This window comes from Ambystoma mexicanum, chromosome 2q, assembly GCF_040938575.1.
Source record: "Ambystoma mexicanum isolate Mex_15411 chromosome 2q, UKY_AmexF1_1, whole genome shotgun sequence".
In the NCBI taxonomy this organism is placed as follows: domain Eukaryota; kingdom Metazoa; phylum Chordata; class Amphibia; order Caudata; family Ambystomatidae; genus Ambystoma; species Ambystoma mexicanum.
In genome coordinates this window covers 1,250,879,718-1,250,951,806 of record NC_090924.1, presented here as the reverse complement: position 1 = coordinate 1,250,951,806, position 72,089 = coordinate 1,250,879,718, and positions in this window count along the sequence as shown.

Genomic DNA, 72,089 nt, shown 5'->3' with positions numbered 1-72,089 from the left:
ACTGTAAAAGGGAATCCACCAAAAAATTATCACAAGAGCTACTATACCACTATTTACCACTATAATAAAATACCACAGAATAAGGTGTAACACCTCCAAAAAATATATCTAACACTGCACACACTATGCAACACCTAACAAGAAACTAAAACAATTACACACAAATCCCGCATAGACACTAATTCACCAAACACCACATTATGTCTACCAACTAAAAACACACCAGCACACATTGACTTTTTCAGCACATAAAAGCTCTCTTGTGGTTTTCCCTCTCAATCCCACTAACTAAACCACTCCCAGCCCTCCTTCCTTTTCATGTCTGCAAGAGCGACTGGAGACTATGAAAATGGCAGTGGAACAAGGTAAAATATAAATCTAAATAATAACATAACATGAGTGATTACAGTATCTGATGGATTGGCGTTTCTATGATGCTGGGAGCCTGTCTCTCAAGTATAAGCCCCCCTGCTTGTGCACGTTTCACTTGTGTTTCCATTGGAAGCTGCAGAAGTGGGAATTCAGTCACAGACATCAGTAAGCACTGGGGGCTGTTTGATTTGTGCAGTTTACACAGCACATACTAATATAGCAGACACATTCACGCACGCATTACATGATGTGGACGCCCATTCCCAGAAGCACTTCAGACAGCTTCCAAAGAGTGATGACACATCTCAGCATTCCATGTTCCGTAAGTGGATTTCTTTTTTCCTGATACCAAGGGTTTGTTCACCCTGTTGCATTCCTGTGTTTTCCTTTCAATCCCTTGATCTTGAACTGTTTTTCTGGAACCTGCCAATCTTGTCTTTGTCAGCCATTTGTTCTTGCTAGTATGATCCCCTTGCTACCAGAAATCACTGTCCCAATGTGAATCTTCATGTAATCTTTACCAGTATCAAGCCATTGAGCTGCTTGGACTTCATATGTGACAGGCATTCATGTGCATACTCTAGTGAAGATCCTTGTTTTGTGCATCTGCTGGTTTTTCCCGCCTTTCCTTTTCCTCCAGTGGTATCTGCTCGTTCCTTATCTCTGTCCATTAGGGCATGTTAACTTTATCTCCTGGAAGAGTGTCTTCCTGGAAGGGCAGACCTTACCTAGTTCTTCTACACAACCAACTAACATTGCACTCAAGATCTGAATAAAACAACTAACATTGCACTCAAGATCTGAATAAAACACATGTAATTAAAGAATATCTTAAATAAAAAATTCACACGTTTAGTTTGATCACATCAATAGAGCTTGGGTTTTGCACTCAAATCGAGGTGCTCTATATCGTGTGTGGTGTCATGTACAAAACTTTCTAATTGACTGAGGAGGCCTACCTTCTATGCTCCCCAGTCAATCAGCTCTGAGGGGAGCAGGACGCCGCGCCAACCTTAAGGGTGTGAAGTAAGTCATGATTGCAACAGCGAATGATTCCTGGTATGTTAGATACAAGAGTGTGGGGATGTGAAAGGAGTTTACTGTGCCTGTATACAACATACTGATGACTATGAAATTTAGCCTGGTCCTGAGCCAGAACAGAACTAACTAGCCCATTAACATGTAAGCTTGCCATAACTAATTAATCAATTAATTAATCACTTATTGGGAGTGATTATTATGATTATCTTATGATTGTGACATTTGTTTTCGTATATATTTTATGTTGTTTATTACTTACTTGAATATAGTGAACATTGTGAATCTTGATGTATTGAATCTTAATGTATTGACCTATATTGATGTTTGATATTTGAGCGTTTTTATCGACATGCTCGGTTAAAAATTAATTTTGTTCAGTTGTATATATATACTAGCACATACATTTTATATTAGATTTCATGATGTTTTCTGGCTTTTTAAATTGTGAATATTGATTGATTGATTTTAGATTTAATTATTTCTTGTATGTAAAGTGATTGATTTGTGTAGAGTTCTTGATTGAACTAAGCCACAATAAAGAAATTATTATTATAAGATAGAGATCACTGGACATAAATACGTTCCACGAATATTAATTCCTTGCACCAAATTGTTCAGTGAACACAAAATCCATTTGCTCATTTTGCAAGAAGAACATCAAAGTGGGAGGAAGGGGACTGTGTTTAAGTCTTTTTACAGTTAAGTGAGGGGTATGTCATACATGGAGTCATTTAGCCATGAAGTCCATAAGCATGGTGATAATTGGACCAGTGTGCTATTTTTGTTGAATACATTTTTAACAAAACAAGTCCACCTACATCTCAACCTTTTTGTCAGATTGATCTATGTAGGCCAGTGCATCAGAGCCACAGTACACAATTTCACCGCTAAACAGCATATGCATGAAAAACTAAATATCGAGGGGTATCTGACTAAACATGCTGCAACATAGTTGAACATGTGCTGAGCCACTCTCACACATGCCAAGTGAGTGCTTTATATTTGCTGAAAAGTACAAAAAGCAGCACAGTCTCTGTGACAATGAGGAGCATCTTTCATGGATCTTTTTGTTTGTAAGAATGAGTGGACTAGAGCATTACTAATTCCACTGTTTCGGGAGGGTTGCTCAAGTTCAGCAATTATGGCTCTTATGCTGACCCCACTGCCCAGCACCCTTCCTTTCAAACTCACCTAGTTTGTTCACCTACCACTGACGCCTACTTACGAGCTGAACAGCCATTGACTGCCACCATGCTGGAAGCCCTTCCACTTTGCTGTAAAAAAATCACACTAAAATGTTACTCTTGATGTTTCAAAATGAAAGGAGGGAACCTATGAAGCACAGCACTGCTCGTGGGGGCATTCCCCTCGAAACAATGCCTCTAATAGGCACGTGCAGAGTTGCCCTGAATCTGAAATATTGTTCATACTGATGCATATCGTTTCTAGTAGTCAAGTATTTCTAAAGATAGTCAGGAATTTGCATCTACGTAGGTAAAGTGGTGATGCCTTTGGACTGATGGATGTCTGCTACTCCTCTGGAACTAAACCAGTATGCTGGAGATATTTCTTCTGTTCAACCCTAGTTGGTCTCAATATTTTCATTGAATACAATTGCTAAACTGACCTCCATTAGACATGACAAGGTTTCTGTTTCACGTATTCATTAACTTCATACATTTTGCATTTACATTTCTGAGCAGATTTGAAGGTCTTTATTTGTAGGATTTACTAATGCTGTTTTGTGAACAACAGCTGAAAGATACAGTGACATGTATGTCTAGGGGGCATGCCCAAGTATGAACAGTCATCTTCAAGGGCACACATCAAGCAGCCTTCTTTGTGAAGAACATTGTATTTGGTGCATATTCACATCTGGTGGCTAATGCACGTACAGGGCTCAAAGGCTTTGGCCATTCATTGACTCTAATGAGACTTTAGCGCCACATTACTGTGCTTCGGGCACTGGTGTACATTTAAAAAAATGCTCTGTGGCCTTGATAACTCCTTTTAACTCTGAACTCTGTTGTCATGGAAATTTCTATGCAATGCTTACCCTGTTGCCTTCATGTACATGCTGAGACTAATCAGGACCATGCAGCTCTACTACTTGGGTTCTTGTACGTTGCACACAGATGCAGAGTGTCTCTTTAACATCTTTTTGCACTTGGAGACGATATGGCCCAGGCACAGTCAGCATTGTATATTGTGTAAGGCAGGAGTCTGGAACCTGTGGGTTTCCATATCCCTAAACATTAACTGTGCAGGCTATGGGTTAAGGGAGCCGTAGTCCAAAACACCAAAAGAGTCAAAGGGTACAGACCCCTGATGTAAGACACGGACAATTTTAATTTGATTGTATGTGATAGTTAAGACCATCCTTGAGCTGGGCACTGATGAGGGTTTTGTTAGTATATTCACATCTGACAATGCCAAGTACCATTCAGTGGTGAGTGTTCAACACCCAATGGGACACACATTAGCACACCCTACTTTAGATGAACAAATATACATCAGAACACAAACTAACCTAATTAAATTAAACAATACTTTTATTCTGCTACTGTGTCCAGAGAGTGTATGTGGGTAATTCATGTATATAGGGCCTCATTTTGAGGTCCCCAGTCTGGTAAAAATGCCCCGAAAATTGCTGGTTTTACCTGCACCTGCATTTTGACAAGACCAGGGAAACCTAAGTTTGCTAGTGGGGGCTTTGATCTACTGGCAGGCCTAACCTGCCGGTTGGTTAGACCCTTACTGGCAAAGAAATCCCTGAATCACTGGCACTTGTGCTTCCCGGTCATTGAGGCTATCCCATCCTATGGAGTCCTTTGGGACTGCATGGAATGGGAACTTACTGCTGTCTCTACTGCACTTAATATCCCAGTAATACCAGGAAATCAGACAGCGGAGACACTAGGGACAGTTTCCTGGTATCCCACCGGAATTACCAGGAGAATATTGGGAAATGTATAATTAGCTCCATAGACATACTCACAGGAGCACTCCTGTTGTACTTTTCGTGCAGCATTCTAGCCCAAAGTTGTGACTTGTACATCAATACAACTTTGGCTAGCCTATCCGGCCCAAGGGCCCTAGATAGTTTTAGCCTTGCCAGAATGTCAAGTCTGTCACTTATTTCTATGTTCTGAACTGGTCAATTCAAGTAAGCAAAAGAAGATTTACATTTTACAATGCTTTGGTCTAAATCGAGTCCTTTTACATGAAACATTCCAGGCATTTTCTGCTATATTGCAAATTTCCATAGTTGCCATTGCTGCCAGTAAGTCAGATATAAGTGCCAGAATTTCTGAGAATCATTTGTAGGTATCAATCTATAGGCCATTTTTCCATTAGCTGATGCAAAATTGGCTTTATTTTTTTATTTTTTTTTATTTGAAATAAACTACAGTTTATACACAAGGCACAAACTTTTGTTTCAAAGAGTTCATCAAGATCGACAAAAAAAAAACAATGAAGAGTAAAGTTCACACTGAATTTCATAACGTTCAGTCATTCTATCCCGCATTTCTTTACACCAGGATCAACAATACTCCATAATTCGACCACTCCATGCATTGCATTAGACATCTGCTGCCAAAATCATGTCCAGATAATTCACAATTGCACAAACAAGTTTTATATTGTTCCCAGTAATGCTTCTGGACCACCACTCATCCATGATGTTGTTGAGTGGGGCAAACTTTCCGAGATGTAAAGAATGTTGTTTTATTGTCTGGGTCATTCAATAAGCAGATGTTTCGAGGATTCGACACATAGACCACAAAAACGACAAAGATTATCTTTAATAGATTTGTCTTTTCTTAACCAGAGTATTTCTTTTGTTTTTAGAACATTTATCCGAAACCTCAGAAATTGTTTGCGATGATGGCGAGATGGGCAATGCAGTAGATATCGTGCTTAAATATTTAATTTTTTTGGATCGCTTACCAGGAATGTTATTGGGTGCATCATTTGACGATTTTGTTGATTTGCAATCCAGGCCCAATTGTCGAATTTCTTTTTTGCGCATTGCGGCCAGTTTAAGATCTCTTGATTATTTATGTCAGCTGCAGCCAAAAATGCCAATAGTTTACAGAACCACAAGTTAAGTAAATTTTGATTGTTAGGTGCATAAGCGTTGGCAAAGATTTGATAGGCCGGTGCCGGAAACTTTAAAGCCATCTTGCGCATTGTCATAATAGAGTTCCAAACCACTCTACTATGTAGCGAATTTAATGACAATTTGTTTCGCACTATCATCATTGATGTTGACTGAGGTAGCCTTAACACGTGTCGCCAAAGAGCCCTTCCAGCATTTGCCACGTTTGTTCGGATATATTCCATCCTGCCTCGGCACCGAAAGTTATGACTGGAACAGCTTTTTGGAGGTAGAATCTTAAAACCGGTTCCAGTGATTTTAGCAGCTTGCCGGGCAGCATCAGCATTTTTGATTTAATTCCTTGACCCAGTGATGCTCGCAAACAGAATTGCAGAATTCAATTCCTAGGTATCTTATAGAGTCCACAGAGGCAATGTTGACCGCCCCGATTTTCCATCTGAATGCATTGTCTCTCTTAGTTTTTAGATTTCCAATTGATACGATTTTTGTTTTTGATGTATTTATTACCAGTTTGTTCGCATTCATATGCTCCTGCAGCCTTACAAGCAGGCACTGAAGACCTATTTGTGTTCTATCTATAAGTATCAGGTCATCAGCATATTTGATGCACTTAATCGGTATCCGATTAATTGTTGGCGAGAAGCAAGGAACCTGCTCAAGATGGAGTGGTAGATCAGCCAAGAATAGCTTAAATAGCTCTGCGGCAAGAGGACAGCCTTGTTTAACACCTCTGTGAGTCCAGATGGTATTGGATACCAGGCCGCTGTTGTTTAGTCGCAGTATGATAGAAGTTTGATAGTGCAGGGCAATTATTGGTTCGAGAATAGATTTCGGACATCGCCATTTAGCCAGTTTTGTCCACAACAGGCCAGGACTCACGTTGTCGACGGCCTGTTTCATGTCGATAAAGGCAAAATGAATTTTTCTATTTGCCCTTAAAGATTCCAATTTGAGAATGGTCAAAATTAGCTGATTTACATCCACTCCGACTCCTTTCGTGAAGCCGGTTTGGCGTATGTCTGCAATCAGTGCGACTCTGGCCCAATTTGCAAATTTTTGTCTTGGATTTGACCCAAATAATTTGCCGATTGTATCCAACAGGGCAATTGGGCAATAGTAATTTGGATCGTCCCAATTGCCCCTCTTGTGGATTGGGAGTATCATTGTGGTAGTCCATGAGTCAGGCAATCTTTTCAGTGCAGCAATTTTGATGAATAGGTTATCAATAAAGTGTGCCCACTCACTTGGGTGTTTTTTAAGGGCTACATTTGAAATTAGATCAGGTCCAGCTGCGCACAAGTTTTTTAGTGCTTTTATGGATCTTACAATCTCATCGTGCGACATCTCTACGTCCCACTGCGTATCATTGGCAATAGTCAATTGACACGTCGCACTATCAGACTTTTGGAATACTTTAGAAAAATGCGGATCCCATGCATCTCCTGAGATTGTGTTCGTTAACATTGGAGTACATCTTGAGAGGTCTGTATTCAGGATCCGCCAAATTTCACGGGTATTTCTTGTCAATAGTAGATGTAACAATAATTCAGCGCGATACTGCTCAATGACGATTCCATATGATTTTGCCCAATTTCTATAGATCGCACGTCTTGCTTTTATCACGACTTTGACTTCAGATCTTGGAAGACTTTTTCTTATTGCTCTTAGATCTTTGCGCAGTTCCTTTTTGGCTACATGTAACACTTTGCTGTATAAGTGTTGATGCGACTGCTCATAATGCGCTGACAATTTTATAACGGATGTAAAGTCGGTTAGCAATGGAATGTAGTTATTTCCTTGAGTAGCTACGGTATTATTTAGCCTCATTCCAAGCCCTTGAATCTGTTTTCCATTCAGTCGAAGGTGATTTCCTTTGGAATTTGGTCCATAGCAATCTGATGTGAAACCTTGACTGTGAACGTTGCCATCATGCAGCTGAGTTTCAAAAGGCAGGGGTCGCTGTGGTTAATTTTTATGACTTGGATTTTTGAGATCTTAGATTCAACATTTCGAGATACCCAGATATAGTCGAGTATGCTGTGCGTTCCTTCACGATGCCACGTTGGTTTTGGAGGGACATCACCATTGTATAGCCATTGAGCATGAGCATGTCGCGTAACAACATTTTCTTCTGCCATCTTTGCCCTCTGGCTACGACGTCGACATCGGGTAGACGCTTATAAATCTGCAAAGCTTGATCGACTGGAACCAAGAGCAATTTAGGTCTCCACAACAGATTATTGACAAATGAGTATGCACTCACATAGCGTCATCTATTAACTCTAAGATAGCATTGATTAAGTTTTTGGTACTGATTTTTGCTGGATTCCAGTATACGTTTATTTAGAGCTTTTTGCCATTGTATGCATAATAGTGCCTTGCACATATGGATTTGGATTTGTCATGACAGGGGTTGACCATGTTCGCGTTATTCGTACGAATTGTAATCAAGCCAGAACTTGGACATCCTTTGGTATTTTTTTCCCCGGATTTAACAGGGTGGTAAAACCATCACACATTGGGGCTTTGCGAAGCCAAGTTTCCTGTAGACATATAACGAACACACCTTCCAGTGGTATTTTAAAGTCATTAAATAAATGTTTGAACCCACGTGTGTTCCAGGATAGAAACTCATGCAGGGCCTCATGTTCAATCAATCATGGCTATTGGGACGCCCAATTTCTACTCAAGTTTTTCCTTTTTTTGTTGAGCAATTTTTTGAGGGATTTCTTTCAAGTCTTAGGTTTTGACTGGTACTCATTGACTGCCGTAACAATGCCGAGTCAACAGGTTTTGATTTGCTTTGGTTTGACTCTGATTCTTTATTCTGTCGTGAAGAGTCTTCCTGATCAGGTTCGACCGAAATTTCGAAACCAAAAAACAAGAGATCATTGCTGGCACTTAACAGAGTGCTTCGAACACCTGCTGAATTGATGTGTAGAAGGACCTGGTCCGAAGATTTTTCTGTAGCATATTCAACAATCTTTATGTCGTCTGATTCAATTGTGCGCAGAAGTGGAATACACTTGAACAATTTCAAAATGTTTGTTCGATTTAGATTTACTTCTGTGTCATCACTATTTTGTAATCAAAGTTTCCTACACGTGAATGCCCCTTTAATGTGTTTATTTTCATGAACCTGTGTTTTGAAATGTACACGCTGATTACGTTGATTTGACATGCATTTTGGGTTCATCAAGGGATCAATGCCCAACGCTTGGTTTGCGTGTGCTGAAATGTCTGATTATGTTGTATGTTGCATTTGTATAGATTTCCTTGCAATAGATGTTTCTATATGTGATTTCATCAGAATGGCCTGATTTGTCACTGGTCGATGGCCACTAGAGGACGAGGACACTTCATGCTCCTCAGGATTCGAATAGGTAGATAAGTCACATAGGTTTATTGAGTCAGATGCATTTGAAGGGCCACTTGTCTCAGAATCAGAAAGTATTCTTCGTCGTTTTGACGCTGGTTTGATTTGGATGCAGGATGCATGAATCCCTTTTTTTGTGGCATTCTCTGACGGTTTGTTTGTTATACCGTCATCACGTGTAAATAAGCTCTGTTTTAACGGAGAAGATAAGTTCCTTATGAATTTCTTGGTTTTTGTGTTACTGGCCGATTTGCCTTTCTTTGCCAGACTCCGAGCAACGGCTTTATCGGCTGTATTGTTTGCGGCCACCATAGATGGTGAAGAGGCGGTGTTTGCCGCACCAGTGAAAATTCCAAATGATGAAAAAGGATTTTTGGTCATGATCTTTGGCAGGTTTTGTCATGCACCGTATTATTTCCCTTGTCACTGCATGTACTTTCCGAGCCACTAAACGTTTTTCTGCTGCTGGATTGAAGTACCAGCGCAGGCGAGTGATGTGGATTCTCATCAACCAAGATTGTAGTAGAGTTTTCCGATGTCAGCCGTAGGTCATTTGTGTCTACTTTGCTCAATGCATCTTTGTCATTCACGGCCAAGGGTACATCTGAATCAACAATTTCTTGTGGGGTGTTTGAAGCATTCATATCGTCTCTCAGCAGACGATGTCCATTTTGAGGGCTGGAATTTGCGTATAGATGCTCTCTCATCCACTTAATGGTGTCCAACATACTTTCAAACAGGAACTCACTCTGGCTGCGCTGTTGAGTGGTGATCTCGTTTTGCCTTCGTTGCCACTCGGCTGTTTGAGTGGCCTCCGGACGTATCTTTTCTTTCAAGAAAACATTGAACTTTTCAGTTTGTTCCATTTTTTGGTTTAAGTTTAGCAGCATTGCACTTTGGTCTTGAATCCTTTCATTAAATGCTTCATAGAGTTTCAGAAATGGTATTAGGGCAAGGGATGAGGCGGCCATTACGTTATTATGAATCTGCATTGTATGGACATAATTTTGTGCCCTAGTACTCGTGTTTCACGATATGTCGTCAGTTGACATGTGGGCATCCACTGCTTACACATTATTTTTGAGTTGACACTGGTCTTTTAATATTGTTGCTTTTCCTTAACTGCACCATCGGCGTACTTGTCTTGGACTTAGCATGTTCTAGCACTTGAGAGGGCATCACAGTTCATTATTTGTGCGGCTTTGTTGTTTGAACACGCTTTATCCTGGCCAACTGCGGCAGATTGAAGAGCCACATCTAGTGCAGTTGAAACGGTCAAAGAGTTTCATGTGCCGGTGGCAAGTGGCAATTTCTGTGATAGAATAGAAGAATCCCGGTTTAAGGGAATAGCATCCAATTGTGGATCAAGCAGTACAGTAGCCACGGTAGTCTGCATATGGCGAAGACTCTGCTTTCTGAGCCGGGCATCATCATGTGCATAGTTCACACTGCTTTCATCCGGTAGTAATTCTGAGAGGTCTAAAATTTTTCTTCTGGACTTGTGATGAGTATCGTCACTTGTGCATTGCGTGGAATCATAGTGCCTTGGACTCATCGGGCACCAGGCCCTCTTCGGTAGCATGTAATTGAATTACATGAGAACTTTTTACGGAAGTGCTTGACACGCCATGTTTGTTTCTACAGCATTCAGGTATAACATCAGATTTATTTGCTGTAACGCTAGAACCAAAATTTTGTATCGGCTCTGATGGAGCGGCAGGATGATTTTCAACTGCACTGCGCTCAGCCAATAAGCTTAACTTTTGGCTCGTACATGTATGTGGTGCACAATCTTTTGGGCTTTTGATGATGATTTTTTCCGTATCGTTCAGAATGAGTTCATTGTTTGGAACTGCCATCAACTCCGCATCAGTGATGTCGAAAGGCGAATGGAAGAGCTCCGGGGTCCCTGGACTAGGGATGGACTCCCGTAGGTCACATATCAATTTGGAGACTGGTTCCAAATTATTTAACGATAGCATTGGAAATTGTGGGAGCTCTGGTGCAAGTAGCGTTTCTTGCCTAGCTGGTACACTTTGATTTCCGCTTAAATGCAGGGACTGCTTTTTATTTCAGGCAGCGTATCGGGGAGTAACGCAGCTTCCGGCAGAAGAGCCTGTGAGCTAATTTCCACTAAATCGGCCACAACAGACTCTGTGAGGTCAACAGTAGTTGCAATCATTATCTCTGATGAAATATCAAGCGGTAAGGCAACAATCTGTTTGCTTACCTTGCACTTTCCTGTTTCAGCCTTGTTTGCGATGGTCCAGGGGGTCAGCATCCATCACTGTTGCAGCGTTTTGTGTCTGGTCTGTGGGCCGGATTTCTTTAGCGGGCAGTCAGCCATGGAGGCGTCCTGTGGCGGACTGCGGCAATGCAGCAAACAGCCAAACAGCAGGGTATTCAGAAATCACCCTTTACGCGGCCGTGCTTAACGCTGCAAGGGTTGTCGGGTCCTGTTTTTATGCCCGTACTTCCTGGATGGGCGGGGCTTGAGCCACGTAGCAGGGGCGGTTCACTCTCTCACTCACGCTCACACGCAGAGCAGGGGAAGCGAGGGGAACATGCTCTGATGCAGGAAAGTCTGTAGAAGAGGGATAGAAGATCCCAGGCACATCCAGGTACAGCCAAACAGCAGGGTATTCAGAAATCGGCCTTTACGCGGCCGGGTTTCACGCTGCAAGGGTTGTCGGGTCCTGGTTATATGCCCGCACTTCCTGGATGGGCGGGGCTTGAGCCACGTAGCAGGGGTGGTTCACTCTCTCGCTCGCGCTCACACGCAGAGCAGGGGAAGCGAGGGGAACACGCTCTGATGCAGGAAAGTCTGTAGAAGAGGGATAGAAGATCCCAGGCACATCCAGGTACAGTCGAACAGCAGGGTATTCAGAAATTGACCTTTATGCGGCCAGGCTTCATGCTGCAAGGGTTGTCGGGTCCTGTTTTTATACCTGCACTTCTTGGATGGGCGGGGCTTGAGCCACATAGCAGGGGCGGGTCACTCTCTCGCTCGCGCTCACACAAAGAGCAGGGGAAGCGAGGGGAACATGCTCTGATGCAGGAACGTCTGTAGAAGAGGGATAGAAGATACTAGGCACATCCAGGTACAGCCAAACAGCAGGGTATTCAGAAATCGCTCTTTATGCAGCCGGGCTTCACCAAATTGGCTTTATGGCCACACAATCAATTCTTATATTTGGAGACAAATACCCCGATCTTTATTTTTTCGTTTTTGGTAATTCAAGCTCTTATTTCTAAGGGCCCTCGCCGTTTGATTTTCAATATGAATTCGATAATCGGAAATTCTGGGGTTGTCTTTGCCTTGCACAGACATCTTCACCGCCATATAAAGGCAAGGCTTACTTAGTGCACCTAGTACCCCCAAATCACCTTTACAGCAGTTAAGTATTTCTTCCAGGGAGCAATCTGCACAATATACTTGTTGGCTCTTTTTAAATTGGCCTCAGACCACACCATTCTATTCCCCTGGGCATTCACTGACACCTTGCCTAGATCAGACTTTCGGTTCTTCTGCATATTCACCTGAAAGGTAACTTTCATCATTGTGTGGTCACTAACTGGAGTAAATACAATCAAATATACTGGAGTAGATATGAACTTAAATATACTGCAGGGGTACCTGCCTCTGTAGAAAATAAATCAAACTCCATCAGGGGCAGGCAGTATTATCATATGTATTAATAGCATGTGGGTAATTCAATATGTGTGAATGTTTTTGTGAAGGTAATTACTGTTGCAAAAAAAACAGGAGGATTTGAAGAGTTTCAGAAAATAGACACTTTGTGCCCGATTCATGGATAAGTGTGCATTAACCCGACAAAGGCTGTGCGCCAAGGACGACTCAAGGAATTGTTCGCGTAAAGTAACTGTATACGCAAGTCCTGGGCAGAGCACCCCCAACACGCCACCACGTAAAGTGAATCCTATGCGCAAGTGTCTGTATGCCTGCCTTCATTTAGTGGATACTATGAGGCCTTTGAGTGGCCATTCCCCTGCCAAGAGGTTGCACAATCAGATCCATGAATACGTATTGTTTAGCACAATAGTGGGCATGTGATGGACTGTCTGTGACCCATTCCTTGTAACGGCCACATGTTCCCTTGTTTTTCCTTGTTTTCTGTGTTCCGCCCGCTTGCTAGACCTCTGCGCAAGCCACGCCCATACTCTCAGTGGTGTCTCGCGCAAGGCATTTGGTCGCTCGCAGGGGCGTGCTGGGACACCGCAAAATCCACGCATGTCCCATGAAAATTCTGCGCATTCAGTTCCATGAATCGATGAACAGGATTTTGCACAGAGTTTGAGGGCAAGTTCCCTATTTTCTGCGCAAATAATTCCATGAATTGGACCCATAGTTAAACGATGCTGTCTTTACAAATACTGCAAATGTTTCCAGTACCTTCAAACTCATAATGTGAACCCTGGTGTTTAACCAACTTGGTGAATTGTATTATGTGAGGTATACAATCCTAGGAACCAATGGTTCAAATTACAGGTGAACATTGCAACTCAATGGTATTAATCTGCATAGATTTTAATTTCTGAGATTTCCTGGGCACATAATTGCAAACATGCATAAATCTGAATACTTTTTAAGTTTCTTTTATAATTTTTGCACTAAGCATTTAAATGTGGTTAAGGTAATACACTCATGAGGCATATTCGTACTCAGTAGATAGAATTTCAATCAGACCACATTAGAATGTATTTGTGTGTAGAGGAGGAGCAAAGTGCCTCTACCGAAAGTACCATCCCCATTTTCCCTATATGTTGTAAACCTGAAATTGCAACATGCGCTACGCCAGTGATGGTACATATACCGCAAAAAGTCCTTGAAACAAGGTATCCATTCAGAAAACCCTATATGATGTACCCGCAAAGAAATGACAGTCTTTGGAAGGAAGTTCCAAAAGGAGTGTGAAGATGAGTGAATGGGAACACTGGTGACGTCACATAAAGCAGAAATGACACAACAAGAAGAAATGCCAATGAAGAAGGTGAACGACCCTTATAGAATCTGATGGAGAAGTAAAGAATCGGGCAACATTTCATGAGAAAAATGAAGATTTCCCATGCAGAGTGCACTGAAGAAAATGTAAAGCCGTTTTATAATTGTTCAGATGCGGTAACGAAAGTAGACTAAGTAAGACATAAGGCTGGCTATACGTAGTGAATAGACTGCGTGCAGTGCCACCAATATATATATATATGTCTATATATATATAGGTGTATAGAATCTGGATGTTCCACAATGCAGTTTAGCAAACTTGGACACTTTGAATAGAAGGGCTGAAAGTGTGGCAAAGTAGAATCAAAGAGCTGACGGCCCCGAGTAAAGGGTCGCGGCAGCCAAGAAGCTGGTTATCTATTTGAGGAGATACGATGAACATGCCAAGCAAGCCAAACTCCTGTTGAGGTGTAATGGAAAAACACTAGAAGTGCCAGGTTTTATTCATTTAATAATTTTAAATACGAGTAAGAAGCTCAAAACCTGGTCTTCTGTCACATGGTCAGATGAAAATAGACTTTGGGTGAGCTACACCGAGATCGAGACCAGAAGATAAGGCCATGCTCACAGTCCCTTTTATTCTCAGGCACAGTGATCCTTTACAAGGCCGAGTTCAAAGGACTAAGTGAATGGCAGACAGTAGGAGTGATGATGGATGTTGGGCTAATTGGGTGGGGAGGCACGACCAAGCCAACCGTCCAGCACCTGGGGTACCAGCTTGCATGCTGCTAGTGAACGGAATATTCCAGAAGGGTACAAGCGTGCCAACCAATTGTAGAAGGACACGTAGCAAAGAGCCCTAGTGTTTGAAACGTGTATTTTCATGACACAGAAGATGCCTAGGACTAGGGGTGGGCACAGCTGTCCACCTGACCTTAGAGACACAATCACAGTCCAGTCCCCCATTGGAAAGTATACCTAGATGTTCCCTTTAAGCCTATCACATTCTCTATTAGGTTTTCTTATTTGGCCACGTAGTATGACGTCACAAGTTTTCATTATACAAGTGTGTTGTTTATAAAATATGTTGCGTTGCTTCGAGAAATGTGTCTGCAGTGTTCATTGATGCCCGTTGTACTCCCTTTTTTAAATACTTGTTAATAAAACAGCTAACAATTTGACAACTTCCTGAGTCGGTCTGATTATTGATGTATGAGTAATATCTGCATCCCATCCATTCCAGATAGCGCTACCTCATCTTAAAGGGCCCACAGGTTCAACTCTTTTTGAATATGCGTCTATCAGTTCAATGTTGTTTCTAAAATATATAGTTAAAATGAGTCAGACTCTCAAAGGAACCTCGAAAAATTCTATTGTTAATAACGTTTGATTTGTGTGACGGATTAGGATGACATTTTTAAGTTGGTTAGGGATGCAGAGGTACCGCCAGACTGCAAAGTTTCATAGAGATTTGTTCCATATTAACAAAGTTATTAAGAAGACAAAACATTTGTTTTCTAAACTTGCAGCCTACTTCCCATTCATTTTCCCACAGACAAACAAGGTACATTTTTGCCAAACCGCTGGACGGATTAGGACCAGGTCCAAAACAACTTGGTCAAAGAGGCCTTTTTGTGGCTTGGGGTTATTCCGTGCAGTAGTTTATTAAATATTTGACGGTGAAGATGGTGCCCCCTTCTCAAAAATAGATAGCTTTATTTCGGGTAAATTACCAAAACCCGGTGATTTTAGAAATGAAACAGCTGTCATATTTTTTTCTCAATATGAGACATAGCCGCAGCTATAGCCGAGGATATCTGGAAATGAAAAGTAGTTATAAAGCCATTTGCATATCATTGCAAATGTCATTTGTCTCGAGGTGGAGGGTGGGGAGTGGCTGGAGGACACAAAGTGAAATATGGGAGTTAGAGGAGGTCTAGGGACCGAGTTTGCAAAACAAAGCTTTCCGTAGCCTCGGCTAAAGCCGCAGATAGCCGACAGTTGAAATTAAACTGTGTCATGGAAACAGCGTGTGTGAACGGGGCAATGGGAGAGGGGAGGTGAGAACACCATGAATTTATTGTGGGGAGCTGGCAGTGAGTGGGGAGACACATAGTGTGGGATTGGGGTCAGGGAGGGATTTTGTTTGCACGATCGTTGTTTGCGATAACCATGGTTAATAGGAATGACAGGTAGCAGGGGGTGTGTGTAGTTCATTATACACCGCTATAGAATTTGGGTGTTTGTGTTTTCTTTTAAGGTATTATTAAAGGTATAGGGAGGTCAGGAATGAAAAATCGCTGTCCATCGATTTTGGAACTGTGCTTCCATACATCTCTCTGTATTGAAAAACTGTATGTACTACCTATTCTATAACCATGAACCTGCATATTCTTGTAGTAATGCACCCAGATACCTCACGATGGAGTGCGCAATATAAATAATAAACAAACAAACATAGTTAAATGTGAGACTGTGGAGATTAAAAATATCTGTGAAAAACACAATATGAAAGGACTGTGCTACCTAAAGTGGAAAAACTTTTTTTTTAAAAATATAACACGGTACAGTTACAGACAGAAGAGCAGAAATTATACTTTTCTTGTGATATGTATTTAAAGTTCATATCTAATATGAAATGTTCTCACTTTACCTAAGTCTGACTACTCCTATTAAGTCAGTGGGCCTCATCACGAGTTGGGCGATATCCCGAGTCGGATACCACCCAACTTTATTTGTGTTACCGCCCACCCTGATCCGCCAGTATTACCGCTGGATCACGGCAGTAATTGTTATTCCCTGTTCCCCATTTTTCCAGCATGTTTATACCCAGCTCTGAGCGAGGGGTAAACACGCCATACTCAAGATTGTGCGGATCCTTAAAAGCGTCAGTAACCCGTTACCACCGCATTTAAGGGCTACCACCCAACTCGTGATGAGGCCCAGTGTTTTTACAGTGTATGTACTTATATAGAAGGTTTATATATGTTGTTGAACCCTTTTTATCCTGTTGGAATGTATTTATGGTAATGCATGATGGTCCCATCATCTGTAGCAGTGTATATATATTAATACCTGTTGTTATATTGTAAAGCGCTTTGGCTTTAAGCGCTATATAAATTCAATAAACATAAACATAAAAATATCAGTTCAAATATAAGTTACAGTGACTACTCAATACATACATAAATACATATTTAAAATTATGTATAAATATATATATATATATACATATATATATATATATTTTAAAGCATTATTCGATACCCGTGGCCACCAAAGTAACAAACCATGTAGTGGAGTTTGAGGCATGGCTAATCACAGCAACGCCTAGAGTTTGTATCCGTGGCTATAACCAGGCCAATAACAAGTAGTGCATTTTCATTGGCTGCGCCATAACCTCATCTACTCAAGCACCTCTTTGTTACTGTGGCTAAATATATGCAAATGGCACTTCATATATTTGGTAATGTTTTATAGCCTCGGCAACCCAACATTTTGAGTAAAGCTGCATCATTGAAAGATCAAGCAGGTGGTGTAGGGAGAATAAGAGAGCAGGGGAATAGGGAAGGACAGTATGGGAGTGGGGGGAGCTGGAAGTGATGTTGGGGGCATTCGGTTAGGGTTTGGGAGTGTGGCAAAACATTTGTTTGGTGTGTTTCCATATAGGCGTGACTGCGGAAAAAGGAACTGGTATTCATTTAGCCATGCATATAGGGCGCACGGGTAGTTGCGCATAGGTGTGATAACATTTTTTGTTGGTTCATTGACTGCTGCTATACACGCAGCTACAGAAGTAGCCGCTTGGAATGAACCATACATTTTCTGTGCAATAATCATATTGTTATGTGGATGTTAGAGCACATCAATTTCCCTTGTGTTTCTTTTTGTATGTGTGTTGTTTTACTGTTGTCTTATTTGAACATTTAAAGGTTGGCAAGGTTTGTTTTTGTGTTAGTAAACATGTGTGAGTAGCCATGGCTACCAGGAAAGATTTGCAGCCACGTCAAATAGCCCCGGCTCAAATATGCTGGGCCAAAAAAATATTCTGTGTCTTTCATTGTTTGTTATTGGTTGTTATTACTGTTGTACATGTGTAATTGTTTGTGATAGTTTACAGGGAAAATGTATCGGCCATATTAGTAGTGTGCATATTATGCAGTCCTCTTTTTCTGGTCTTGATTCTGAAAAGTATAAAAACCACCATTTTGTGCAGTTTTATCCTTTTGATTGCCGAATTCACATTGTACACATGCTGAGAGTGCAGCTGATGTGAAAGTGTCTGTAAATATTCACATATTTGAAGGTGTATTTGCAGTGTTGTGTGCCTTAGTTATATTGAGCACTGCTATCAGATGGCATTTATTGCCACTTTTTTCAAGCTGTTCCGATTCAATGACAGTTAATATTTTGGGGGTAATTCATAGAATTTCACGCACAAGTCTGCTCCAGCCGCGTGCGCTAAAATCCATTTCAGCGCACAGCGTATTCATGGATTTTAGCCTCCCAAACCAGCCGTGGCGCAGAGTGGCGCAGCGACCCTGCAGCAGCGCCAGTTATGCCCCCAAGAATGCGCCTAGCGCAAGGAAAAGGTATCAAAATCCCCAATCCAGCGCAAAGGGCTGCGCTAACCCTGGACCAGTTTACAGGGCTGCCAAACAGTAAATGCCAAGCGGGGAACGGGTATTACTGAAGTTCGCGTGAAGTTTCACACTCGATAGGCCCTGTGCGAGTGGGGTACGTGGATAACTGGGTTTCGCGTGAAGTCTCACACGCGATTTGAGCAGGGTAAGTGTATTTCGGGGGTACACAGTAAGTTTCACACGCGATTGGCCCTGTGCGAGTGGGGTATGTGGATAATTGGGGTGCGCGTGAAGTCTCACATGCGATTTGAGAAGGGTACGTGTATTTCGGGGGTGCGCGGGAAGTTTCACACGCGATTGGCCCTGTGCGAGTGGGGTACGTGGATAACTGGGGTGCGCGGGAAGTCTCACACGCGATTTGAGCAGGGTACGTGTATTTCGGGGGTGCGCGGGAAGTTTGACACGTGATTGGTCCTGTGCGAGTGGGGTGCGTGGATAACTAGGGTGCGCGGGAAGTCTCACACGCGATTTGAGGAGGGTATGTGTATTTCGGGGTGCGCGGGAAGTTTCAAACGCGATTGGCCCTGTGCGAGTGGGCTACGTGGATAACTGGGGTGCGCGGGAAGTGTCACACGCGATTTGAGCAGGGTACGTGTATTTCGGGGGTGCGCAGGAAGTTTCACACGTGATTGGCCCTGTGCGAGTGGGGTACGTGGATAACTGGGGTGCGCTGGAAATCTCACACGCGATTTGACCAGTGTACGTGTATTTTGGGGGTGCGCGGGATGTTTCACACGTGATTGGCCCAGTGCGAGTGGGGTACGTGGATAACTGGGGTGCGCAGGAAGTCTCACACGTGATTTGAGCAGGTGTACGTGTATTTCGGGGGTGCGCGGGAAGTTTCACACACGATTGGCCCTGTGCGAGTGGGGTACGTGGATAACTGGGGTGCGCGGGAAGTCTCACACGCGATTTGAGCAGGGTACGTGTATTTCAGAGGTGTGCAGGAAGTTTCACTCGTGATTGGCCCTGTGCGAGTGGGGTACATGGATAACTGGGGTGCGCGGGAAGTCTCACACGCAATTTGAGCAGGGTACGTGTATTTCGGGGGTGCGCGGGAAGTTTCACACGCGATTGGCCATGGGCGAGTGGGGTACGTGGGTGACTGGGGTGCATGGGAAGTCTCACACGCGATTTGAGCAGGGTACGTGTATTTCGGGGGTGCGCGGGAAGTTACACACGCGATTGGCCGCTGTGCGAGTGGTGTATGTGGATAACTGGGGTGCGTGGGAAGTCTCACACGCGATTTGAGCAGGGTACGTGTATTTTGGGGGTGCGTGGGAAGTTTCACACGCGATTGCCCCAGTGCGAGTGGGGTACGTGGATAACTAGGGTGTGCGGGAAGTCTCACACGCGATTTGAGCAGGGTACCTGTATTTCGGGGGTGCGCGGGAAGTTCCACACGCGATTGGGCCTGTGCGAGTGGGGTACGTGTATTCTTGGGGTGCGCGGGAAGTTTCACACGCGACTTGAGCAGGGTACGTGTATTTCGGGGGTGCGCAGGAAGTTTCACATGCGATTGGGCCTGTGCGAGTGGGGTACGTGTATTCCTGGGGTGCGCGGGAAGTTTCACACGCGACTTGAGCAGGGTACGTGTATTTCGGGCGTGCATGGGAAGTTTCACACACGATTGGCCCTGTGCGAGTGGGGTACGTGTATCCCTGGGGTGCGCGGGAAGTCTCACACGCAATTTTGCTGTCAGAGTGGTGTACTGAATTTAGGGGGTGAGCGGGGAGTCCTACATGTGAATTGCCAGTGTGGGTCCTCCCAGGTGCTCCCTCTATACCCCCCACAGCCCCTGCAGGCAGCCCACACCACAGGGGACTATCCTGCACCCCTGGTCATGTCCCGCAGGCAGCCCATCTTCCATGGGCATGCCCCCCAGCCAAGCCACATGTCAGCTTGCACTACTGATCACCCACTCATGTCCCTTTTCACCCCCACCCGCCAGCAGTCAGGGGCACCTGCCAGCAGGACCCCACTCATGTCCCCCTGCACCCCCACCCCTCAGCAGTCAGGGGCACCTGCCTTCAGGCCCCCACTCATGTCCCACTCATGTCCCTTTGCACCCCCACCCCCTAGCAGTCAGGGGCACCTGCCATCAGGCCCTCACTCATGTCCCACTCATGTCCCCCTGCACCCCCAGCCCCCAGCAGTCAGGGGCACCTGCTAGCAGGCCCCCACTCATGTCACCCTGTACCCACACCCCCCAGCAGTCAGGGGCACCCGCCAGCAGGCCCCCACTCATGTTCCACTCATGTCCCCCTGCACCCCCACCCCCACGCAGTCAAGGGCACCTGCCAGCAGGTCCCCACTCATGTCCCCCTGCACCCCCACCCCCCAGCAGAGAGGGGCACCTGCCATCAGGCCCCCACTCATGTCCCACTCATGTCCCCATGCACCCCCACCCCCAGCAGTCAGAGGCACCTGCTAGCAGGCCCCCACTCATGCCACCCTGTACCCACACCCCCCAGCAGTCAGGGGCACCCACCAGCAGGCCCCCACTCATGTTCCACTCATGTCCCCCTGCACCCCCACCCCCCCGCAGTCAGGGGCACCTGCCAGCAGGCCCCCACTCATGTCCCCCTGCACCCCCACCCCCCAGCAGAGAGGGGCACCTGCCAGCAGGCCCCCACGCATGTCCCCCTGCACTCCCACCCCCCAGCAGTCAGGGGCACCTGCCAGCAGGCCCCCACTCATGTCCCACTCATGTCCCCCTGCACCCCCACACCCCCAGCGGTCAGGGGCACCTGCCAGCAGGCCCCCACTCATGTCCACTCATGTCCCCCTGCACCCCCACCCCCAGCAGTCAGGGGCACCCGCCAGCAGGCCCCCACTCATGTTCCACTCATTTCCCCCTGCACCCCCACCCCCCCGCAGTCAGGGGCACCTGCCAGCAGGCCCCCACTCATGTCCCCCTGCACCCCCACCCCCCAGCAGTCAGGGGCACCTGCTAGCAGGCCCCAACTCATGTCCCCCTGCATCCCCACCGCCCAGCAGTCAGGGGCACCTGCCAGCAGGCCCCCACTCATGTCCCAATCATGTCCCCCTGCACCCCCACCCCCCTGCAGTCAGGGGCACCTGCCAGCAGGCCCCCACTCATGTCCCACTCATGTCCCCCCCTACAAGAAATAAAGATGCACAGTTATGGCCCACTTCTATACCAAAAAATACCACATCATGCCTCCCCATTCTTGAGACGCAATGATTTCCCAATCCACCCCACACTGACATGCCTATCTCAAGACACAAACCAAAACTCAACTATGTACATCAACACATGTCCATCACACACATACACTGGTTGGCATTGCTTGTGTAAACCCACAATTTCACATGCATCAACCCAATGAGCAAATCCCACACCTGGAACTAAAATATGAAAATGTATTATGTACATAAATAAATAAATGAAATGAAAGCATACCAAAATATCAAACATGAAATGAAAAGCATGTGAAAAAGATGAGTGAATGAAAATGATAAGCAATGCAAAAAAATTTGAAAGAAAAACAGTCCAAACGCTCCCTCCACCAACGCAAATCCATAAAAAGGTAAAAAGAAGATATCCATTGTTTCATGTTCATAATGATAAATAAAAATGCGAAATCAATCCATAGTCCAACTATTTACAATACATTGTCCTGAAAAAAAAAAACATTACTCCATGTCCATAATGAAAAAAAGAAATCCAAATGAATCCATGATGTAACTATATACAATCCATTGTCCAAAATAAAAATCCATTAATCCATGTGCAAAAAGCCCAAAAATAAATCAATCCATTGTCCAACGATGTAAAGGGTCCATGAGCCCAACTAAACAAATGAAACCAACCTAAGAAACTACCTAAAAATATAACTATATACAAATGTGTGTGGCACTGTCCATTGACCACAAATAAAAGGATAACGAAAAGGAAATCTAACTCTAAAAACTATTTACAATGGCAGCGGGCTTGTCCGATGGCTCACTTGTGGATGTCCCGGGCCAGGGCATCATCGAACTCCTGCTCAATGTCCTGGAGGCAGTCCTCTTCCATGGCCCCGAGGGTTCACAGGGACGACGACATGTTCTCCTCCAACTCCCTGCGAATTGCCTCGAGGAACTTGGCCCGCCTCAGGGCCCTCTGCATGGAGTTCTCCGCCCTGACCATCGTGAGCCGTGCCTCTTCCACCCGCTGCCACTCCGCATTTATAGCATGGCCTAACCGTACCCACACGGAAGACACTTCCAGTCCTGGGTCCTCCTGCCCTCTGGCCGATGCCTGCCCCTCCGATGACAAAGGCCCCGAGCCATCATGGCTCCCACCTTGTTGCTGCTGCTGCTGTGCCTCTGCCTGTGCCCTGGCTCTTTCTGCCTGCACATCCTCCTCTGGCTTGGGTGCAGTTGTTGATGTGGCCACCCCTGCTGGACATCCGACTCCCAACTGTGGCAGGGATGTGTCCTCCACCAGCCTGGTCGCAGGGTCAGAGGCAGCTCCACAGGGTACCAGGTGATACATGGGTGGGAAGATGGCATGGAGTACGACTGGCGCATAGGGGGTTCAGTTGAGGAGGGGGTCGGAACAAGGTCCAGCAAACGGAGGAATCCGGCCCTGGTGAGCTGTCCTAGTAGGTCAATGCGATCAACGAGCCATTCGAGATGACATGCAGTCTACTCATGAAAAGACTGCAGGTCACTTCGCATGGCCCGTTGACGCAACGCCACCCCACCCAGGACAGGCTCAACCCGGTCCTGGATAGCCACGTCCGCAGGGAGTTGAAGGCCAGTTGTTGTAAGCGGATCCCCTCCCTGAAAACGGGTCTGGACGTAGGCATCCCTGCTGGTGCGGGATGATGCAGTCACAGGATCGGGGACAGGATTACACACAGGCACCTCCGCGGTGGCCTGTGCTGCCTCCTGTCCCTGTCCCTGCACTGCACCAATAGCACCAGTGGAATCACCACCTCCAGACCCCGTGTCTGTCCCTTGCACGGCCTCCTCCTCTACCAAACCCCCCACCAACCTGGATGACTCCTTGCCATCTTCCTTTGTCAGACCCTGTGGGGTCTCAGCTGCCCCTTCTGCTGCCGAGGAGTCCAACTCCGACCTCCGCCTCTTGGACCTTCCCTCGGCAGCTGCGGCCTGGGACACGGCACCGGACTCCTCACTCCCCGACAAGATGACAACCTGGGATGGGAGCCGGGCCTTGCGTCTCCGGCTGGCGGGATGATCCCTGCCGCTGTGCTCCACAGCACCCTCTCCGCCCTCTTCTTCAGTTGATGCTGCAGACAGGGAGAGATAAAACACAGGCATCATGGCACTGTACAATGGACTGATACACACATGACAGTTGCACATGAGTGGCATTGTTTAACTACAGACACGGCATCACACTCCACGACACACATGTCATTTTAACTCACACACATGAACATTTCAACAGCAATATTGCACCAGGCATCACCATCCATACACATACAACAGCATGAACAGCCAAAGGTGAGCCTGACATCACATGAAACACAAGGAGTGCACTAGACATGCACACACGCCACTACACTTACATGCATGTCTACATCTCCTCCAACTGTTGCAGTGATGAGATCGCCATACATGTCACATCTGCCATTCATCCTTCTACTTATCAGTGTCACGTGCATCCATGTTGCATTACAGTTGCACACTTGTCAGATACACATACATGCACTTGTACACAGTGCAGATACATGCATTATGAACCGCCACCCATGCCACAACCATGCCAATGAACATACACAGAAATTCAAACATGTGTGCTCCCACACCTGCATTTGCCCAGCATGCTTACCAACACATACACCATCAATGTGTCTCACAACTGAGAGGACTCACATGTGGCAGCCTCACACCCATGTTCATACACATCCCTACATGGCCCTACATAAACACATGTGCAACCTGCACATTACTGGCACACCACGACACGCAAAGCGTACTATCAACATGCATGTACACTTACCGCTTGACTCCAGACGGGTCTGCCTCTCAAGGATCTGGACGTAGAGCACTAGGCATATGCGTTCCAGGACCCTCATTTGATGGTTCGACAGCTGGCCCCGGCACCCCTTGGCATCCGCTGCCTTAGCGAGGCGCCGGGCCTTGTTGAGGGTCCTGGACCTGAAGTCCTCCTAGCGCTTCTTGACATGATGTAAGTTGCGGACTGCCACTCCCTCTGTGTTGATGGCAGTCACAATGTCCATCCAGATCCTGGTCCGTCATTCATTGTCGGCGCACAAACTTCAAAAGAGGGCATCATACTGCCCCAGGACTTGCTCCACCAGGACACCAACTTCGGTGGCAGTGAAGCTGGTGGCCCTCTGCCTCTCTGGCTGGGGGTTGCCAGTGGTGCCAGATGGTGTTGTGCTGGACATGGCAACCCCAGAGGCAGGAGTGGGTGGGCAACTGGGTCCTGGGGCTGGGCTGTGGAGGGATGGAATCCCAGTCGGGAGTCTTCGGTTCCAGCAGGGGTGGTCACAGCAACTACACCCCTGGCTGACGTGCAGGCAGCAAATGGCAGGGCACGTGGGCAGCAGGCAGTCAGGCAGCAGCAGATGGCAGGTGGGAGCGTGCCCCGGGCTCTGGGGGACAGTAATTCGGCCTTCTGGGCAGGAGGGTGGTCTTCTGTGTGTTTTTGTGTGGCCAGCTTGATACAGAGTGATTTGGCACGTGAAAAAATTGCACGTCGGCGTGCAATTCGAGGAAAGGGTGTTAGGCGGAAACCTGTGCAGTTCCCTCTGGGACCACTGCAAAAGATTTAGGACTACAGGTGTTTGGCAGTAAACCCACTTGGTAGCAGTCTGTACCACACAGATTCACTTGGTAGCTGTGGCTGAGCAGTCAGACTTCCCTCAAGAAGAGTTAAGCAGTATGTGGAGTATACAATATAGGGCAATTCTTCACAGTAAGACAAGCAAACACGCAACGAGGCTCAGTGTAAAGATATTAAGGTATTTATTTATAACGGAACATCTATGGAAAACACTATGGCACTATCACGGCACACACTTCAATTACAATTACTCTACGAAGAAGAAACAATCAATCCCCCTAACAATATTTCGACAAGTCTAGGTTCTACCAGCATCACTTATTTGCAGACAGAGGTGTATGCCTCAACCTAGATGGCACTCTAATATTAGTTAGGACGGGAGAGAAAAATAAGCAGGTTACGAAATCAACACAGTTCAATACTTCACGGGAAAAATGCAAGGCGAGAAGGCAAGAACCACAATAGATCATAAAGTTCAGAGGCCAAGCCCACTCGGAGATAGGCAAGGCGGTATGTCCCAAAAAGTCTCTAGTGGAAATGTGTTCGAGTCTTTGTAGCAAATTGTTATCGGCAGATTGAACCAGTTCAGAACAACACGTTAGAGAAAGCTTGGAGGCGACCCAACGGAAAGGAGAGGATTAAGACACCTCACTCGAACCGATCGAAAGGGAAGCCAGGCGGACACGGTACCTTGTTTGTGGAGAGACAGCTCCGGCGGGGGCAGTTCTTCCTGGTGGTGGATGCACGTCGGGTCTTTGCCAAGAGTAAAGATGATCTCGTCGTCGAAGAAAAGTGAAGTCCGGTGCACCACCAGGGAAGAGACCAGCCGCGGAGTGCTCTGTCACAAGGCACCACCTTTTGGTCGTGGTACAGGGGTAGTGGCTATCCGGTTGCCGAGGTGCTCTGCACGGGCAATTCGACCACTGTGTCCTGAGGCGAAGAAAAAGCAAAGGGGACTGGTTGTTCCCACCAGTCAGGGGAAGAGACTCTCCGGCAGGGAGATCTCCTCTGTCGTCGGGTCCACAGGGCTCCACCGGAGGTGTCGTCGTGCAGGTCGGCTCAGCGTTACCCTCGTCGGATTCTTAGGTCCTGTGGCGACTTCAGAAGATCCAGTCCCAAAAGCCCTGCTTTTATGCAGAAAACCCCCATTCATTCAGCCTAGCTGTCAATCAACACACGCTAAGTGGTGAGCGGGGAGGCTCACCACTTGGGCCAATCACACTAGAGTGCGACTGGAGTTGGCAAGGCAACTCGGTCCAGGGTGCCTAAACCCCCTCCCACACCCCTGTGGTAACCCAGACAGAATGGCACCTCTTTGGAGGGTCTCTGTACAGAGTCCCGCCAAAAGTGGAACAAAGAGCTCAACCTTTGGTTTAGGAGTCACAGAGACGAACACAGACGCCATTTTAAAAAACCGAGTTCTGGCAGAAAATACCATCCGATAAACTTATTTAAGATAAGTAGACCGGTGGTACGTTAGAGATTAACGAGGAAAAGTATCAATCTCTAACAATGGGACGAATCCCATAGGGTTATGTTCGGGGTCGAACATAACAAGTAGTTTCCACTGCCACCAGCCAAAACTCGACGAGGGGGGACGGGACAGTGCCCCCTCGTGTAACAGACCTAGGAGTAATCGAATTACCCCTACTAGCACGTCCACAATAAGATGGTTTGTACTAGTTCTGTTAGTAAATTTAGGTCTAGTAAAGCCAATGGTGACTTACATGCCCGGGGAGACAGTAGTCAGTCCCCGGGTATGGAGTCTATGGTGTAGTCTATGGTGGAGTCTATGGTGGAGGTCCGCTAGGACGCCCCAGTGTTACGGCACGTAGGGTGCGGTGTAACACACATAGAAAAACATATGAGACCCTATGGAGTAAAAGACCCCATAGCCCATAGAACACATTGACATTCAAAGGAATTACACACATTCATGTCCAAGAGCGGGAGGAAAAGAGTCTCACTCTTGGCAGGATGGAAAAAACAAACTCCAGAAATCCAGCAAAGCTGCTGGGGGACTCACTAGGTTAGGAAATTCAGCCTAAACAGAGAATTCTCCCTAACAAAGGGCTTTAGCACATAAGCGTGTCAGCACATGCACGCGATATCATTGAACCAAAGGCCCTTAGCGCGTAAGCACGTAAGTTACATTACGCGCGCGGCCTTTTCCCTCATAGCACGTGATGACAGAGCACACATGGAAAAACTGCACGTCCGAGTGTCATCGCGTGTAATTGGAGGAAAGGGCCAGCGTACACGCCTATAGGACATGTACGTGTGGGCCGGTTTAAAAGCTACGTGTAGGACGCCATTTCCTTGTACGTGCTTTCGTGGAGAGCGAGTGGGTGAAATCTGTACTTCTTGTCAGTTCACACGCGATTACAGCGTTTCTAGTTCGTACTCCCTGTTACCTCTGACAGCTCTTTTCTGATTTTTTGTTGGGCCTGTTTCCTCAAACAGAGTTCACTTCTCCTTTTGTCCTGTCTCCTCAGACAGCGTACAATTCTTCTTTTGGCTGGGGTGTTGCCAATGCGCACATGCGTGTATTTTTCATGTTCTTTTTCCATGCAGATGGTGAGTTACGCACGTACTTAGCAACTGTGCTTGACCCGTGTGTCGCGTTCCCCTTTAGAGGTCATTGTAGGCTGCGTGTATTATGCGTACGCTTATTTTTGTGTTTCTGGGTGCCACAGCGTAGTGCAGGTTCATTTTTTCACGCACGTGGTCTACAAGGGGTTGCGTGCACATTAATTTTTGATTTTGAGCTGCCTTTGCTTTGCGTGACCCGTCATCTTCCCCCAGGGGTCACAGACAGCCTTATTAGAGCACTAGGGTACAAATTCCATCTAGTATCCTACCCCTTTGACCCTCCAATTGCCCAGGACAATAGTTTACTGCAACTCCCATACGCACAACAACATCAGTGCCATGGTTGGGAGGCGACCAAGCGCTAAGGATGGCAAAGGTGGCCGACCTTCAAAAGGTGGGCGTGGTGGGCGCGGTAGGGGACGTGGCAGGGATTTGCAGGGTTCCCCTATACCCCCATGTGTGGAGGAACAATCAGGGACACCCATGCCCCCCCATGGTTGAGGGAAACGTGTCTGACACCATCCCAGCTCAGCCCCTGTTGGACCAGCCCATTGTGGCACCTGACTTGGCACAGGATGACTCCCAGGCTGACTTCCAGGTCAGCAAGTCTAGGCCACGTGCAAGTTGTTGTCCCAAGCCACGTGGATCTGGGGCAGCTATGTCATCTGCTGCCCCAAGTATGCAGGGTGGGGAGGCTGCAGGGGCAGCTGCAGCCCCATCTGCCCCAGCTCTGACTCTCCCAGCCAGGACAGTGTCAGTCCAGGTCCATCAAACTGACGTTCCCCCTGCCAACATTACCTTGCAACCAATGCCTGCATCAAGACCTATGGTCATTGTGCGTTCCCACACTCCTACTACCCAGTCCACCGGTGATTCTACCCCTAGTGACCAGAGCGGCTGAAGCCACTCTGGCTCCGTTCCACCTTTAAAGAAGATGAAGAAGGGTGCTCTGGCATGACAGGCTGAGACCCCAGACACGGCTACACACTCCGGCACGTCAAGGAAGCCTTGCTTTAATGACGTGGAACTTGATGCACTTGTGTCCTATGTGTCGGCACATAGATACGAAATGCTGGTGACTGCAGGGTCCAAGACCACAACTGGTCAACGTAAGGCACACTGGCAGATCATCGCCGACCGCATAAGTGCCCTTGGATTTGTGAGGCTCACAGCTGATGATTGCTACAAGCGGTGGAATGACCTGAAACGCAGAGCAAAGAACAAGCTGGCCTCAAATCATGCCGCTACTCTGGTGACTGGCGGTGGGTCTCCACAAGAGGACAACAAACTCACTGAACATGAGTCTGTTGATGGAGCCTTCGTCACAGAGGAACAGATCCAAGGAATGGGAGAACTACCTGATTATGATGCATTGTCCGGTGAGTGCCCATGCATGTGGGTGTAATGCATGTGTATGTTGTTTGGGTGACGGGTTCTGATTGAGTGCCAGGTGAGGGTGTGTGTGCCTGAGTGGTATGGGTCACCCATGTGCTTCATCCAAAACATTCAGCGGCCTTGGATTTGGGTGTGACAGTATCCCTTCCGCCCACAGTAGTAATTTAGCGCAACATTACGGCAGTTGCCCTTGAAGTGGCACCTTGCAACAACATTGTTTGTATTTTTCAGTGTTCGTTCAGGCTGATTGTTTCAATTCTCCCACTTTTGCTACGCATTCCTCAGCCCTATTGTCACATTTGTGACATGCTTCTGTAATTGATGAACCCCACATTGGCCCACATGTGTTACCTTGTTAGGTGAATGATTTGACCATTCAGGCTGATTGAGTATTGGCCTGATCACCTACATTTTTGTGGCCTGTTTCAATGTGGAACATGATAGTTGTTTCCTGTCATGTTGAAGTGCACAACCATTGATGTGTACATCGGCCTGCAATCATTGTATTTTTGTACACTGGATGTGTTGCAGTGTGTGGCACATGCGTATTTTGTCACACTATGTAGCATTTTCCATCTCATCATGTCCATCTCACATGGATGGCTGACAGTACTCATTCACTGACATATGGATGTACTTGTGGAATGTACCATGGCTATGGTATATGCCATCTGTGTGATGGCATGGGTCATGTATGTGTATTGGACATGCCACTCACAGGCCAATGTGTGATGGCAGTGCTACCCAGCATGCAGCAAATGTGTTGCTCTTCCATCTTGGTGTCATCAGTGTCTGCCTTTTGACTCCCCTTCCAACTCAGTGACAGTGCATGCATGGGAGGGTTATAGTCATGTGGGACATGTGTAAATCATGTACTGGTTCTGTAGCTTGTCAGGCCTATTTGTGTGCTATGGTGCTAATGCCTGTTTCCATTTTTTATCTTTCATGTTTTTGCAGGGGATGACGCACTTGATGCTGTTGAGGTTGAGGAGATGGTGCAGACCCAGGAGGAATCTCAGGCACGACCGGGCACCAGTGGGGGACGTGGTGTGGTGGTGGGTGAGAACCCAATCTTGCTGCAGACCATTCTGTTCAGGGGTGTCTCTGGGTGCACCTCCCCAGACCTCTATTCAGGTGCTGATTCGGATGATGAGACCTATGTGCCATCGCAGGTAAGTGTTTCTGGCAGGGATTCTGTTCTGTCCCACCCACCTGCACCAGGGGTAGAACCCTCTATGGGGATGTCAGTGTTGGTAAGTCCGCCTTTTGCGGTTACGGATGCAGGGTCACACTCCACAATATCTGATCCTGCTCCTGGGCCAGCAGATCAGAGGGGGAATGCAGTCCTGCAGCCTCAGGCAGTGCCGGCACAGCAAGGCGCAGATCGCCTTGCCCCAAACAGGTGTGGTGCCCGCCGACACGGTGGCCGTGCGCCACCAGGCAATACCGTATGGGAAAAATCCATATATGGTATGGCAACTCAACAGGCAGCATCAGTTGAGATGATGGCTCAAGCAATGGAGAGGGTGGCCACTTCCATTGTCCCCGCTGAAAGGCAGATGGAGCAACTACAGCAGGCAACAGACTCCATTTGCCAATCACACAGGGAAGACATGTTGGCGTCCAACAAGGACCGACGGGCGGCACTGGAGACTCTACGCCAATCGATATCAATAGAGCCCCAGGGCCACAGGGAAGCCCTGAGGGTAGAACTCCATCACCTCGTCTTTTTTGGCGCATGCGTTAGTCCCGTTCGATTCCATGAATATCTGTTTTGAACGTGCGTGTGGGCGTTCCACGCATTTGCCTCCTGTACTTCCCCCGTGACGCCCACATTTTCACGCGTTGTTCCCCATTCTGCGTGTCACGCCCCCTGTTCCTCCTACTTTTGTTGTGTGCGCCGCGCTATGTACGATTTCGCTGTGCGCGTAGCGCACGCTGTTTGGAGATGCGTGTGCCATGCAGAATTTTGGGGCACATCCTGGGATTTACACGCGCACAGACTTCCATGAATCGCTGTGCACGGGTTTCGCTGCGATTTTCGCACTGGCACTGCGATTTGCATGCTTTCGCACGCTTTCGCACGCTTGCGCCGAAAATTTCAGCGCACATTAATTCCATGAATCGGCCTGTTAATGTATTTTCTAACTTTCAGTAACATACAGCTACAAAATTCGATTTTCCAATCAATGGCATTTATATGCAGCTATTTCATTTCATTTTCTATATGCATGTTAGCAAGGTTGAAGGTTTAATAGTATTTGTTGCAAAGTTGAATGCACTTTCACTATGAAGTACCTCCATCAGCCTCCAGTTTTCTTTGTGAGGGAGTACAATTGATGGTATTTTGCAAGTTCATCTTAGTCACTTTGTTATTTTTGTACTTTCTTGTGGCTTCTTTTTTTAGTATCTGTTAAAAGAAAGTTTGATTCTTTGCATATATTTTCTGATTGGGTTCTTTTCGTTTCTCTGGTGGGCAGGTGCTGATAGGATGCCAAGTACTACTGATGAAGTCGTTCAGTTAACTCCAGTAAAAGGCCAACCCGTATTCAAAATGTAGGAGTGGATGAAGAAAAACTGAACAAATAACTTGTCAAAGGAAAACTGTATTATTTAAAAGCGGATATATTCCTGTAGCAATCTTCTGTTGTGGCATCTCACTTGGCAGCCCAATTGTGATGTACGGTACATATTACCTTCTTTACAGATTCATTGGGTGCCAATAGTATAACAATAGGTGCAATTGAAACAGCAACCACATAATTTGAGGGTTCACTGTTTGTTGTGGTGTCCCACTGGTGGATTGAGCTGCTGGATGAGGTGCTGATTGTATGCAACATAATGCATGAGGCCCATGCATTTTTATTTTATGGCGCTGATGTTGATTTCAGTAGTCATCATCCCGGTGACCCACAATAGATGGTTCATTAGCACTGATGTTCCCAAGCTTTGAGAAGGAACATTGGAATGGCCAGGTCTCAGTGTCTTTTTGCGCAAGATGCAATGGACTTTCTCTGCTACTTTTTGTGAATAGTGTTCTTTTACTTTAAAGTATTAAATGTTCCTGGCGGTCTTCAGGTGGGTTGCATTGTTGTCCGGTGGGGATGGATTAGGTACCCAAACCACATCATTATCACTGCTGCTATAATTGTTAGACAAGTTTAAATGTCTAACAGGGAAGGATAATATAAAACCACAAAAATGACAAGAAGAAAAAGACAATGGCACAAAAATATTTACAAAATATTTTTTTAAAGTAGTAGTGTTTGTACCTGTTTGACTGTTTTGTATCGCATGTTCTCCAAGATGACTTAACCCACCCTATACTCTCTACTGCAACCACCAAGTATAATCTCTTGTGTTTATCTTCACCCAGTTTATATATCCCTGTTCATTCACTATAGTAACAGTGTGTATATTTTTACTGATATCCCTATTGTTTGAGTGTAGCATTTTAGCACATTTTGAGTACTGCTTTTATGTTATGAAGGAACACTCCAATTCCTTCATCGGTTAGGTGTACTCCATCAAAGAAAAATTGGTCAAGTAGAACTGTATGGTGTTGTTTGAAATCCATAATTGGTTGTGGTGGCCAGTCTCAATTTCTGCCTCTGAGTCAGATTGGAAAAGATAAAGATGTTATGAGGAATACATTTCATTAGTTTTTTCAACTCTTCTTTCATCATTAAAGTAAGGGACACACCTCATACATTACCCAAATAATTGCCTCCACAATAAATCAGTATGATGCCTGGCTGCCATGTACTTGTTGGACTGAACAACATAGGAAATATCCCGAACCAAGGTATTCCCATCAATCCATACCATTTTGTTGTAAAATAACTGACAATTCGGTACATGTTGATATTTCGATTTTCACTAAGAACCCGTAGACCTCTTCTACAGTGGGTATAAATTTGGAAGTTAAACAATATTTTCCTCAAACCACTTTTGTTGGATTTGTCAGCAGGTGGATTTGAGCTACCACTTGGAGTAGTTTTCATTCAATCCATCATGTTTTTTTCTTCCCCAATAACCAAATGGTTTGCATTATACTACTGGACTCATAGTAGATGGTTCATAAGCTGTGATGTGCCCAAGTTTTGTGATAGTGCATTTGATGGGCTGTGTTGTAGGTTCTTGTGGCAGAAAGTTCATTAGTCAATGGACCTTATTACGAGTCCAGCAGTAGCCGTGTTAGAAAAGACAGCAGGCTGCCTCTGAACCCGAAATACCATTCTGCCTCGGTGATTGCCAGAATCACCAGGGCATTACAACTCCGGTGACCCATTAATTCTGGAGGCGGAATTCCATAAATCTCCATGGGGATGGGGACAATGGAAACACTGGTTCCGTCTATGACGGAGCCAGTGTTTCCATTTCCGCCTGCAGGTGGGAGGCGTTACTCCCGCCAGGTCGGACCTGGCATGAGTGACACCTCCTGCCTGCAGAACTCAGAATCAGCCGGTCCAGAAACAACAGTGGCAGCGGATTTACCACCACCGTTGTTTCCGGAACAGCAGGGTTGTAATGAGGCCCAATATATTTTCTTTATTAAATAGTGTTCCTTTACTTGAATGTACCATCAGCTGTCTGTTGTTGTTTTCATTCCTGTAGCGCTTTTGGTGGGGATGGATTTGGAAACCACACTGCTTTGTTGTAACTGCTGTAATATGGGCCAGACATGCCACACCCCACTGTATCCCTACCTATGCATTGTACCCTTACTCTTTGTCTCACTGCACTCTATACTGTCACTCTTTACATTATTTATATGCAACCCATCCATTCCCTCTTTTTGAACCTCAGGCACCCTACTCTACGTTTAGATCTCTTACGCACTGTATTTTCAGCCTGTGTATTCTCACTCATACTACTGCATGTTGTGTACCTGTACCCATTAAATGTATCCCCACCAACTATACTCTCATTCATTTACCTTATTGATTTATTAGTGTATGTTTTTGTTTTTATCAAACTTGGATTTTTCTCCCAATGACCCATTGTTTAGTATATGCAAAGAGAAGAACAGTATAGTACGCACAAATGTTGTATATTATATAGTGTATATGATGCACTACATATGAGGGGAAAAGAAACTGTAATTAATTGTATTTCATGTAGTGTGTTCTTTAATTAAATGTGTTTTCTTTGTTTTTGCAAATGGACAGATACTAATGTATCTCATGTTCTCTAGATCCAGTCAACCTATTCACACCATCTCTATCCCAATCACTACACATACACCACCCTCTTTATTCCCATTGTTAACACTGTGTATGTCTGAAAATATAATTTACAAGTAGTAGAGAATATACAAAGATATAAAGAGATTTGTATTTTTTTTCAATATAAATGTTTAGCCATAACAACCGCACCAGCCAATGAGATGCACGTTTTTTTAGACAAGTATAATGCAGTAATGACTGGAGGTTGTTTTCCCATCTACGGAACCTCATGCACCTGCATTATAGGCACAGCTACAAGAAAACATTTTGGAAAATGAGATTCAGTCACAGAAACTGCATAAAAGAGGTTACAAATTACAAAAGATAATGTAATTCATTTCCGCAATCTGTGTTTAATTTCATCTATTTTTATAACTTTGGGATATGGCAAGGGGGGCCTGGAACAGAGAAGGAAATCACTTAAGGATGAAACATGTAACAAAGGGTATAAAAATTAAAATGAACATGTATTTTTTGTGAGATTTGTATTTTTTTTTATTTTTTTAAAGGGGGGGATTGTCACTTGATATGGATGGCAATGAATCTGGTGTTCAGATACACCCTTGTGCTAATCTTCTGTTTTGGCACTTCCCAAGGCTACCCAAGTGTGGCATATGCAGCACAATACCTTCATACAAGATACATTGGGTACTGGTAAATATAGCAACAGGTGCAATCAAAGCAGCAGCTGCAGAAGTTGAGGGTTGACTGTCTGTTGGTGATGTCCCACTGGTGGATGGAGGTGCTGGAGGTGGAGTTGATTTTCTGACACGTAATGCATGAGGCTCATGGATTTTTATTTCGTGGTGCTCATGAGATTCACGGTGCTCCTCACCCAAATCGTCCCAGTGGACTCGCAAAAGATGGTTTATTAGGACTGATGTTCCAAGGCTTTGTGAAGGAACATTTGAAGGGCCATGTGTCCGTGTTTTTTTGCACAATGTGCATTGGACGTCCTCCCCTTCTTATTTTTAACAGAGTTCTTTTACCTTGAAGTATTGCCAAATGCTGCAATGGTCTTTATGATGGTTGTTTTCTTTCTGGGTGGGGATGGATTGGGGACCCACACCACATCATCATCACTGCTGCTATGATAGTCCTACATGTTTGAATGTAAAATGTAAAACAACAAAAATGACAAGACAAAAAAGACAATTCCACAAAATAATCATGCACGCTCTGATTGGTCACGTTCACACGCATGGATCCCATCATATGGCATAGACGTAACCGCGTCAACAAACTGCAGCGTGTGATTGGTCTGTTTGTTGATGCAGTTACTGGTCATGTATAGGTGCATATTCACAAAACTCGATCTGATTGGCTGGCGCACAAGGCACTAAAATGCATAATCATGTCAAGGAAACTCAGCTCCCCATTGTTAGCTTTAGCATGTGCAGATTACATTATATAGCATAGGCGTAATCGCGTCAACAAACCTCAGCGTGTGAATTAGGGACACTGTACTTTGTGACACTTGTGTCAGGTTTTGAGGATTGCTTTGTTTGCTCTCACATAGCATGACATGCCATGGTGTGTTGGGTGGCGGTGCTGGGGAGGGGTTGGGTGACATGGCACTGTTGTCATGTTGTATTTTGCAAGGGGGTAATGAATTTAGCAGCATAGAAGTGTGTCTTTTAATGACACAGCATTGGTGGTGTTTGTGTAGGTAGGGATGCACACAATGTAACACTTCCAGGTGACCAATCTCAGGCTGGTATGGTTGTGACAGTTGACTGTCCCTTATGTCATCATCATTGATTGTCAGCTGGTATGTGCCAGGGCTGTGTGCACTCCACAGGAGTGTGATTTTGGGTGAAGTAATTAGCCACCAGCTGCGTACGGGCTGCCTCACCCCGTGCCCTTTCCCCTCCCATGCGCAGCGGCCGTGCATGTGGTTGGGGATGTGGGGGCACCACCATGTCCACCGGCAGGCCCCGGTGTGTTGCAACGTTGTGCAGGACACATGCTGCCACTATGATCCTGCAGACTACTGGGGGAGCGTATAACAGCTGCCCGCCAGAACAGTCAAGGGAGCAAAATCACCAATCAATGGCACCTAGGACTTTGGGGAATTGTGACACCCCGTAGAAATCCTGGACGGCAGCCTGCCTTTCTGCAGGTGTTCTGGGCAGGTATATGTGCCTGCGGACTGATGGGCATGCAGTCATGATGGCCAAGACCAGGTGTAGGCAGCGTGACTGCGTGGCCTGTGACAACCCCCCCCCCACTATAGCACTTGTCTGCTGAAATGATCCAGTGGCCAAGAAGTGCAGTACATTGAGGACCTTTTTCAGGGGTCTGAGGGCTTGGGAGCACAGGGTGGGTGATGTGAGGTCATCCTCCCACTCACTCACCAGGTCGAGTATTTTGTGAGGTGGAAACCTGTACCTCCCATACACCTGGCCATCAGGCATCCCAAAAAGGCTGGTTCTGGGTGTGAAAATTCGGGGCCTGACTATCCTCCTCCTCTTCCTGCGGTATCCCACAACCACTGCTGCTAGGAACGGTATATTCATCCTGGCGTCTGAGCTTGTTTGTTGTTTGCGCGCACTCTTAATGCCACGAGTGTCCACGTATGCCTGCTTCCTGCTGGCGTACGTGTTTCCAGATTAGCGCGTCTTTTTTGGCGCACGCGTTAGCCCCGTTCAATTCCATGAATATCTGTTTTGAACGTGCGTGTGGGCGTTCCACACATTTGCCTCCTGTACTTCCCCCATGACGCCCACATTTTCACGCGTTGTTCCCTATTCTGCGTGTCACGCCCACTGTTCCTCCTACTTTTGTTGTGTGCGCCGCGCTATGTGCGATTTCGCTGTGCGCGTAGCGCCGCTGTTTGGAGACGCGTGTGCCATGCAAAATTTTAGGGCACATCCTGGGATTTACACGCGCACGGACTTCCATGAACCGCTGTGCGCGGGTTTTGCTGCGATTTTTGCACTGGCACTGCAATTTGCACGCTTTTGCACGCTTTTGCACGCTTTCGCCGAAAATTTCAGCGCACATTAATTCCATGAATCGGCCTGTTAATGTATTTTCTAACTTTCAGTAACATACACCTACAAAATTCGATTTTCCAATCAATGGCATTTATATGCAGCTATTTCATTTCATTTTCTTTATGCATGTTAGCGAGGTTGAAGGTTTAATTGTATTTGTTGCAAAGTTGAATGCACTTTCACTATGAAGTACCTCCATCAGCCCCCAGTTTTCTTTGTGATGTATTACAATTGATGGTATTTTGCAAGTTCATCTTAGTCACTTTGTTATTTTTGTACTTTCTTGTGGCTTCTTTTTTTAGTATCTGTTAAAAGAAAGTTTGATTCTTTGCATATATTTTCTGATTGGGTATTTTTCGTTTCTCTAGTGGGCAACTGCTGATAGGATGCCAAGTACTACCGATGAAGTCGTTCAGTTAACTCCAGTAAAAGGCCAACCCGTATTCAAAATGTAGGAGTGGATAAAGAAAAACTGAACAAATAACTTGTCAAAGGAAAAGTGTATTATTTAAAAGCGGATATATTCCTGTACCAATCTTCTGTTGTGGCACCTCACTTGGCAGCCCAATTGTGATTTATGGTACATATTACCTTCTTTACAGATCCATTGGGTGCCAATAGTATAACAATAGGTGCAATTGAAACAGCAACCGCAGAATTTGAGGGTTCACTGTTTGTTGGTGGTGTCCCACTGGTGGATTGAGCTGCTGGATGAGGTGCTGATTGTATGCAACATAATGCATGAGGCCCATGCATTTTTATTTTGTGGCGCTGATGTTGATTTCAGTAGTCATCATCCCGGTGACCCACAACAGATGGTTTATTAGCACTGATGTTCCCAAGCTTTGAGAAGGAACATTGGAAGGCCCACGTCTCAGTGTCTTTTTGCGCAAGATGCAATGGACTTTCTCTGCTTCTTTTTGTGAATAGTGTTCTTTTACTTTAAAGTATTAACTGTTCCTGGCGGTCTTCAGGTGGGTTGCTTTGTTGTCCGGTGGGGATGGATTAGTACCCAAACCACATCATCATCACTGCTGCTATAATTGTTAGACAAGTTTAAATGTCTAACAGGGAAGGATAATATAAAACCACAGAAATGACAAGATGAAAAAGACAATGGCACAAAAATATTTTAAAAATATTTTTTTAAAGTAGTAGTGTTTGTACCTGTTTGACTGTTTTGTATCGCATGCTCTCCAAGTTGACTTAACCCACCCTATACTCTCTACTGCAACCACCAAGTATAATCTCTTGTGTTTATCTTCACTCAGTTTATATATCCCTGTTCATTCATTATAGTAACAGTGTGTATATTTTTATTGATATCCCTATTGTTTGAGTGTAGCATTTTAGAACATTTTGAGTACTGCTTTTATGTTATGAAGGAACACTCCATTTCCTTCATCGGTTAGGTGTACTCCATTAAAGACAAATTGGTCAAGTAGAACTGTATGGTGTTGTTTGAAATCCATAATTGGTTGTGGTGGCCAGTTTCAATTTCTGCCTCTGAGTCAGATTGGAAAAGATAATGATGTTATGAGGAATACATGATTAGTTTTTCCAACTCTTCTTTCATCATTAAAGTAAGGGACACACCTCATACATTACCCAAATATTTGCCTCCACAATAAATCATTATGATGCCTGGCTGCCATGTACTTGTTGGACTGAACAACATAGGAAATATTCCTAACCAAGGTATTCCCAGCAATCCATACCATTTCATTGTAAAATTACTGACAATTTGGTAAATGTTGATATTTCGATTTTCACTAAGAACCCGTAGACCTCTTCTACAGTGGGTATGCATTTGGAAGTTAAACAATATTTTCCTCAAACCACTTTTGTTGGATATGTCAGCAGGTGGATTTGAGCTACCACTTGGAGTAGTTTTCGTTCAATCCATCATGTTTTTTTCTTCCCCAATAACCAAATGGTTTGCATTATACTACTGGACTCATAGTAGATGGTTCATAAACTGTGATGTGCCCAAGTTTGTGATAGTGCATTTGATGGGCTGTGTTGTAGGTTCTTGTGGCAGAAAGTTCATTAGTCAATGGGCCTCATTACGAGTCCAGCAGTAGCCGTGCTAAAAAAAACAGCAGGCTGCCTCTGAACCCGAAATACCATTCTGCCTCGGTGATTGCCAGAATCACCAGGGCATTACAACTCCGGTGACCCATTAATTCTGGAGGCAGAATTCCATAAATCTCCATGGGGATGGGGACAATGGAAACACTGGTTCCGTCTATGACGGAGCCAGTGTTTCCATTTCCGCCTGCAGGCGGGGGGCGTTACTCCCGCCAGGTCGGACCTGGCATGAGTGACACCTCCTGCCTGCAGAATTCGGAATCAGCCGGTCCAGAAACAACGGTGGCAGCGGATTTACCGCCACCGTTGTTTCCGGACCATGAGGGTTGTAATGAGGCCCAATATCTTTTCTTTATTAAATAGTGTTCTTTTACTTGAATGTACCATCAGCTGTCTGTTGTTGTTTTCATTCCGGTAGCTCTTTTGGTGGGGATGGATTTGGAAACCACAATGCTTTGTTGTCACTGCTGTAATATGGGTGAGACATGCCACACCCCACTGTATCCCTACCTATGCATTGTACCCTTACCCTTTGTCTCACTGCACTCTATACTGTCACTCTTTACATTCTTTATATGCAACCCATCCATTCCCTCTTTTTGAACCTCAGGCACCCTACTCTACTTTTAGATCTCTTATGCACTGTATTTCAGCCTGTGTATTCTCACTCATATTACTGCATGTTGTGTACCTGTACCCATTAAATGTATCCCCACCAACTATACTCTCATTCATTTACCTTATTGATTTATTAGTGTATGTTTTTGTTTTTATCAAACTTGGATTTTTCTCCCAATGACCCATTGTTTAATATGTGCAAAGAGAAGAACAGTATAGTACGCACAAATGTTATATATTATATAGTGTATATGATGCACTACATATGAGGGGAAAAGAAACTGTAATTAATTGTATTTCATGTAGTGTGTTCTTTAATTAAATGTGTTTTCTTTGTTTTTGCAAATGGACAGATACTAATGTATCTCATGTTCTCTAGATCCAGTCAACCTATTCACACCATCTCTATCCCAATCACTACACATACACCACCCTCTTTATTCTATTCATCTTTATCCCACCATTGTTAACACTGTGTATGTCTGAAAATATAATTTACAAGTAGTAGAGAATATACAAAGATATAAACAGATTTGTATTTGTTTTTAAATATAAATGTTTAGCCCTAACAACCGCACCAGCCAATGAGATGCACGTTTTTTTAGACAAGTATAATGCAGTAATGACTGGAGGTTGTTTTCCCATCCACGGAACCTCATGCACCTGCATTATAGGCACAGCTACAAGAAAACATTTTGGAAAATTAGATTCAGTCACAGAAACTGCATAAAAGAGGTTACAAATTACAAAAGATCTATTTTATAACTTTGGGATATGGCAAGGGGGGGCCTGGAACAGAGAAGGAAATCACTTAAGGATGAAACATGTAACAAAGGGTATACAAATTAAAATGAACATGTATTTTTTGTGAGATTTGTATTTTTGTTTTTATTTTTAAAGGGGGGGTTTGTCACTTGATATGGATGGCAATGAATCTGGTGTTCAGATACACCCTTGTGCTAATCTTCTGTTTTGGCACTTCCCAAGGCTACCCAGGTGTGGCATATGCAGCACAATACCTTCATACAAGATACATCGGGTACTGGTAAATATAGCAACAGGTGCAATCAAAGCAGCAGCTGCAGAAGTTGAGGGTTGACTGTCTGTTGGTGATGTCCCACTGGTGGATGGAGGTGCTGGAGGTGGAGTTGATTTTCTCACACGTAATGCATGAGACTCATGGATTTTTATTTCGTGGTGCTCATGAGATTCACGGTGCTCCTCACCCAAATCGTCCCAGTGGACTCGCAAAAGATGGTTTATTAGGACTGATGTTCCGAGGCTTTGTGAAGGAACATTTGAAGGGCCATGTGTCCGTGTTTTTTTGCACAATGTGCATTGGACGTCCTCCCCTTCTTATTTTTAACAGAGTTCTTTTACCTTGAAGTATTGCCAACTGCTGCAATGGTCTTTATGATGTTTTTTTTTCTTTCAGGTGGGGATGGATTGGGGACCCACACCACATCATCATCACTGCTGCTATGATAGTCCTACATGTTTGAATGTAAAATGTAAACTAACAAAAATGACAAGACAAAAAAGACAATTCCACAAAATAATCATGCACGCACTGATTGGTCATGTTCACACGCATGGATCCCATCATATGGTATAGACGTAACCGCGTCAACAAACTGCAGCGTGTGATTGGTCTGTTTGTTGATGCAGTTACTGGTCATGTATAGGTGCATATTCACAAAACGCGATCTGATTGGCTGGCGCACAAGGCACTAAAATGCATAATCATGTCAAGGAAACTCAGCTCCCCATTGTTAGCTTTAGCATGTGCAGATTTCATCATATAGCATAGGCGTAATCGCGTCAACAAACCTCAGCGTGTGAATGGTCCATTTGTTGATGAGATTTTTGGTCATGTGTAGGTCCATTTTGCACACATAGATTTCGTCATATGGTGAGGGGGGACCACTCTTACTCTTGGCTAGCAGCCTTCTAATCAGACGTTGTACGTTTTGGCAGGTTGCTGTAGCCATGGATATAATTGTCCCTTACCCACGGCTATACCTTTATACATTTCTGTGCAGTAATCATGATTTCATGGATGCTACGGTGGTCTGTCAAAATACCGAAAATAAAATCTCGAACTGCAAAAATCTCGAATACAAAATCTCGAGAAAAAAAATATCGAATTATTTATTTATTTATTTATATGTGTTGTTGGGGTCAGGTAAGTAAAAAAAAAGGGTTAAAATAAAAAAAAATAGAAAAAAAGGGGGGTTGGGGGGAACCCCCCCATTTCGAGAAAAAAATGTCATAAAAAAAAAATTCGATATTTTTTTTTTCGGCCTTTTGTTTTCGAGATTTTTGTTTTCGAGATTTTTGTTTTCGGTATTATCACTATAAACCGGATGCTACACCACAGATTTTTAAATGTCTTTCTGATTGAATGTCCACACCTCAAGGTATATGTGATTTAAGTTTGAAACCTTTGCAATATGTGGTTTTCAATGTATTTTCGTGTACCCGCGGCTATAGAGAAAATAACCAAAGCCGGGGTTATGCAGTAATGGCTATGAAAAATGATTTAAAAAAATATATATATATGGATGTCTACTTTCATTTTTGCCTCCGAGTCGCATTGGCTACTGTTAATCTTCCATGTGACTACTTGTATGTGATAGGTTGAGGTAAAAATGTATCTGCCATTTTAGTTTTTCATTTTCTACTGTCCTGTGTGCTATTCATTCCTGAAAAGTATAACATCCACCATTTTCTACACCTTTCTTATTCTGATTCCAGAACCCACACTGAGCAGATGGTGGCTGTTTGGCAATTGTGAAGCTCTATTCATTCATTGGAGCAGCTGTAGGTGAGTGATTGGGAATGTTCATAAATTTAATGTAGTCACCTTTATAACTAATATTTTTAAAGTCCAGATCTTCATAGTTTACTTCAGTGTTTTCAGGACAGTGGTCAAGCAGTAATACATGTTATGTTATGGTTATGTGTGAGAATTTTGTTTTTGCAATTAAAGGTTCATTGTCACTGTTTTGTTGAAGGATTTGTTTGATAATGTGTTGATAATGTGGGTTTTGGGATTTTGAATCTTTCTATATTTGTTAAAAATAATATGCTGCTTCTCTGTATCTCAGACAATGTGGTCACAACTCTTAGAAGTTGTTTGTTAGGGAATACAATGGCGTTTGTTGGAAAGCAGAAAACAATTCTCTACAAATGACTGAATAGGAACATTGTTATTAGCAGTATTTTTAGTTCATTAATCCTGAAACTAGGCAAAGTATGTGTCAGAGTAATGTAAGCTTTACACAAGTAGAAGAAGTACCCTTCTCAGTTTTCCATAGACAAAGACATAAGAGGTTTAGATGAGCTTCTTTAATAGTGTAGCTTAAAATAGGTTATATTAGAGCAATATTTACCAAAATATATTAGCTACTGAATTGAATACAATACAGTATATTCCTATAAATAGTGCACAAGAGGGTGGGTAAAAGAAATGAATGTTTACATCAGTAATATGTCATTATAGAGGGTAGTTCTGTAAGGTGCCCTGTGAAGGAAGACGTCACTAGTTTTGTTAGCATTAACACATTCTGTCAAGTGAAAAATAGTTGTGTAGTCTATATTAGTATAATGTTATAATCCCTTTACTCATTTTGTAGAAGCACTAGCCATAGAAATGTCAGCATTTTTTATTTATAATGGTTGCATTATGTACCTCAGCTATGACCAGTTTCCTCACCAAGCATGTATGTACAATTGAGTCTAGAAGTTAAACTTATACAAATGGGCACAATTACAATGTTCTTAGTAGTGACATGTGTGATTATGCAACAAGAAAAGCAGGCATATTATGGGATTCAGCTGTGGAATGTGTGCTCACTTAAATAATTGCAGTATGGGTTGATTATGCTTGGTCATGTCATGTAGGATGTCCACTGCGCTTTCAAATGTTTGCTGACATTGTAAAGAGCTTTGTGAGGTATAGTAGTGAGGGAAACCTTCTTATAATATAATGTGGCAATGGGCCTGGTAGTTAAAACTGCACACATAAACAGCATTAGAACACTCCTAGTAGTGAAATCTCTGATAATGTTTAAGAGTCAGTGAATAATTTTTCTTTGTGAATTTTCCCCAAAAAACAGGTACACTATAGGTGTCGGCAGTGCAATGTAGCACACATTTAACATTTGCAGTATTGGGTAATCTTGCATGGTCAAGTCAAGTAGGATGTGTACTGTGTTTTAAGGTGTTCCCTCAAATTGAAAAGAGCTTTGTGAAGTACAGTTGTGAATGACTGCTTCTGATAATACAGACTCTTTTTTTTAGACAATTAGCTTCTTTAATACTTTAGGTTACCATATGTATTATTAGAGCAATATGTACCCAAATATATTAGGTGCTGACTTGAACTCAGAAGAGCAAGTTTCTGTGAATGCTGCATATTAACATGAGTAGTAGAAATGAATGTTTGCATCCGTAATATGATATGAAGTTGCATAACATTGTAAGGTCCACTCGCATTGAAGATGTCACGGTTGCCCTTAATATTACAATATTCTGTTAAGTGGAAAAGAGCCTTGTTCTCTGTATTTATGTAATGTAACTTGCCATCTATTCAGTTTATAGAAGTATGAGCCACAGTAATGGAAGATTGTATTATTTAGAATGGTTGCTATAAGCACTTGAGCCATGCACATTTCTCTCACCTATAATATATGTAGGAATGAGCCTAGCAGTTGAATCTCCACAGATTCACGCCATTAGAATGCTCTCAGAAATGAAATCTCTGATTATGTGATAGAGTCCCCAAATCATGTTTCTGTGTATTTGCCAAAAAAACAGGTACACTGTAGATGTAAACAGTGCAATTTACCCAGAATTAATAGTTGCTGTATGGGTTGATTTTGCATGAGGAAGTCAAGTAGGATACAGATTGTGGATTAAGATAGCCCCTGGAATTGAAAGAGTTCAGTGAGGTGCAGTGGTGAAGTAAACCTTCTCATAAAATAGACTTTTTTCAGAAGATTAGCTGCTTTAATAGCATAGGTTATCATAGCTTTTATCAAAGCAACACGTACCCACATAGATTAGGTGCTAAACTGGACTCACCAGAGAAAGTTTCTATGAATAGTGCATTTTAACATGGGTAGCAGAAATGAATGTTTACATCAATAGTATGACATTAAGAACTACAGTGTTGTAAGGTCCACTCTTATTGAAGAAGTACAGTTGCCCTTAATATTAATATATTCTGTCAAGCGTTGCCTGTAGTTGTTTAAGGTAACTGTTCGTCTAGTCAGTTTGTAGAAGCATGAACCCCAGAAGTGGAAGCATTCATCATTTAGAATGTTTTCTGTGTATATAGCATTGGTCCATTAGAAGGCTCTCAATAGTGAAATCTCTGATTATAAAAAAGGGTCACCGAATTAATTTTCTATTTGAATTGCCCCCAGAAAACAGGTACACTATGTGTCTCAGCAGTGCAATGTAGCCCATATTTAACATTTTCAATGTGGGCTGATATTGACTGGTTAAGTTATATAAAATAGGTACTGTGCTTTAAGATATTCCTTAACATTTAAAAGAACTTTGTGAGGTATAGTCATGAATAAAATGTTAGGATAAATATACATTTTTTTAGATGACTATGGTCTTTAATAGTGTAGGTCACCATAGGTTTTATTAGAGCAATATTTACTCAAATATATGAGGAACTGAATATATGTTGACTTTGTTTGGTTTTCTTATCAAGAGCACGTAGTAAGAAATTCCATAAAATAAAAACATATTTTTTGAGGTACAGTTTTGAAAGAAAACCTTTTATTTATAAAGTTCTTTAAGTTTACACTATAGAAATGGAAGCATTCATCATTTTGTGTTAATCTTGGTTTTATGTTTTTTATTTTTATTTTACAAGACTAGGTTGTGTATATAGTAACTATATTTTTGTCTTACAGCATTTGTGAAAAATGCCAACACAGAAGCGTGAAGAATGTACTAGGAGAAAGGAATGTTTGCAGGGAAGTAATGTTTTACAAAATAGTATTTGAAACGTGTAGCTGAAACATGTGTATGGGGTTGCTGCGGTACTCTTGTTCAGAAGAGAATTGCCTAGCATTTTGGTGCTGGACTGCCCCTGGGCAGGACAAAGACTGATATGCAGGGACATTTGTTCTCTGTGAAAAGAACAGTGAGCTAAAGACTTGGTTGAGACTCTCCCAGGGGCCATCCACCCAAGAACAAGTCAATGATCTGCTCCACGCGATCCTAAGATGGCCGCCGCCTGCATCCTCCTATTTTTGTTTACTTTGGTTGCTTAGCAACCTTCCTTCGCCGATCTCATAGGCCAGAAGGTGAGCCGGAGGCGGAAGCCGGCCCACCACGCCTAAGGCCCACGCAGCACAAGGCCCCTCCTGTCTGCACCCTCAGCCCACTCTCCCCAGGGCAGGAGCCCCGCAAGACCGAAGCTGCTCTGCCGAGCCGCTTGAACCGCCGTCGAAGCCGCCCTACTGCAGGGCTAGCAGCACCCTGTGCCCGGTGTGCACACGTCGCCCTGCAGAGCCGAATCGACCTGACCCACCCACAAAGCACTGGGGCATGCCATTCAGCCTCAACACCCCCCCTCTACAAGCTTGGGTGAGGCCCCATCCACCATTCGCCACGAGGAGCAGCTGATCTGCTCCACGCGATCCTAAGATGGCCGCCGCCTGCATCCTCCTATTTTTGTTTACTTTGGTTGCTTAGCAACCTTCCTTCGCCGATCTCATAGGCCAGAAGGTGAGCCGGAGGCGGAAGCCGGCCCACCACGCCTAAGGCCCACGCAGCACAAGGCCCCTCCTGTCTGCACCCTGTCCGCACCTGCGGCACGGCGCGGGACACTGCTTCGCTCCTAATAGTGCGATCCTGGAGGAACCTTGCCCCATCTGGTACAATACACACGTGCCGCCCACCGCCAAGCAGGCTCTGACTGGTTAAAGCTACGAGAGCTACGTGAACACCTTGGTAAGATCTGTGCCCTCACTCCTGCACTCATACAAAGCCCCACATGTGCTTCTGCTCACCGCATACTACACACGTACGGTACATCCTCCCACCACATGTTGGACGTTCTTAGCCACCCGTAATCTTGCTCCTAGGGTGCACCAGCCCGTGTCCAATCACATGATGCGTACCCTGCTCGTGCAGCGCGCTCAACACCATTGCTGCCTATGCACTTGTTCCTAGCAAACACTCACTGATGCCGCCCCTGAACCATGATGATCGGATGCCTTACAGCACTGGTCAATACACATTTCACTATTCCACGCTCTTAATGTCTATGGTCTATGCTGTACCTTTGGTCGCTTATCAGACCACATTTAGCATTGTGTTATGCCTTTTGGTCGCCTATTAGACCACATTTAGCATTGTGTTGTGCCTTTTGATCGCCTATTAGACCACATTTAGCATTGTGTTGTGCCTTTTGGTCGCCTATTAGACCACATTTAGCATTGTGTTGTGCCTTTTGGTCGCCTATTAGACCACATTTAGCATTGTGTTGTGCCTTTTGGTCGCCTATCAGACCACATTTAGCATTGTGTTGTGCCTTTTGGTCGCCTATCAGACCACATTTAGCATTGTGTTGTGCCTTTTGGTCGCCTATCAGACCACATTTAGCATTGTGTTGTGCCTTTTGGTCGCCTATCAGACCACATTTAGCATTGTGTTGTGCCTTTTGGTCGCCTATCAGACCACATTTAGCATTGTGCTGTGCCTTTTGGTCGCCTCATTTAGCATTGTGTTGTGCCTTGGTCATTTGGTCGCCTACAGACCACAACGACTATTAGGATGCCTTGCATAGCTACCCCTTGATCAAACTCAATTAATTTATGCTGTGTCTCTATTCGCTAATAGACCACCCCTGTCCTCCTGTGTACCGGTATCCCCTTAAACATCATGTATTGGTACCTATCAACGCTCATCCACCTACTGTACACCTACAGTAGTTACTGGTCTAGTCAGCCCAACTTACTCTCTAAACAATACACCTCCACTAGATCAGGCATGGCACACACCACCTCCTCCCTGAGGCCTAGCATCACGACACCCGTAAACCTATACCTGGATGACCCAGCACTCTGGATACGTCACTTTGCCTCCAAACCAACACCTAACCAACCTTGCACTATCACCATCAGAAATTCTAGACTGAACTCTAGAACTAGACCAGCCAACCACCCAGACACGTTCCACCCCAGCACACTGAAGAGAAATACTAGCCTGAACATCCGAACCAGTCCACCTACCGCCCCGTACTCTCACCACCCTAGTATCCTAGGCAGGAACTCCAGACTAAGGGCCCGCACCATGAAACACTTGCATCTTGCCCATAATCATGCTGTTCCCCCCTTTGACGTCAACAATCTAGCCCACACTCCACCGCCAACACCTGAAAAAAAAAACCTCAAACTAGATAAACTCATCAAAGCAGCACTAGTGAATGCCAGGTCCCTTCCTGCCCACGCTCTCGACATTGCTGACTTTATAACCTACGAAAACCTTGATGTCCTTGCAGTCACTGAAACCTGGCTTAATGCCGCATCAGGCCCATCTCTGGCCCTCGCAATACCTATTGATTATGCCATCATTAGATCTGACAGAAACACCACTCAAACAAAGGGAGGTGGACTTGCCTTCATATACAGAAATACTCTCTACATCAAAATCATCCAAGATGCGCAAATCCCGTCTGCCGAATCCTTGTCAATTAAGCTACCCCTCTCACCTAACAATACGGTCACCGTGCACCTCATTTATCGACCACCTGGACCTATCTCCTCTTTCTCAGAGGACATTGCTTCACTTATATCCATAAACACCAAACCTAACTCGCAAACCATCTTACTTGGGGACTTCAACCTCGGTTTCAACGATCCTAAAGACACTAACGCCCTTGACTTAGCTAATTCATTATCTGATTTGGGTCACACGCAGATCATCCACGAACCCACCCATATCAAAGGTAGAACTCTAGACTGGATCTCACAAATCAATTGCCCTATTGACCTCCTATCTAATGACCCTTGCATCTGGTCAGACCACCACAAACTAACCTTTGCTATCAAAGCTTACACTACTCATTCAGCGCCTACCATCGCCCCTGCCATCCGAACGAGAAACAAGAAAGACATCACTCCCGACAAACTCCTACCTTTACTACTCCCCATACTGAATAACATTGATTCAGATACAGACCCTACAGCTCTAGTGGACACCTACAACCAGGCTATACTTAAAGCTCTGGACTCCATTGCCCCGTTAAAACTGCGGAAACCGAAACCACAGCGTCACCTTAACACTTGGTTCACACCACAGTTGAGAGAACTACGCAAAGCCAAAAGAACCGCTGAGGCACTTTGGAAAAAACACCCCACAGCTCATAACAAATCTGAACTAACATTAGTATCCTCTAGCTACAAAGAAGCCATACTCTGCGCCAAAAAAGACTCCTACAACAAAAGGATTACACAAGCGGAATCCAATACTAAAGAACTTTTCAAAATACTCAAAGAATTAGAATCCCCTGTTACCCCTATCGACAAAGGTATCACTGACGCATTATGGTGCAGCAACATCCAGAAAGCCTTACTAGATAAAATAGCTCGCCTACAATCCAAAATTAACGCAAAAAAATCTGTGCTCTCTGCAGACTCTAACTACAAACATCTGCCTAACATACCTCCAACCTTCCACACGACCTGTAAACCCTTCAGCTTCTCTCCCCTTTCCACGTGGGAAGTAGAAAACATCATCAGGAAACTAAAACCTTCAAATTGCCAAGGTGACGCCTGCCCTGCCCCGATTGTTAAAGCAGCTGCACACGATCTGGCGCCTTTCATTACCAATCTCATCAATGCCTCGTTCAAATCTGGAATAGTTCCGGACAATCTTAAGGACGCTTGGGTCATTCCACTCCTCAAAAAACCTACGCTTGACCCAGCCAACCCATCTAATTACAGACCTATAACTACGGTACCATTCCTATTAAAAATACTGGACAGAGCAGCTTACCTACAAATACAGGCCTATCTAGAAGCTAACAACCTCCTAGGGCTTAGGCAATCAGGCTTCCGACCAAGACACGGCACGGAAACTGCACTCATTGACCTTACCACCCAGATCCAAACCTTGAAAGACCATGGCAAACTTGCACTCCTTTTATTGCTTGATTTGTCAGCAGCGTTTGATTTGGTTAACCACCAAACACTCTGTCAACACCTGAAATCCGCAGCCCACTTTTCAGATGCAGCCACGGCATGGATCAGCTCATTTCTGGTGAACAGAACCATGAGGGTCTTCTCTCCCACCGATTCCGCCGAGCCGGCCCCAGTACTTTGTGGTGTCCCGCAAGGTTCATGCGTGTCCCCGACACTCTATAATATATTCACGAAACCCCTCTTCGATATCCTAGACTATCTGGGTGTTACGTACACCAATTATGCGGACGACACCCAGATACTCTTTCCTATCACGGGTGACTATGAAACAGACAGCACGACCCTCAATGAAATCTATTCCGTTATACAAGCATGGATGGCACACCATGGCTTGTGTCTCAATGACGATAAAACAGAGCTGATCATCCTGGGCACTCACGCCAAACTTAAAAATCTCAACCCTGCATTCAAAGCCTTTACCATAGATGGTAATCTCATCTCTGTCTCTAATAACACTAAAACTCTTGGTATTTACATTGATGCTACCTTATCCCTCTCTAAACAAACTAACGCAGTAGCTTCATCAGCTGCTTACACTTGCAAGCTTATCACTGCTTGTAGACCATTCATCTCTGCACCTAACTGTATCACTCTCGCGAGAGCATTAATCCTTTCCAAAATAGACTACTGCAACGCCCTCTACCTGGGCACCAGCCTCAAAAACATTAATAAATTACAAGTAGTACAAAACAATGCTATCAGAGCTGCCCTTAACATTCCCAAAAAAGCACACATATCCGAGACCAGACGTAACCTACACTGGCTCCCTGTCAAGCACAGAATATCCTTGAAAACGCTTGCCCTAACACACAAAGTCAGGGCTAACCTTGCTCCAGCATACCTCACTAACCATTTCAGACCTCACTCTGCCTCGAGACCTCTTAGAGCAGCCCAAACCAACACCTTAACCATACCAAGATTTAAACTCCACAACTCAGGTGGAGCCAGCTTCCCGGTACAAGCATCCAAACTATGGAACACCATCCCCCCACATCTTCGTGCAGAACCTTCATTTAACCGGTTCAAACAGAGCACGAAGTGTTGGCTCCATAACACGGACCTCTGACAGCCTAACTTAGCCTCTTGATCTTGAGCCACTCTCCTGGAATTATTATCTCCGCGCATGCACTTGCTTATTATGCCAGTTCCTACCTGTAACCATTTTGGAACTTGGCCGACTGTATTGTCTTGACTGCACACCTCTGTAACTGCAATGTAACTTTGCTTAACCGCTCACTTGTAACCAGCTTTGTAACCAGCTTTACCTTATGCGCCCTTATGCCCCCGGGCCAGGCTGCGCTTTATAAATAAATAAATACAAATACAATACAATGGGTTGTGTTTGTGCTGGTAGTGAGGTTCCCAGACCCCCCCTTGTTTTCTTTAAAATTATATGTGTACTTAGATGAAACACAGGAAGTGGAAATGATGATCATATCCTTTCAAAGGATCTGATTTTTCAACAGTATAAGTAAAGTATTGCAATGTTTAAGTTGTCTTCTAGTGAAAGACCTGAGACAGTTTGCGTATCTTGTCGACACACTTTTTATAAGTCTCAAGTGCAAGTACTGTACATCAAGGAGAAATGTAAACACTGTGCAGAAGATGTTTGGGAACAACTTCATCTGTATTTGTAGAAGAATGATTTGACACAAGTGATGCACTACATGTTTGTAAACACTGCGTCGGGTTTTGTAATCGAAAAAGTATTACTTCAAGAAGTGTCTTGAATGACATGGTAGAACCTGATAGCCATGTTGTGCTTCATTGTCCTTTATTGTTAGATTGCAAACGAAGATGTCAAACATGCCTAAAATATAATTAGTGCAGGGTGGGAGAGGTACAGTTGTGTGTTAACCTCTCAATTTGCAAAAACATATGAACACCCTAGGAGTGAAGCGGGATATTGCAGATTCTTTGTTTTAGTAAATGGTGTTTCCACAAAAGATAAGAACATTTGAGACCAGCTTATAGATATTGGAACAGTGAAAGATGAATTAGCGTTTCTTTTGGAGCACAGTGATTTGTACAAATGCAGACTGACTGTACCAGACTCATCTATGCTTGATGATGTGTCAACAAACAAAAGCAGTGAAGGTCAGTTCCAACATCTATCTGTTGCAGAAAGGAATAGCGTGTATGAACATTATACTATTCATCATCTACACTCACGTGAAGTCATGTGCGACAGTTTAGAATTGAAACAAATGATAGCAACGAAAGGTGCACCAAATAGAGCCTGGGAAAAACTTTAGAAGCGTGTTGTTTCTCTATGCTTTTTCCTGCTAGAGCAGGAGGCAGATTGTGATGGCGGCTTTGCCATCAGTACAAACTATCAGCAGACGGCACTCGCAGCTCTTCACTACCAACAGGGACGTTCCTTTCCTGCACGTCCGTGGTAACGTCTTTTCTGTTCAGGAGCCATCGCAAGAGGCCATGCCCCTGCCTCTACTGCATATCCTGGAAGAGGAAGGGCAGTGTGTCGTGTTGCTACTCTCTTGGAGTCAGCATGCGCACCGTGAGTACGCTATAGTTCCTCATTGTTTATTGTTTGTTTAGCTATTCTCATTTCCTGCTTTACCCTACCTATTCTTATTTCCTTGCAGTCCATCTATGCACGCATTTCCCCAGACAACACTCATCATCGGAGACAACTCGGATTCCTATTCAAGTCCCATAGAATCCATAGAGATTCTGGTGAGGTAGGTTTAGCCTCTCCTTCAGCTTCTGATTCTTCATAGATAAACGGTTCCGACATAGATCTTATGCAGACTCCGATCGTCTTTTCTGTTTAGAATCTCGGCACCGCGGCAGAGCTATCCTCCGGCTCCGACCGCCTTCAGAATTCTAAATCCTTCAGAGGCGTTCCGCGAATCAGCCAACGGTAGGAGTTTGTCCGGTCTTACTACCGGCAGTTCCATTCACTCAACCATTTCTACTCACCACCCTTCTATCAGACGGCCATTCATTCCATGACTTCTGTATCATCCTGTAGCCCAGCTGAGCTTCAATCCCTTTCCTCCAGTGGGGTACCCAGTTAAAGAAGACAACAGGAGTCCTTTCTGTCATATGACCAGGGTGAGAGACCCCTTCAGTCCAGTGGGATTTATCTGGGGGATAGTCTTTCTCTTTCCTTACTCTCCTACATCCTATCTTGCAGTTCAATATCAAAGGACTGTTCCCTAGTCATTAGCTGGGATGGAGCTACATTCCCTGGAGACCCCACACAGGACTTCACGAACCAGTGCACAGGAGACCACACCCCCTAGAAGCCCATCACAGGGTTTTTTCCCCCTAGGGGGTTAGGACTGGTATTTTCAACATATTTTCAAATGTGGAAAATATTTTTCACTTACTGTATTGAAGTTACTTTTCAACATTATGTTATGCTATTGCTCATACACTTCATACCAACACTAGATTTCAAAATCTTCCTGCATGTGAGATGCTGCAACAGTTAAATGAAAGAAAAATGAGGTTTTAGAGGGAAAACAAACCAATAGTCTTGCCACAATGAGATGAAGCAAGGAGTGTTGGTATAGGTGGCACTCAGAGGTTAGATGCATTATCAGAAACATGGGTCTTCCAACTTGGTTTGTGACTTTAAGTTGCACTGAGTATGCTTGGGATGATCTTGCAGAGTGGATTTGTGAAAGTAATTCACAGAAAGAAGACTTAGAACACATGACATCAGGAGAATTGTGTTCCATGGACCATGTAAGCGTATCTCAGTTCTTTCATCACCAATTATTTTAGCCATGTTACACGTTAAATGTAATAAACACAATGGTCCACTGGGCTTGGTGGAACTTTTATTTTGGAGATAAGAGTACCAGGGGCTCCAAATACACATATGCTGTTGTGGATTAAAGCTGCTCCTCACTTTGGTAAATACAGTGATGGCTGTGTGATGGAGTTTATAGAAAAATATGTTACATGTTCCATTCCTGCTCAGCATGCGAATGCTGATCTAAGGAACAAGGTGGAAAGATTTCAAAGGCACTCATGTGGTAAGTACTGTGAGAGAAAATATAAAAGTAAAGACAAGAACTACACTCAGTGCACATTTGGCTTTCCAATGCCTGTGACACCAGTCCTGCAAAATAGCTTCCTACACCCTTAAACTCCCCCCCAGCCTGCACGATAGCGTCCATACATCCCCCGTGCAGACATACAACCAGGCAACTGGCCTCCGGACACAACGCTGCACTCCATCCCCCCGGCCATCGCAGATGGGAAGGAGGCCGCAGCACGGCAATGGCACCGCAATGCAGCAACTCCTAAATCGAGCGCCGGCGAACTTCCCGACCACAACCCCCAACATCACTGCGGCGGGCGGGCAACGCACGCCCCATCCACTAAGCAGACAGCGTCACCGGGGTGTCAGTAATCAGCGTCCCGGCCCCCTGGGAGAAGAGAAAACAACAAATCGGGGGAGCTGCGGTGCCGAGTCCGGCGGAGGCAGTCAGGAGCCCGCCCAACCAGCCCGCGACAACAGGCCACTAGAAGTAGCCGGACGGCGCTGCTCGCGGCTGGCGCCTCGGCTCCCAGAAGAGGAGCCCGCGGCGAATCACGAAGCCAGATACAGCGGAGGCAGTCAGGAGCCCGCCCAACCATCCACCAACAACTGAAGAACGAGCCCCAAATGCAGAACAGGCCGGGGCAGTGCACGCGGAAGACCAGGACCCCTTAGGACGGAGAAGGCAGTCAAGAGCCCGCCCAAGCAGCCCGCAACAACAGGCTGCTGGATGTGGCCAGATGGTGCTGCCCGTGGCTGAAGCCTCGACTCCTAGATGACGAGCCCAGGGTGCACTACGATCCCTGACACAGCGGAGGCAGTCGGGAGCCCGCCCAACCACCCAGCAATAACTGAAGAGTGAGCCTAAGCCTTAGAACGACAGAGGGCGGCACACATAGAAGACGAAGACCCGTGAGCCTGATCACAGCGGGCACAGCTGGGAACCCCCTTAACCTGGCTGAGATGGAGACACAGGCAAAACTGCCCGCAGCCAGGCAATCTCAGCATCTGCGATCCATCCAGCAACACGGGACTGCGCCAGAATCAGGTAGGAGAGGCCACAACCCACCCCCCCAACCTGCCACTGAGCCCCCGTGAAGCCCCCAAGCCATAGGACAAAAAGCAGTGCAAACAGCCTCAGACTGCAAACTGGCATAAAGAACTGGCACTCGCCCCATGCTACATTCTCTTGGAGTATCCCAAATTCACTCTAAATTGACTCCCCGAAACCTGGCTCCACTCCCACCGCAGTCAATACGAGCTGCCCGCCCACAGCCATAGAAACAATCAGCCTGCAGGGCTCCGACAACAAAAGAAAAACCCCCACTGACCTGCCCATTGGTAAACCAGCCCGCTACCACCGAACTCTACAAGACCCTCACTAACCCTGGCAAACCCTCCAACCGCAATAGCACTAACCCAAAAAGAGGAAAACAAAAAGAGAGGGAAAAGTATAGCGAATAAGCATAACTTAGCTTCACCAATAACTGCAGCAGCTACTAGGAATCTCTCGTAGCCAATCCACGATCCAACAGCCACGAGGACCTGCAACACCTGTTAAACAGAGCGGACAGTAGACATACCAACCACCGCTTTATATAAAACTCCAACCAAGCCACCTATCCAACCCACAGCACACACAGTCGCCAGCCAAGAAAGGCACAAAATTCTAGACTGCACCCGGACCGCGACCACCCGCTGGAATCCCTAGACACAGGCCCAGAAGCACTCCCAAGCCTGCCAAGATCACCCCCCAACAATCGGGGGCACACATCCAAATAACTTTTGTCCTACTGAGCTGGCAGCTGCCCTACTCCTCCTGACTGCCTGGACCCCACAGCGCAAAAGAAATCCCCCCAACATGGGCAAAACAGACAAATCACAATGAAAGCTAATGTTTGAAACCAGGACCATAGCCAAGACCCCCAAGCAGTCGGATCGTGAACCCGCTTTAACCCCAGACATGGAACAGGATAATGAATCAGTACCTCCCCAATCTCTCGACCTACGCGAACTCAAGGCTGGCATAGGCAACCTCGACGCCAAAATTGACACCCTCTCATCCAAAGTGGATCAAATACAACACCGCCTAGAGAAACATGGCGAAAGATTAGACACCGTAGAGCAAAGGGTTTCTGATCTCGAACATAATTCCACATCCCTATCCTCTAAAGTGACAATACTGGAGCGGCAAGTAAAAGAAATCGTAGCCAAAAACGAAGATTTAGAAGGGCGCAGCCGCCGCAACAACATTAAGTTAGCAGGGATAAGGGAACAACAAACCCCAGCGAAGATGGAGGACTTTGTGAAACAACTATGTAAAGAAATTTTTGGAGCAAACACCTTCTCCCCACTATTCGTAGGGGAAAGTGTGCACAGGATTCCAACTAATCGCCCAATCCCAGGAACAGCACCTCGACCCATCATTGCCAAACTGTTGAATTTCAGCGGTCGTGACCTAATACTCAAGCTGGCCAGAGATGAAGGGGAAATTCAATATGATGCCGATAAAGTTCAGATTTTTCCTAACTTTCACCAGCGGTACAAGCCTCTCGCAGAGCCTTCTGAGGAGTAAAGCGCTGCCTACAAGAGGAACAAATCCAATACTCAATGCTCTTTCTGGCCAAATTGCATATTCTCCATGCCGAAAAAACACAATTCTTTACGTCACCAGAGGACGCCAACGCCTTCTTAGACAACATCGGATGCCGCCCCCCACGCGAATTGACAAGACCACAAAGGAGAGAGAGAAATGGGAGAGACCCACCCTGAGCATTTCCACATCCCGCTTGACATGGGAGTTTGAAACAGGAGCATAAGTCCGTAATATATACCTCGGGATCAGCGATCCTTGGAGGGCACTAGCGCCCCGAGCACAACACTGTTCACAGAGTTATTAGGGGAGGGGTTAACTTCAGATGGGTCTGGGGTTGCCCGACAGGGAGGGTAAGGGGAAAGAAGGGACTCAAGTTGGGGAAAGAGTACCCAGAAGAATCAAGTTAGTTGTTTGAAACGTGCACCGGTCGTGGCCAGAGCCGGACACGCTCGACCCCAGCCAAGTCCTAGAACTCCACAGCGACTACACGAACATCCATTTCTAAACGACATGCAACCAAGGAAAGTTGCTTCCTATACCCAGACACACCAAACAGAAACCGCGCTGCAGAAACAATGGAGAAAGTCCAAACAAATTCAAATTAGTCACATGGAACATTAAAGGGCGCAACCAGCCATCAAAAACGAGGAGGTTGATACAATACCTGCATCGACATAACATTGACGTGGCTCTTGTCCAAGAGACACACCTACAACCCACCTCAGAGAACCACTGGGCAAAAACATGGGGATGCCACAGATACTTTGCTTCCTTCTGCTCATATGCGAGAGGAGTCGCCATCCTAATTAATAAAACAACACATTTTAAATTAATCCGGACCCAGAATGACTCTGAGGGAAGAACACTGCTCATCCACAGAACCATAGACGGGGATGAAATCATCTTGATCAACTCCTACGGCCCCAATGTAGATGGCTCCAACAATTTTGACTGTGTCCAGACGCATATCGAGTCAAACAGAGAAACCATGGTAATATGGGGGGGCGACCTCAACACCCCACTCGACCCAAGCATGGACCGGACACACAAGACGTCAGCCCCATGCTCCAAGGCAAGCCTACAAATAACCAAAATATGTAAAGCCCACAACCTCATTGATATATGGAGAAGCAAACATCGTGACTCACAAGAATTCACCTTCTATTCCTGGGTACACAAGTCCAGCTCGAGACTGGATTATATCCTCGTGTCAGCTCACAGTCGACTCCAATGGGGCGAATGTCAAATCCTAACCAGGACCTTCTCGGACCACTCAGCGGTCATATTACAGTGCATAACATACCGAAGCGACTCCACCAGACCCCAATCGAGATTTAAATACAGGGCCCTCCAAGATCAAATCTTTGCTGACGAACTGCGAGCTGAACTGATCACCTTTCTCAATACAAACCAAGGCACGGTGGCATCGCCAGGAACCCTCTGGGAAACATTAAAATGCTTCACCAGAGGGATTTGCCTAGCAAAAGAAAATGTTGAAAAGAGAGCTAGACACAAGCGAAGACCGACGCAAAACCTTTGAACGAGCAGTAACAACGACAAGTTCCCCGAGCACTCTAGCAGCACTCAAGACTGAACTAGAAACATTCAGAACACTGGCAGAGAGAGAAATCAAGTTCCTAACAAGTCACCACAAGATCGACAGTATGGCGAGGGACAACGACCCGTCGCACTACTCGCAAGACTGATTACCATGGAACGTAAACTTACGAATGTCGAAGCTTTGCTAGACCCATCAGGTACTCTTGTATACTCTGACGACGACATACTGGAAATATTCAGTAAATTCTATCAAAACTTGTTTAACTCCAATTATGCCAGGACACCAACGAAATAACACAATACCTCAACACAACCGAATTATACTGGACAAGTGCCAAACTCTGGGAACCGCTGAACATGCCCATCACTACAGAAGAGATCCTAGAAGACATCAAAGTATTACCAAGTACCAAAGCCCTGGGACCTGATGGCCTAACAGGAGAATTCTACACATTCTTCGCAGATCTCCTGGCTCCACTCCTCCTCCAAGTGTACGAAGAAGCCATAGAAAAGGACCAGCTCCCACCAACACTCTATATGGCAAATATCATCCTCTTGCACAAAACGGACAAACCCAAGGCAGACTGCACATCCTACAGACCCATATCATTAATAAACTTTGACAACACAATATTTTCAAAAATTCTAACTAAAAGGTTGATCCCACACATACCCGCAATGGTGCTGGTGGACCGAGCAGGATTTGTACCAGGCAGAAACACATCATTCGGCCTCAGAAGAATGTTCGGAGCAATGGAAGCCCTGAACCCGGAAGAACAGGCGGTAGCAGGGCTGCTCAAAGCTGAGAAAGCTTTCGACTCCGTGGAATGGCCATTTTTGTTTGCAATATTTGAGCAGAACGGTCTAGGTAAACGATTCGTACAAATGATAGACCTCCTCTACAAACACCCGTCATCAAGAATAAGACTTGGAAACAAAACCTCCTCCGAAATCATTTTACGCAGAGGGACCAGACAGGGTTGCCCACTGTCAGCATTGCTTTTCGCCCTGGTCATGGAACCCCTAGCGTCAGACCTTAGGCTTTATCACCTACCCAGATGCCTCGCCTTCAGTCCGCACAAACTGGTGGTATCACTATATGTCAACGACATTGCGCTCCTCCTCCTTGACCCACAGGACAACTTGAACCCTGTGATGCGAGCAGTACTCAAATTTGGCAACTTCTCAGGACTGACAATCAACAATTCAAAATCAATAATCTTCCCTCTCACGGAGGCAACCCGAGTATTCCAAGATGACTTCGGATTCCACTGGCAACACTCTAAGGTCGGATACCTGGGGATATTAATGTCCAAATCTAGCAAAGACATCATGCAAGACAACTACGAAACAACACTCGACACCATCCAAACCAAAGTGAATAGATGGAAGACGCTTCCACTCATTCTCTGGGGCAGAGTGCCCCTGGCCAAATTGGTAATTCTCCCCAAACTGCTCTATCTTTTCACGAATATCCCTCTACTACTTCCACAAAGATTCCTACAACGAATCAAGTCCATTCTCCTAGACCTGGTCTGGGCAGGCAAAATTGCCCGAGTAGCCCACAACATCATGATTCTGCCCATAACACAACGAGGATTGGCATTACCCAACATAGAGGGCTACTATTGGGCAGCACAGGCACAATACCTGAGTCACTGGTATGCAATACACGCCATACGGCCACATGTGCAAATTGAGAGGGCTCTAGCAACACCCTACCTGCTTCGGGCAGTTATATTCAACCAACCACCTCCACCCTCGACACCAATGAACACGATGGTCATGACCCACTAAAAGAAATGGAATCCAAATCAGATACTCCCCCCTCCTGCCAGTAAGAAGCATCCCAGGGATCCCAATCACAACAGAAAATGTATTCCAACTATGGACCAAAAAACTGCAAATCCACTCACTGGGTGACTTGTTCCCAAACGGCACGTTCATGTCCATACAACAAGCTTGCGACAAAGGAGGCAACAACGTCCTAGACGTTTTCATGTACTACCAAACTCGACACACCATGAAATCCAACATCGCCACATTTCCACTCCAACCCCCGACTTGGCCACTGCTCCATGGAATTATACAAGCCCAGGGTGAAGGCCGTCTGGTGTCGAATATCTACAAGACCCTACTAACCGAAAAGTCCACACGCTGCGTGAAAGCTCGGACAAAGTGGGAAAGAGCCCTAAACATCAAAATATCTGAAGAAAGTGGCAATAAACACGAGATACAAACAAATACACTTCAATTTTATCCACCAGGTCTACCATACTCCAGAAAAACTCCACGCTCACAGAACAACAATATCTGCCGCCTGCTCTCGATGTGGCCATTCAGAAGCTGACTTCGTCCACCTGGCATGGTCCTGCCCCGAAATAGAAGCATTCTGGCAAGCAGTCTTAGAGAAAATATCAGCGATAATCAGGGTACAACTAGACCCTGACCCAACACTGACCATGTTGAGCTTAACCAACCAACTACCAGACTACACCAGGAGACTTTCAAACCTACTCCTAGTCCTGGCACGCAGACGAATAGCATGTAACTGGGGTAGAGGGCCACCACCAAATTTGAAACAGTGGTTACAAGATGTCACGTATTGCCACGATGTCGAGACAAGCTATATAAGGACACTACCCCTTCATGCGCGGCCCCCGGACTTCTGGGGCCTGCACATAGCATACCTGTTAGCAGCAGACCATGACACGAGCTCACAGGCTTTGTCACAAAACCAAAATGAACTGCCGGAAACTTCAATAACAGCTACGGATACCACACAATAATTGCAACCGAACTTTCAAGCAACAATGCTGAACATCAAGTGGGAGGTCAGAGAAGGGGGGGAGAGAGGGGGTGAAGGGTCACACTGACCGGTCCTGTAATGTATTGATTTTATTTTTTTGTAGTCGAAAACCAATAAAGAATGTTTTAAAAAAAAAAAAACTTTGGCTGCTGAATTGGCAAAAGAGACTGATTCTGCACCAGGAAGTCAAAATGTGCTAAGTGAAACAATTAATCAAACTGATAAACTGATGTTGAGCTTGCCATGGAAGAAGTAGAAAGTAGATTGTTTTATTTGATTGGTATCCATGATCTGGACAGTCAAATCTGCTCATTCCTATGGAAGGCTAAGCCTAGTAGTTCATTTCTGTTGACTGTACTACATTGTTGAATTTCCCTATTTTATATGGAAATACCACTCTGGGTGTGTACCCTGTCTGCACCCCAGCCACATTGTGTGAAAACTCAGCGCATACCCCGTCCACACCACAGCCAAATCACGTGAAAACCTAGTGAGTACCCTGTTCGCACCCCAGCCAAATCTCGTGAAAACTCAGCGGTCACCCCGTCTGCACCCCAGACAAATTGTGTGAAAACTCAGCACGCACCCTGTCCGCACCCCAGACAAATCACATGAAAACTCAGTGCATAACCCATCTGCACCCCAGACTAATCGTGTGAAAAATCAGCGTGTACCCCATCCGCAGCCCAGCTAAATCACGTGAAAACTCAGTGCATAACCCGTCTGCACCCCAGACTAATCGTGTGAAAAATCAGCATGTACCCCATCCGCAGCCCAGCTAAATCACGTGAAAACTCAGCATGTACCTTGTCCAAACACCAGCCAAATCGCATGAAAACTCAGCACTCACCCCATCCGCACCGCAGACAAATTCTGTGAAAACTTAGCACATATCCCATCCGCACAGCAGACAAATCACGTGAAAACTCAGCACCTACCCAGTCCACAGACCAGAAAAATTGCGTGAAAACTCAGCTCGTACCCCGTCCGCACCCCAGCCACATTGGGTGAAAACTCAGTGCATACACAGTCCACACCACAGCCAAATCATGTGAAAACCTAGTGAGTACCCTGTTTGCACCCCAGCCAAATCGCTTGAAAACTCAGTGCGTACCCCATCCGCACCCTATTTGCTCCAAAACAACCTGTGATACCCACACAAATCCACAGGCAGCAGCGCTCTCCTGACGGGACACCCACACCCCAGCCCCCATCACCCCAGCCTGCAGGCAGCCCCCACTACATGGGAAACCCCAGACCCCATCTCCCCAGCCTGCAGACAGCCCCCACTACATGGGACACCCCAGCCCCCATCACCCCAGCCTGCAGGCAGGCCCCACTACATGGGCCCCACATCCCTATTACTTGTAACGCCACCCTGCAGTCAGCCCAAAACACCTGTGACACCCCCGCCCCCATCACTCAAGCCCGCAGACAGCCCCCACTACATGGGACCCCCAACCCAATCACCCCAGCCTGCAGGCAGCCCCACTACATGGGACACCCCAGCCCCCATCACACCAGCCTGCAGGCAGCCCTCGACTACATGGAACCTCCCAGCCCCCATCACCCTAGCTGGCAGGCGGCCCCAACTACATGGGACCCCCAAACCCCATCACCCTAGCCTGCAGGCAGCCCCCACTACATAGGACATCCCAGCCCCCATCACCCCAGCCTGCAGGCAGACTCCACTACATGGGACCCCACAGCTCCCATCACCCCAGCCTGCAGCCAGCCCCCACTACATGGGACCCCCCAGGCCTCATCACCCCAGCCTGCAGGCAGCCCCCACTACATGGGAAACCCCAGCCCCCATCCCCACAGCCTGGAGGCAGCCCCCACTACATGGGACCCCCCAGCCCCTGTCACCTTTGATGTCACCCTGCAGGCAGCCAGAACACCTGTGACACCCCAGCCCCCATCACCCTAGCCTACAGGCAGCCCCCTCCAGACCGGACATCAACTGCATGCTGAATGCTGACATTGTAACACATATACACTTCATCAATGGTGTGACACCACCCAGAACCTCCTGTCAAAAAAATATCCTGCAAACAGTGTGGTAGATGCTCAAACAAAATTGTTGTCTGCAACCAACTCCAAACATACACATCACGGAAGTGAATGGTAAAGTGAGGTCCTGCAGTCCATGTCAATAATTGCAATGTAGAAACAGTCACACAGTGACAGATTGCAAAGCACCCTCAATGTGTGCTACAGGAACAGACACTGCCCAGACCTGTCAATGGCTGAGGCTCACTGAGCTGACATTACCAGAGCAAAGAACCCAAGAAACACATCACTGTTCCTCCCATGTGTGAAGGACATGACATGACATTCTATCAAATGACATGTCATTAATAATGTGCATATACACAAGTGTAATAAGCTGGTTAGAGTCCCGGGAGGGGGAAGACAGTGACGACAGAGACACAGAACTTGGTAGGGCATGTGACATAGAGATGGCACCAGTGCATGGGAAGTGGGAAGGGAGAAAAGGGGGTTTAAGGAGGGTGCAGTGCAGTACCTGTGAAGAACATCATAACAAAAGAAGAACATTCAAAATGAAGAAACTGTGCCCAGCTGGTGTCAAGTCCAAGCCTAAGTGCAGACAGCATGTGTGAAGTGCAGGTAGGTGGCTGTTGTCATACATAAAAACAGTCCAGTGCGGGTGATATAATATGATATGATATTTTATTTGTATCGTACTCATACACAAGTGTTTCATAGCGTGACAAGGCAAGGGAGGGGAACAGGGGAGAACACAACAGCGATCTTACTAGGCCCCGTGACATTGAGAACGTGCAAATGCCTGGGCAAGGGAAAGGGGAAAAGTACATGGAAGGGGGAGAGTGGAAAGTGTGAAGCAGAGGAGAACAGATAAATAATAATGAATAAAACTGAATAGATAATGGAGGCAATAAACAGTAGTAGTGCAGTCAGAACGTGGCAAGTTTTGTGATTACGGAAGCAGACTGGTTAAGTCTGATAAGTGCAAAAAAAGAAGAAAATGGGGGGCGGCGGGGGACTGTATCGGTACAGATACAGTCCCCAGTGCAAGGGGTGGCCAGGAGGCAGTTCAGGGGGGTGGCAAGGTGAGCAGGTACCTGGGCCCAGGGGACAGAGGGTGGCCAGGTGCACAGTGCCAAGAGAGAACAGATCAGCAGGCGAGTGGGGGGGGGGCAAGGCAGAAGCAAAGAGGAAGGACATGAGGTGCTTCCAGAACCAGAGATTTTTCACTTGTTGTTCCCCATTACACATGTTTCGCCCCCTTTTTAGGTCACTGCGCAAGATGGTACGTCCCTTCGCTTAGAGTCCCCTGCAAGTTGTTCGTGGTGTCGCAGTGACGTGTTGGACCCGTGGGGATTCAGCGCAAGTCTCGGGTAAGCCCTGCGCATTGTGTTCCATGAATCAACAAACGGGTGCTTGCGCCCGTTTTCATACGCAAGTCCATATTTTTTTGGTGCAATTAATTCCATGAATCGCGGCCTATGTGTATTGTATGCTACAGTAGCTGTTACAAGTGGAAATCAACAATGTTCCCAAAATAAACAGGATGATAGTCAAGAACTTTTAATGACTATCTTCAATGTATTACTGCAGGAAACTGTTAGTGTAGATAGATATGTAGGAATTAAGTACGAGTAGAATCATATGTGTCTAAAATGTAAGACAGATCACTCTACTCAGGATATTTCTGAATGATGTGTATACGTTCCTATCCCTGATCAGAAAAGTGAGTTTTTCTGATCTTGTAACTGAAGCGTTCCTTGACATGCAATGCAGTGACTGGGGTTGTAATTTACAGTCTACACTGCAAAATCTAGTTTTTATTATGCAGCTATTCATTTTGTTTCAAAGATACAGTGTAGATTGTAGGAAAATGAACACGTCACTGTTGTCGTTTGTACATAGTCAAGTTTCAATTAGTGTGAACACTTTTAAGACAGGTGCAATTATTTTTCATGACAGAGCATCTATTCACTATGGACATTTCGCAAAATACAGAGGTAGATTGGCTTGTTTGCAATAACTATATAGTCACACACCAAGCCGATTGCCAAAGGATATAAAGAATGCTTACTTAATGTTGTTAAAACCAACAATTTAAAATATGTATTATATTCTTTGAGAATATAAGCATGCAAATTAATGATTGAAATGAAAGAAAAGGATAACACGTGTTTTATAGAAAGTAGAGGTAAGTAGAGGTAAGATAGTTACTAGGGTGCAATATAAAATCACTGTGAAATAAATGTATAGATAATATTCTCAGAAACAACTGTCTACGTCTGTTGTATTGCTTTATTGACCTCTGCGTGCAACTAATATTTAACTTGCCTGCAGGCCACTTGTTGGGGTCATGAACTGAGACCTTGTCCTTCGTTGACCTGTGTGTAAAGGATTACTCGTGCCAATTAAACTAATCTGCGAGCATATGTTAAGAACATTGTATCCAAATACTGAACTGAGAACACTTGTTTGACTACATTGTATTAATGTTTGAGAAGACTCTATGAGGAATCCTAAAATACACTGTTACCGTGTAGACTTGTTGGCGAATGCATTAAAGTAAAACCCTAAGCATATAGATTTGTGAACTCGGCATGAACCCTAGATCAGTAATATATTAGAGGAATATTAACCCGCAGTAGGATTGGACATCATGTTCGCAAAAGGTATAAAAGTGTGACTAATTCTAATGTACAGCCCCACTCACTCGCTGAGCACACCGGACCATGCTGGAGTTCGCTGTGTTGTACTCAGGGCCGATAGCTATCTGATTGTTTTGTCCTTTGAAACTGTTCAGTATAAATTAAAGATCTTTGTATGTTCCTTTGTAACCTTTGTTCGGTGTATTTCCTTTTGGGGTACTCAGCCTCGATATTTCACTTTGTTTTCACAGTTGGCGCCCAAATAGGGACCCTCAAGATTGATGCCGGATTGTCCAAGGTTGACACACGCTATCGGACCAGGATCGGACAGTGAAGGGGGCCCCTTCTTAACGAGACGCAACACCTCAGCAGCGCTGCACGACCCGATCCCTGGACGATTAGCTTGTGGTCCGAGACGGCATCTTGACGAGGGTCCACTTATCGAGGCGGGCACTTTTGCTGAAATCACCAAACACAAGGTAGTATTTGTTAGAAAAAGAATTTGAAATCTGATCGGACCTCCTTAGGATTGATCAGGTTAGTTGTGTCCCGATTCTTAAGTATCCTGATAATTTGATTTTGGCGTATTGTATCTGCAGACACAATTATTGACCAGGTAACACCAATATTTTGATATGCCTAGGAAATTGTCTACCTGCTTCAGGGCGTTATTCCGCAGCGATAGACAATTTTTGGAATTTAGCCGTCCGGCACCACAGGAGGGGTCGCCGGCTTGTACTATGTACTGTAAGCATGGCATTGGAAGTATAGTGTTTAATGATATTTGGCACAGACAAACCAGACATGCCTCCGAACTTCAGTGGCCAATCAATAGTAGTTTTGAAATCCCTCATATTGAGTATTTGGAGTCAATTCTATTAAAGAAAAAGGCTAGACCTGCAGCATTCGATGTTTTGCAGAATTAGAAAAAAGAAGCGTTACAGCAGCTTAGGGTAGGGAAAAACAGTCTGAGTCAGCTAGGAATATAGATAGGGCTTTCTCACTTGGTAGTCAGAAAATCTATCCTTCTAAAGATTTCCATGTTTCTGATGAATTCATTGACAAATTGTTAAATGAGCAAAGGCCTGGTGCCACTGCCCCACCTCCGTACGTTCCTCTTCCTGCTGTTGTGCCTCTTCCTGCTGTTATTCCTGCTATTCCTGCTCTGCCTGTTGTTTCTGCTCCTCCTAATGTTCCTCTTCCTCCAGTTGTTGTTCTTCCACCTGTTCCTCCACCTCTTCCTATTGCACCAGTAACAGTACCTCCATTGAATGTGTCTGCTCCCCCTCTTCCAAGTGGTCTCATACCGCTTGTAGTCGATCAGGGTGCGGGATCAAGGGTTGTCACTCGTAATACTGTATCTCCAGAAAAGAAAAATGAATTGAATGCATGCGCTTAGCATTGTATGGAGAGAGATGATCACGTTTTTGCCACACTTTCTAGTATGGATAATTTTCCTGAGAACATTTTTTTCATTGAGGGTTTAGGGGTTCATTTATGTGTAATGTGGGGCAAATTAAATAATACAGATCTCCCGCAAGGGTTAAGGGATCTAAACACTTTAGCGTTTTCAAGAGACACTGTGGAGAAAGTAAATGAGCATGTTGAGAGGATATTTGAGTATAGAAAGGAGTTGGAAAGGTTTCAGAATGAGGATGACGAGGGGGAAAGTATGTATGTACAGAAACGGTTCCTTCCTTGTCGAAAATCAATATTTGAGGAAGTACGGATTTGTATGAAAGACGCGCTTAGATGGATCTCAGATATGTCGATAACTCCAGTTGAGATATATGACACATACAGTCAGTATACGCCGGAAATGCAGAGGATAGTGATACAGGTAATGATAGAGTACCTACAGGATGATTGGGTGAAGAGAAAGATTAGTTGTCCCATAGAGTTATTGAGTATTTATAAGAGAGCTTTTTCACTTGACACTTCTTTGACTGCTTTAGCTCTCGACTTAGCTCTGCTGCTTAAAGGATAGTTCCGGGACTTTTTTTTTATTGTCCCTACGGTTCGGCCATGTGTTTTTAAGCATAAATTGGTAGATCGTAGAAAACTTTCCTATGGACCTTACCCGTCTTTTCGTCCATTAACGCACTCGAAATCAGCTGCCATTTTGTGATAATCCTATCACTTTCCGCATCGCCCTGGCTGACCTGCTTTTGCGGCACTAAATCAAATCCCCCGCCCCTGAGCCTGACATCAGCAGACGCGTACTGCCCATTTCCCAACGCCAAAGCACGTTTCGTGTCAACAATCGCTGCGCCTCAGCTAATGAAGTGTCGCCATGGAAATGGCAGGACGCCTCTTTCCTCAATAAGTATAAACACACCGTTTCACAACACACAGCAGCCGATTTCCGATTCCATTCCTCTCTCTGTGTTACTTTGAGTATTCTGTCACTCGTTTCTGTGCTCTGGTCAGCTACCTTCGCCGCTTCTAGGCCTTGTGAACACCTGTACCATCTCTGTAAATTATTTTACTTTCTTTACCACACAATGGCTACAATAATGCCATATATGTACGAGCCCGAGTACACCAAGGAGGAACTACTGGAAAGGCAAGCACGCGAAAACGATGGGGATTCGGACGGCAGATGGGAGGACCAGTCAACGGATGAAGAGCCTGGACCATGTCGCATGGACGGCGTCTCCACCTGGTGCACGTGCAATCGGTGCGAGCTAATGCCAACTGAGGAGGAGAACTGCTGCTGCCGTGAAAATTCCGGGTGCTTGGCCTACATTTCGGAAGGCGAGCCAAGTCCGCAATGCATCACCGAGCTGCCAGAGTTCGGGGAAGCCTGCCTCTCATGGACCGTGTTGAGGATGATGATGGTGCTTATGCACGAACTTCGCGGCACTGTTCGTCCGCGTAATCCGAGTAACGAGTAAGTATACTCTGGTTGTGATGTCAGTGATGCCACTACTATTTCATGGTCGTCTCCCACATATAAAATTACATCTACATATCATTTGAACGCATGTAAATTGGTTCCATTGCATCTTTCTTTTTCACAGGTGGTACAGGCTGGTGGGCTATCGTTGCTTCACTTGGTGGCTTCACGGGAGGCTCGGACACCGCGTTCGGAGAGTAATACCTGCCTGTGCGGTACTTGCCATTAGACAACATTTCCCCAGTGACAGTGGACAATACCGCGGATTTTCCCTGGATGTGCTGCAACCGGAACTTTACAATGTGTAATGTTTAATCTTTATGTTCAATTGAAATTAAGATCTACAATAAAACCCAACATATATTTTAACAATGGTTGTTTTGATTTTTTAAATGAATCTAGTGTGTCTCCATTGAATAGTCTTCCTGTGCCTTGTCTTGTCACACCACATGTCTCCTGCCAAGCATCCTCCCTCACGCTGGCCGCCCACCTTCAATCCACATAAGTGTGTCTCCATTCACGAGTCTTCCTGTGTCTTGTCTGCACGACCACCGCCCCAATCCACCCCCCGCCCTATCAAAGGCAGTTCGCACCGGGGTACTTGCGCTGGCAAGTGGAGCTGTCAGGGAGCGATAAAGGCCAAGAGGTGCCAAAGACCATGTACAATTCAAAGTGGTCTATAGAGCATGGGTTGTTGTTCCCATGTCTACCTCCAGACCCCGTGTCTCCTGCCAAGCATCCCCCCTCACGCTGGACGCCCCCCTGCAATCCACATAAGTGTGTCTCCATTCACGAGTCTTCCTGTGTCTTGTCTGCACGACCACCGCCCCAATCCACCCCCGCCCTATCAAAGGCAGTTCGCACCGGGGTACTTGCGCTGGCAAGTGGAGCTGTCAGGGAGCTGGTTATCTGCTCTTCCTCTCTGTGAACTTCCGTGACCACTTCGAGCGTACTCGTCAGTTTGCAACCTGTGAACTGCTCCCTGTTCTACGACAACAAACTACTCTGATCCCTGCATCTAACTGTTTGTTCGTCAAGGTAAGGCCATGTACCATAATCATTTTGCGTCCAATTTTTTAATTTATATCTATTTGCTAGTAGTCATCTTGCATCCATGTTTTCTTTTCATTCAAGACAGTACATGCAAGGAACTAGTCACATGTTCTGAGTTTAGTCAAATTATTTTTCTATTTTTTTAAAGTTATTCATATACTTATCCACATGTGAATAACGTGTATAGTTCCAAGAACCAAACCGAACCTTGCATTGGACATTTTATGTGTCATTTAATTTTTTAACACATTGGTATTCATTGAGAATTGTTGATCTTTACTTTTCAGAACTTTCCACAATGCCTGCCTGTTCCATTGGCGGTTGCCCTTCGAAGACCCATAATAAATCTGAAGGTACTATAATGCATGTTTTCCCTAAGACAATAGATCAGATAAGAGAATGGGTCCGATATTGCGGATATCCACCGTCTGAGCTTGAAAGTAGAGTCCTAGAAGTCTTTGCGGACAAGAGGGGTGATCGATACCTCATCTGCAGCAGGCACTTTAGCTCAGACATGTACTCCACATCATTGCTAATAAAGAAGAAAACACCGCGAGCGAGGCGAAAATTGCTCTCAACCGCTATTCCCACTCTATTCGTCCACATCCCTCCACTGGTGAGTCAAGTTTACGGATCTAGCTCTCGGCCTTGCGGTAGTGTGTAGCATTAGCTAACAATAATTTCCCCATGTATGTATCCACTCAATATGAAGGCGGAAGATTCTCCATCCGTGTCGTTATTGCAGTCATCAGCCACTTCAAGCGCCTATCGGGTAATCTTACTTAGCTATTCTGCCACTGACTTGTTTTAGGCATGTAAATCAATACTTTTAATTTATCGTGTAAATATTTCACCTAATGGTACACCCTAGTACTCGTCCACTAATCTTTGTTTTCAGTTATAATTATTGTTATCCAAAATAATGCAAGTACTGTATTTCAGGGAGATGCTGAGGAGTCCAACGCATTGACGACAACCGTTGATGTCACTCAGATGCTCGAGGTACGTTTCCGGACAGTTCCTTCGATGGAGATCATCAGATCTTGCATTCTTCTAGCGTGATTGTTACACACAATGTTTCTTTCGTTTTTAGCCATTGATATGTCCTTCTGTCGTCGCCCTCCTATGTGTCTTCTTTTTTCAATATTGTGTTCATTATTAATGAAAGTCCTATGTTTCAGGGAGTAGATGGAGCATTAGTCCAAGAAGAAGGGGGAGCATGCAGTTACGGGTCGGCGCAACAGCTTGCAGAAGTGTGCACCGCAGTTACAGCGTCCCTTGATGTTCTTATGCATTTCGAGGTATGGATACTGACAGTTCGATCAAGCGAGATCACATGACGTGATTACATCCGCTATACTTCCTTCTATGTTTCAGGGAGATGACGGAGCTTCTTCTACAAGAACATCACCCCTAGTAGTCGATGCAGATCTCTGGGTGGTGACACTTCCAACGATCGAGCAAATCGAATCATATTTAGATATCCATTATTTATTTTTGACAACTGATCATTTGTGCAGGTCTATTTAGATGAGCAGTTGACGCCTGCACAAAGTTTATGTTCTTTCCATACTAATGCAATTACTGTGTTTCAGGGAGTTGCTGAAGCGTCATCTTCAATAATATCATCAATGGAAGTCTATGCGGAGCCCGAGGTATGGATCTTGACAGTTCCATCTAACTAGATCAACAATGCCTGAATAATTGTCGTTTGAATGTTCTACACAATGCGTTCATTCGTGTTTTGCTATTGAGATGTACGTGGGTATTGGTCCCCAAGTACATTTTGTGTTTTCAATATTATTATACATACTAATGAAAGTTCTATGTTTCAGGGAGTCGATGGAGCGTCAGTGAGTGATGGATGTGCTTATCGTGCAAATATAGTCATTGCATCGCAAGAGTAAGTGGAGACATGCACACACGAGTAGGAGCAACAGCGTCCAGATGTTGAAGTTCGAGGCAAGAAAGTTTCAAAGAAAAGAAAGCAAAAGAAGGTTAGTGTCCCGGTCACTATATTATGTTGTTTT